We start from the raw sequence: 72,089 nt of genomic DNA, 5'->3' as shown, positions 1-72,089 counted from the left end.
AATATGGCAATAATATAATGACTGAGTAATGAAGAAAAATCTGTGGTTTTATATTTTTCACCAAGTAAAGAAGGATACATTGTGGCAAATTAATAGCACTAATTCACTTAAAAGACACTACTGGCTCTTTATGTAAGAAACTCTCTCATTTGAATCCGTATCACCATGATGACATTAGCTCAAAACAGTGACATTTTTCTGTCTCTCTGATCTTGACTACTCTAAGTACCTCATGTAAGTGGAGCCATACAGTGTCTTCTTGTGATTAGCTTATTTCACTTAGCATAATGTCCTGAAGATTCATCATATTGTACATATGTCAGAATTCCCTTCCTTTTTAGCGCTAAATAAATTTTATGTTTTATCTGTTTTACCAGGATAAAATATTGGGGGGAAAATGACTTAATGTTGTTCACATGTTACACACACAAATTTGATGTTTCAATACACACTAAATCCTTTTTGAAATCCATCTTTAGAGAAGAATGCTATACACAAGAGTTCCTAAAACAGCCCATCTAAAGTTGTGGCAACTGCATTTAAAAATTGAAACAAGTATACTATCAAGGGTGAAACAGATCACCAGCCCAGGTTGGATGCATGAGAAAAGTGCTCAGGGCTGGTGCACTGGGAAGACCCAGAGGGATGGGATGGGGAGGGAGGCGGGAGGGGGGATCGGGATGGGGAACACATGTAAATCCATGGCTGATTCATGTCAATGTATGGCAAAAACCACTACAATATTGTAAAGTAATTAGCCTCCAACTAATAAAAATAAATGAAAAAAAATAATAAAGAGACTTTTCCATTAAAAAAAATAAAAAATAAAAACAACCACCAAAAAAAAAAAAAAAACCCATCATATGTCTAATGTATGGTAATAGAACATTTTTTGAATAACTAAACACAATTGAAGGTAAGACCACTCCAATCAAAAGAAATCAAGAACTGCAGGTACTAATGCACCAACTCCTTGGGCGGAATAACCCAGAGGGGAAGTATCATCATCATTGCAACACTGTGTTCTTCATACATTTTTTATGAACTAAGTTTTTCACACACTTTAGAGGTTAGCAGTGCATTACATTTTTGTCTGCTGCTTGATTTAACAGAATGAAATGCCCTAAAGGCATTTATTAAAACCAGAGGGGAAAATTGCTATTACTGTTAACCTCTGCCAGTAACTGATAAAAGCTTTCAGGAAACAAGTATCAAAGTGCACTCCAATCACCAAGTGAAATATGAGCTGTTCTGTCACTTAACATTCACTGTTATTTAGTATTTAAACACTAATAGTCTTGTATCAGCTTCAATCGGGTTTCCCAGGAGGCGCTAAAGAATCCACCTGCCTATGCAGAGGACATAAGAAATGCAGGTTCAGTCTCTGGGTCAGAAGATCTCGTGGAGGAGGCCATGGCAAGCCACTCCAGTATTCTTGCCTCAAGAATGCCATTGACAGAGTAGCCTGGTGGGTTAGGTGGGCTGCAGTCCACAGGGTCACAAAGAGTCAGATATGACTGAAGCTTCAACCACAGTGTCTATGCTCCAACTTCCAGCTTCCAGAAATGAAATACACTACTATTTTGTAATTACAACCTGTAAAGGTTTCTCCTTTAGCAAATACTGAGTTATTGGCTTGCTTGTTCTTATAATTAAACTTTTGGAGCATCAGCTACATTTAAAATGCATTGGAATACTGACTCCACAAATACATCACCAACACAAGCTCTGTTGATAAGACAATTCTGAGTTTTCGATTTCATAGTATCTCAGAGGTAAAAAGGCAAGATCAGAATTTATTGAGAATTTAAAGTTTGGTTCAGTTGGGTCTTTCAATGAAGTAGAATTGATTGTGTAAAGACTGGAATATCACAGTTTAAGACTGTTGCAAATAGCGGGATGAGGATTTTGAGGTGAAATTTTGGGGGACTTTTAAGGGCTTAAATTACTAATACTTCTCACTGAAGAATTGACAGGTTTTTCTGAAAGTTTCCCTTATCAAATGTCTCCTAAAATAGAAAGGTTCTGCTAATGAAAGCTATGGGATAGTAAAATCATTAAATAGACTGTACACTGCATTGAGGAGAGGCAACTTGAGTTTCATTGTCCTACTAGTTACTGAAAGTGTTAGTCACTTCAATTGTGTCTGACTCTTTGCAACCCTATGGACTGTAACCTGCCAGGCTCCTCCTGTCCATGGAATTCTACAGGCAAAAATGCTAGAGTGGGTAGCCATTTCCATCTCCGGGGGATATTCCCAACCCACGGATCAAACCCGGGTCTCCTGTATTGCAGGGAGTTTCTTTACCATCTGAGCCATCAGGGAAGTCTTCATATACAGAGGTATACCTTAATTTCGATGTGTGTGTATGGGGGGGAGGGGGGGTGCGAAGAGGTGGCATCCTGAATCCCCATGTTGTTCCAGGATGAATTGTACAGTTAAAAATTATTGTTTGATATAATCAACAAACAGATGTGTAATATGAAAACTGTGGCCAGCCCAATCAGTAAATTAAGCAGGGAAGTTCTAATTTTCATAATAAATACACATTTGCAAAAAAATTCAGAGTGGAATTATATTTAGTAGTAAATGTCATTGTGCTTTAAAAATAGAATCTGATTAAATCAGTTTCCCACATATTACTGAAATTATATAAAGTGCATAAAATAATTTTTGAAATGCCCTGCTATACAGAATCAGTATGTGAAAGAAAAAGGAGACTCAGATAAAATTCACTGGCAATGGTTAATAAAGGAAATGAATGTCAAGGAGAGTTTTGAAAGTAGAGTGGGGAAAATGATGTATTTAAAAGTATAGAGTATCTCATACATAACATGAAGGAAAGGGCAGGAGCCAGAGTAGAGGTAAAAAGTACATTTGATGTGAGAAGAAAGCAAGAGATATTTTGAAGTGGACATTTAGAAGCTTTAACCTAGATAATCATATGACTGGTGGCCATTAAAGGAGCCAAATAATGTGAATACTGTGATAGAAAGAAGTCTCAGACTCTCTCCCTACCTGCTGAAGATGATTCTTTCTAAGGACCACATAGCTCTTTTCAAGTGCAGATAAGGGGTGAATGAGTGAAGAGGAAGATTGGGAAAATGGCCAAGTTTTTATTTATTTACATAAAGAAGGGGATGAAAATACACACACAGTTGGTGTGGGGCAGATTTGAAGCCATGAGAAGCATTATTGACCAAAAAAAAAAAAAAAAGAGTAAAAGAAAGGAAAAGGAAAAAGAAGAAAAAGGCAGAGGCCCAGAGAGATCTGAAGGAGGTGAGAAAGAATGTGAGAGAACATGAGAGCAAAGGAGAGTGGCCGTAGGTTAAAGATTCCAAAGATCTGTCAGTCACTGCCATGACAAGTTTGACCTGGAAAGAGATGTTTAATAAGCATTTTAGATAGCTCTGCTACATGATGAGTGGTACTTGTTTATCCTCATTCCAACCCCAGGTACATATAATGTATGCCTCGCAATGCCAAGACAGATCTCTCTTAAAGAAAGAAAATTTCTCTAAAATAGATTTCACAGGACAAGGAAAACTCTCAATCAATTCTATCACTGAGCTGTTAAGAAAAATGAGGTCCCCCCAAAAAACCAAAATACACTCTCCAAAGTTGGGGGGAAAGAAGAGCTTCTGAAAGGGCATTTCTAATTAAAAGTTGGGAGAAAAGGGGAAGAGGGCTCACCTATTGAGTGTATACCTCCTGCCAAACTTCTTATTTTTTATTCTATTTGACTAGTATCACAGTTCCAGGAAGTCAGTTTCAGTAGTCCCATAATAGAGAGGAAGAAACAGACACTTCCATCACTACATCATGTGATTCCAACTTTTCTCAGGCTGGTTAACTTCTCATGAAAACTAAAGCATGAAATAAGCAAAGCCAGGGGAGCAGCAAGTCACTTTCCTCTGAATCTTTAGTTCACTCGCCTCCACCTATAAGAATGTGTCAACAGCCTGAGTGTATCTGTCTTACTTTCAAGCAATTTCTCTCACTAAAAGCCTCAAGTAGCAGATGAAGAGATGGCAATCAATAGACTGAAGGAAATATTGTATTTTGGAGATGGGAAGTCATTTCCAGTTTTTGTCTCCAAACTTTATTTTTTGAATCCCTATCCTGGCTCCAAGTATTCTTCCAATCATGGGTGTTTGAATCACTGTTAACCTAGAAGAGGAATTTTAACCAGTAATTTCATCCCTTCCTAATTCCTTTTGTAAATTTATTTTTAATTGAAGGATAATTGCTTTACAGACTTGTGTTGGTTTCTCCCAAATATCTACATGGATCAACCATAGGTATATGTATGTCCCCTCCCTACTGAACCTCCCTCCCACCACCCTCCCCATCCTACCTCAAATAATTTACCAAAGTATCTATTGGAAGATGAGTCCACCTTTCTCTCTCTTTCATTGCCCACTAATTGGGCATCCTATACATAGGTAATAAAAGTAGTCAAAAGAAGGCAACAGTAAGAGGAAAAAAAAGTTTGGATAATTTTCAAACTAGAACTTCAAACCATCGCTTAAGCAAAGAGGACAAGTTGCATAACATTAGAAGTGTATCTTTTAAGTTTTTATAAATTTTATACAGTTTTTAAAGGTTAGTTTCTATTTACAGTTATTACACAAAGTTCCTCTGTATGCTTCTCCCCAGCTTAAACCTCCACACTCTGAGCTAGCAGAATACACTGCCAAGTAATGCTCATCCACAGTGTGGACAGTGCATTGAAACAAAGAAGAAAAGCTCAAGGAAAAAGGAAACATAGAAGTCACACTGAACCACCGTGTGAGGGATGCTTGTGCTGATGAGGAGTCCCAGAAAATGAAAACCTCACTGGTGATCACAAATCAAAGGTTAGCAGGATAAGGATAAGGTCGAAAGTGAAAGTGGCTCAGTCACGTTCAACTCTTTGCAACCCCATGGACTATACAGTCAATGAGATTCTCCAGCCCAGAATTCTGGAGTGAGTAGCCGTTCCCTTCTCCAGAGGCTCCTCCCAGCCAGGGACTGAACCCAGATCTCCTGTATTGCAGGCATATTCTTTACCAGCTGAGCCACCGGGGAAGCCCAGCAATACTGGAGTGGGTAGCCTACTCCTTCTCCAGTGAATCTTTCTGACCCAGGAATCAAAATGGAGTCTCCTGCATTGTGGGCGGATTCTTTACCAGCTGAGCTACCAGGGAAACCCAAGGATAAGGTAGAAGGAACATTCAATTTTCATAATGTAATGCCACCTGGGGTAAATGTGACAGAATTATATACATTAGTGGGACTTACAAATATACTCATTAAGGGGGAAAAGTAAAGGTCACACTTTATTAAATTTACTTGTAACCCAATTTGTCATCCCTGTAAACAACACAGGCAAATATACAAATTAGATTCATGGTATTTGCTTTATATATATATATATATATACATATATATATATATATACACACACACACACACACACACACATATATGTATACATATATGTGTGTGTGTGTGTGTATCTACACTAGAATGATCAGTAATTTCTTAAATCACTTATACAGCTTTTCTCCCTGAAGTAGGAAGAGCATTATGCATTTTTAAACAATAAGAAGAAAAGGGCACCATGGCTGAATCACAAGTAATAAAAGGAAAAGGACATTATTGCTGAGGGTTCATGTTATGCAGGGTCCTGAGGGTGACTGAAAGGATTTTGTAGCTTTATTGTAAAAACATAAAAACACACCACAAAGTTTTAAGCCAAAGTGTAACAATATTAGGTTTGCATTTTTTAAAAGATCATCTGACATTTTTTAGGAATAATATATTGAAAAGAGGTAAGAGTGTGGTTTTGTGGGAAGCATTTAGGGGACAATCAAGGAGTGCTCGAGAGAGGTGACATTAGCTTTTGAACTAGATTAGAAAGTGCAGTGGAGATGGAGAGAAATTAAGAACCAAAAAAAAAAAAAATTAGAAGTTGGAATTCACTAAATTTAGTGGTTTCATGGATGTCTGGAGAGTTGCCTAAGAATGGATTTCAGGCTTCCTGTATTAGTAACTGGGTAGGTGGTCCTACAGGACTTTGAGGAAGAAAATACTGAGAGAAGATCATTAGTTGAGTTTTGAGGATGTTGGATTTGCAGTACTTAAGATACCCAAGTACAGATAAATGTGGATAAACAACATCTTGAATTCCGAGGGAAGTAAACTAGAGACAGGAACCTGGAAATGATCCTCATATATACAGAAATTGAACTCATGTAAACAGATGAGAGAATCCAGGGAAACAAAAGAGAAGGAAAGAAAAAGCTGCAAATAAACGTGGGAAATCCAACACTCAGATTTTGGGTAGAGGAGAATTCAGCAAAAAGGGTTATAAAGAAGATTCAGAACCATAATAGAAACTCAGGAATCGATGATACTGCTGTGTGACTTACACTGGCTATTTTTCAAATGATGTTTCTAATCTTTACATCAGCTATTTAAGACTGAGTGAAAATATGGATGAATGAATACTTATAAGAATATTCACCGAGATAAATTAAGCCTAAGGGCCTTCTTATAAGGTAGTTCATATCACTTTGTTTCCTCAAAGCCTATGTGATAGTATAACCCAGGGAAGTTGAACTAGGCAGACAGTACCAATCATTAGCATCATTATAGAAATACAGAACCAGTTTCTTTATTATTAAAAAAATATTTTACTAGATCAAATGTAATATAGACTTTTAATCAAATATACTAGAAGAATACTTCTGAAAAAAAAAATTTTTTTTTTTTTTCCTTTCAGTTTTGGTACCTGATCTATCAAAGCTAAAAATAATGTTTAAAAAATTAAAATTGTGTTATGCAAGCATTTCAACTATTTTCCGTGGGTAGTTAATCATTTTCAAAATCATCCTTTGAGGATGCATTGAGCATAGTGAAATCTATGAAAATATAACAATGCAAGGAAAACAGAAAAATGCTACTAGAGTTAGGTGCTGTAAATCAGGGAGTAGAATTCTGCCTTTATATAATTGAAGGGGAGAGATACTGAGGGTTTAGGACTAAGTGGCAGATAATGACAAGTCTATTTCAGCTTCTTATCTGTAAATCAGAAGTAATACCACCTACAAGACAAAGCTAGAAGGGTCAAAACATGATATTGGTAAAACTGAACAGTTAGGACAGGGCTAACAGAAACTATTCAATAAACGTTCATGCCTTGAAACGTCAAATTCAAATGAGCAAATATTACTCCATTGGTAAGCAGGAAAAATAATGAAGAATACCTTTGGCCTTTTATATTTCTATCAGACTTTGCTAGAGATCATTGTGGAGATAATCTAACACGATGGCTGAGAACCATGATGACACTGGCAACAGGCAGCCAAGGTTCAAATCCCAACTCTGCCATTTACCAGCCTGGGACCTGGCTATATAAGTCAACCTCTCTATGCCTCATTTTTTAATTCATAAAATGTTAAAACCAGTATCTACTTCACTGAATTCTTGCAAAGATTAAATGAATTGACATGTGTAACAAATACATGTAACATTAAGTAAGTGATACAAATATTTCTGTACAGAGTAAGTGCTAAAAAGTATGAGTTTTTAAAATTTACACGTGAGTCAGAAGGTCTGTGGCAGGATATGAGATATTAATTTCTACCTTGGTCTTGCTGGTACTTATCCCTTTGAGGAAAGTTTTTAGCTGCCTTCAGAGTCACGGGTACCAGGAAAGAAAAACTCCACTGAGTCACTTGATCTGAAGGTCAAGCATATGAAAAAAGTAAACCAGATGTCTCCACAAAGAGACCTGGAAGTATTTAGTACCTGGATTGCCAGGAGGGAGTGATATGACCCAGATAGAGATCAAGATTCCTGAAGACCTAGGAAAAAGAGACCTGGAAGTATTTAGTACCTGGATTGCCAGGAGGGAGTGATATGACCCAGATAGAGATCAAGATTCCTGAAGACCTAGGAAAAAGAGACCAGTTCTACAAAAGCCATGAATTCACATTTTAAATGCATGCAGCAGCTAAGATGGGGTTGGAGGAGAGGAGTTGCTGCATGCCTTGGAGCTTGAACATAATGCGTCAGGCCAAATATAAATTGTTCCTATCTAACCATGCTTGTTGTTCATCCCCACTACCCATATCTGCTGTATGTCTATGGCCAGATCTGAACATATCAATGTCCCACAAGTTTCAAAAGGCTAATATTCAATTGTGGCAAAGGTGACAAAGCAGTAATATCGCAGTTAGTGGTTAGTGCTATAAGGGAAAAAATAAGTCCTGAGATGCTCTTACAAGATAATGGAGATACAGAAGGAGCCAATACTAAGTAATACAGGCTGTCTTACCAACACTTATGTGGGGACTTAGACCCAGTCTTAAATTTATTCAGAAAAAAATAATTTAATGACCTTCATAACATCTGAAGTTCATAGGCTCAATTCAAATAAATAAGGGCTGTGTTAGAAATGTGGAGTACCCTATTACACTGACCTAGTTGAGGTTGTTCTAACCTTGTTCAAATTAACTGGACATTGAAAGTGTTAACATCCTTTTGGAAGTTGTACCTAAGAATATATTAATTTTAACGAAAATGGTACAATGTCACAAACTATCTGATAGGGCATTGTGTAAGCTTTTTCTCTAAGTATGTAACTTACAAAGTAGGAGATACTTATTTTAGTAGTTATGCACTACAATTTGAATTTGGTTATGAAAATCACTTTGCTAAGGAACAAAGTTGCAAGATATAATATGATGTCTATATTGAGTTTTAAGGGATATATGGACTTTTAAATATAAAATAAATAAACACAGAGTGCATCTTTAGGGAAGAAGTCGTCATGAATCAGGAACATGAGTATCTGGTCCTTATGTCAAGTTTGTCCTCTAGTAGGCAGAGATGTGTATGTCAGACCAACTCAGACGACTGTACCAGTTATTAAACAGACTTGAATCATTGCCTTTGTTTGATCCTATGCTTGCCAGTCAACTTTTATTTTTAATTATTTTGCTTTCTAGAAAGATTGGTTAATAGAAAGAAAACTTGCCAGGTCATGAATGTAGTTATATTTCTGACAGTAAATTAGTAAATAAGACAACATTGGAAGGACTGATGCTAAAGCTGAAACTCCAATACTTTGGTCACCAGTCAGATGCTAAGAGCTGACTCATTTGAAAAGACCCTGATGCTGGGAAAGATTGAAGGCAGGAGGAGAAGGGGACGACAGAGGATGAGATGGTTGGAGGGTATCACTGACTCAATGGACATGAGTTTGAGTAAACTCCGGAAGTTGGTGATGGACAGGAGGCCTGGCATGCCGTGGTTCATGGGGTCTCAAACAGTTGGACACGACTGAGCGACTGAACTGAACTGAACTGGACTGAAGACTCAACATGTGAGAGTGCACCACGTGTGTATTATAATTACAGTCTCTCCAAAAAATCACCATTGCAAGCATCTTAGAAAATACTTTTTCTGTCACATGCAAATCTTTAGTCATCTTAATTGATTCATTTGGCAGTAGAAATGAAACATTCTAAAGCCAGGAATAATATCACAGCAGCATGTTTTGACCGACCACACTCTTTTGCAAAAGAAACCAAGTTGAAATTTCAGGTAGAAATTGTTTATTGCATGAACTCTTAACTGCTGCAACAGAAGTTAAATCTCTGCTTACATGAGCTTCCATAGACAATCCTGAAATATGCTCAGCAAAATAAGATATCTAACCAAGGAAAAGAGTTTGAAGTCTCTAGACTGATACATGTTAAAGCTGTAGGACTCCTGAAATAGCAAAACATTGAAAATCTTGACTGTTCTGCCTCCCACTCCCTGGAGTCTTCTAAGGATGGGTGCACTTCGCAATGTACTTGGGAGAGTTAAACTTCACACCTACCTGTGAATGATGTTTCAAAGTCAAAGTGACAGGTAAAGCCAAGCATTTATCTAAATATTCGTGGTTAATATTTTTAAATTAAACTTAGTGCTATACAACAGCTAGAAAACTTTGTTTAGACAGAAAAATGTTTTCTCAACATCTTTACAGTTATTTCAAAAGGACTGCATGAATTTTTTGAGACTGAATTCTAACTTCATGTGCAGTTTCAAAAATATTTGCTATTTTTGTCCTGTTTCATCCTTAGTATTTCAATAATGCTAATATTCTATGCTAATTCTTACTGAATTTCAATAATCCACATCATATGTCAAAGTTTAGAATAAAACTTTCTGAATCTTTTCCAATAATTACACTTACTAAGAACATTTATTCTATTTCCACACATCATATGCTCACATGTCCATTTCAAGAGGATTTTTTTCTTTGAAAAAATCTCTCCACTAATCCCCTCATTCCTCGCATACCACACATAACACATTTTTTTTTCCCCTGCTTGGAATCAAGCATTACGTGGTCTGCCCCAAAATCCTACCTAAGATATTCATTCATCCTTTTGAAGAGTGTTGCAGGAGTGAAATCCAGCAGCTCGTCTCTGGCTGAGGAGAAAATAGAAAATGATTTGACTTGTTTTACTCATACTACTCTCTTTGTACACTTCATCACTTAAATAAGAAACTGCCCATGTGTATTTCTCAGGCTAAAATATAAAAGTGGGTTTTCAGATGTATCCCAAACTCTGTAAGATTTCAACAGTAATCTGTAGGTGAAGAACTTTCCACAGAATAAGACTTTCCAAATATCTGCATCTTATTTCTTTGTCATCTGTATTACTGCAGTTAGTTTTCATGTAAAAGTTAAGTGGGTTGGTTTCTGGGTCAAGATGGTACCATTTGGAAAGCTCCCTTCCCCTGTATAAACTCAGACACAATAAATAACAAAAACATCTTTTAGATATTGTTAAATACCTAGCTGTGCTCAAAAAGAAAAAAAAATAAATATCTGTAGTTAAAAGAGCTATATTCATCTCCTCTTTAAAAAAGAGACAGGGAAGAAAGAAGAGAAAGGGAGAAAGGAATTAATGGAGGGAGTAAAAAGCTGAGAGGGGAAAAAAGAGAATCAAATCATATGACTATTTCACACAGAAATTGTCCCAACCCAAGGAACTCAAGAGAGAAATCTTTTCTGGAAATTGAACTCATAAAATATAATAATAAAGTTTATGAGAAACACCTGCACCATGAAAGTTAATACTCAAGATCTATAAATAAGAGATTTCCTATCTAAGAAAATAGAGATAAAGGAAATCTTTGAAGAGCTTTAAAAGCATGTATCTTTGAAAATCTTCAGAAACAAAGATACAAGTGACACCACAAAATAAAATGGCAAGTTGTAGGATATGAATAGACAACTATTAAATAAGTAGAGCTAAATGTTTAAAAGGGCAAATTAGAAACCTTAGAAAGAAAAAATGCTTATTAACATTTTAAAAGAAATAACAGATGAACTAAATATGAGAACTGATAAAACCAGAGTGAACTAATGAATAGGAAACTAAAACAAATGGAATCTCAAAGAAGAGAATTCAGAGTGAAAATAATAAAGTTTTTTTTTTTTAATTGAGGAATAGACTGAAAAAGTACAACTTACACAGAATACAATTTCAAGAGGAGTGGATAAAGAGAATGGTGAGTAGACAGAGATGATGCAAGGAATTTTTCAGAATTGAACAAAAAGCATGAATTCTTGAATTAAAAAAGCCCCCCTGCCAAAGTACTGAATAAGATCATAAAGATGATATAAAAGACACATAGACATTTTTAAAAAGAGAGAGAAACTGAACCACATTGAGGATAAAGAGAAAATCCTGAGTTACAAAGACAGATTACCTACAAAGGAATGAAAATCTGACTGATGGCATATTTCAAATTATCAGCAACATACACAGAAAACAATAGCATAATAATAGCAAAAGGTTTGTGAGAAAATAAGAAATTAGAATTTTATACTCAGCCAAAATATAAAAAATATCAAATTAAAAAAATAAAAAATGATTATATTTTTCAAACATATGAGGTCTAAGAATGTTACTAATCTAGACCCTATTTGGAAGAATTACTAAATAATAGACTTCATAATAAAAGGACATGAACCTAGAAGGAAGTTGTGGAATTCAAGAATCTAGAAGCCCATACAGAATTTCTATACATATTAACTCTTAATATAAATTTATTAATATAAAATCTTTTATTGCCAATGGGAGCTAATTCAGATGGTCTGATTGACCATGGCTCACCACTTATTGTTGTAAAATCAAGAATCATTTTACTCCAGAATGTGGAGGTCTAACTATTAATATTTTAAAACTCATGATGAAGGATCATAATTCCAGAGATTGGTGGTCTTCCACCTCATGTGAAGCTAATACAAACATGGTGCAAAAAACTGATAAGGATGGCATGAAAAGAAAAATCATAAGACAATTTCACTCATGAGCACAGAGCCAAATCCAGTAAAATATATATGTATATATAAGTGAAAGGTACTCAGTTGTGTCTGACTCTTTGCGACCCATGGGCTATACATACAGTCCATGGATTTCTCCAGGCCAGAATACTGGAGTAGGTGGCCATTCCCTTCTTCAGAGGATCTTTCCAACCCAAGGATTGAACCCAGGTCTCCCACATTGCAGGTGGATTCTTCAGCAGTTGAGCCATCAGGGAAGCCCAAGAATATTGGAGTGGACAGCCCATCCCTTCTCCAGCCAATCTTCCCAACTCAGGAATTGAACCAGGGTCTCCTGTATGGCAGGTGGATTCTTTACTAGTTGATCTACTAGGGAAGCCCTTATATGTATATATGTGTCTCCATAAACACTAGATATTATTTTTGAGTGTTTAATGTATTATTATACACTCATAATATATACAAAGTCATATTCATAATTTGGGCTTTCCAGGTGACACTAGTGGTAAAGAAGCCACCTGCCAATGCAGGAGACATAAGAGATGTGGGTTCGATCCCTGGGTCAGGAAGATCCCTTGGAGAAGAACATGGCTACCCACTCCAGTATTCTTGCCTGAAAATCCCATAGACAGAGGAGCCTGGTGAGCTACAATCCATGGGGTCAAAAAGAGTCGGACACAACTGAAGTGAGTGAGCATGCAAGCTCACTCATGGCTAATTTGGATTAATTCCAGTAATACAATAACATAGTTTAGAAATACTTATAAACATGCAAGACAATGATTATGTACACTTATGGGGATATATAGTAAAAATAGACAAACTTCCATGGGAATGATATAAGACAATTTCAGGAAAGTAGTACCCTTAGGTTGTAACAGAGGGTTTGAGAATGAAGGGATTGGGATGCTACTTTGTTGTTGTAGTTAAGTCACTAAGTCATATCCATCTCTTTTGTGACCCCATGGACTGTAGCCAGCCAGGCTCCTCTGTCCATGGAATTTTCCAGGCAAGAATACTGGAGTGGGTTGACATTTACTCCTCTAGGGTATCTTCCCAATTCTGGAATCAAACTCACATCCCTAGCATCTCCTCCTTGGCAGAAGGATTCTTTACTAGCAAGCAACCTGGGAAGCCAACAGGGTGCTACTTTAGCAGTATACAATTTCTTGGAATTGTCGAGCGTCACTGTTACACGTTTGTCAGGGATTCCCAAATACCACTGTGTCTTTGAGAGGATTTAATTTCTTCAAATCTCCAAGCCCTTGCCTGGGCTGTTTTTCTGACTGCCAGTATCTTTGAAGCCAAACACCTGTTTTCAGCACCTCAACCTCTCCCTTCTGTCTTTTTGGTGCCCCAGAGTCCAGAGAGCAAATACTTCAAGAAATATTAGTAGCCCGTTTTCTTGAGGGTAAGGCAAGGCTAAATAACTTCATGATGTAGAATAGGAAAAGGTACCCAGAAACTCTAGCTGATCCTCTAAACTCTTCCAAATAGATCCCCAGTTTTCATCACCACCTTCACCTCAATTTTTCTAGGGATCTGGTTCTATGAGTTTTTCCATAGTTCTGACACGTGCATTAATAGTCATTTGTCAGCAGTCTTCTGTATGCCCAGTCCCTTCCCACCCAACTCTCTCCTTATCTTCAAAAACTACATTGAGATTCCTCCAACCCTCACCCACTGTTACCTGCCCCTACCCCATTCCATTTACTCTTACTAACATACACTTTAAAATATGTTATTAGTTATTTTTTAGGTACTTGCAAGGGAACAGATATATGTCTCCAGCATTTCTGACAAAAAGTCACTTACTTTATGAATTAAAGAATAGCATAAAAGAAATGTCTTTCTTTTTTAATGTAAAAATTTTCCATAATAGGACTATTAGATGCAAAGTTAAGGCTGTATTCTCAAGTAAATCTATTAATAATAATAATATGTTCTAACTCCAAAAAGTCTGAAGCCCTTGGCTAGGACCAAGGGATGTTTCAAAGTCAGGCACATATCTGTTTTAAAGTAGAGGAGTAATTTGCCTCAGTAAATACTGAAATCTCTGATAAGAATTTCTTTGCTGGACTTACCCCATGGTACAGTGAATAAGAATCTGCATGCCAATGCAGGGAATACTGGTTGGATCCTCAGTCCAGGAAGATCCTACATGCCTCAGAGCAGCTAAGCCCAAGGGTCACAACTACTGAGCCAGGGCACTTAGAGCTCCTGCTCCGCAACAAGAGGAGCCACCACAATAAGAAGCCCACACAGGGCAATAAAAAGTAGCCCCTGCTGGTCTTAACTACAGAAGACACAGCACAAATAAAACTATGCAAATAAATAAATAAATCTTGGGGAAAAACGGGGGGGGGGGGGGTTATTCCCTTGTCTAAATCCATTTCTTTTTGTACCATGGGGATATCAGTGTGTCTTTTCAACCACGAATTTAAAATTGGTAATTTATATACCTAAGCAGTATTTTGTTGGGCTTGTGTACTTAAAGTGAAATTGAACATGCATTTAGATGAGGCAGGCGCTGTCCTGTTCACAACAGATCCCAATGTCCCCACTGCCTCAACTCTCTTCTGAATTTGCATATTCATGTCATGTTCCTGGACGTCAAAGGTAATCTGGGCTTAAAATTCCTGTATGGCACTATCAAAAAACTGAATCCAGAGCCTTTTAAATGAACCCAATCCTCAACAATGATAGAAAAATTGCTAGGCATCTGCATTACAAAAATCTGAACTGATACCTTCCTTTCACAGACTAACAAAATATAAAAGGAAAATGGGTTCAGGTAGTCACAAGAGAACTGCTTTTTATGAGTACTTTGATTGTTTTCCGAGAAATACTGAACAATCTGTGATTTTCTTTGTTCTTAATCCAGATTAGTTGATGAAATGGCTTCAAATATTGAGATCGGAAGCAAATATCCTATTTGGTCTAGAGAGAAGCCTGAGAGTTTCAGTTAAAAACTAATGCTTTCACCTTGAAATGTCTGCCATCTCAACTCACAGCAGCTAGGGGACCAGAGCTCCGAGGAAAAGAATAGCCGCCAGAGCAAAGCCCAGGAACACCCATTTCAAGCTTTATGACTTCTTAATGGTGTGAATCACTTGTAGGTGTTTTTAAAACCTGCTGTCAGCTTGGAAATGTTTCTTGGTTGGCAACTGGATAAGGACAATAAACTTGTCAAGCAGGCAACTAACTATTCAATCTATTATTAAAAACATAAAATCCAGAGAAATAGAAAAGCTGTTTAGGTCTCTAGCTTCTTCTCACTAACACTTTTCAGGCATAATGTCTTTTAAAAGTACTTCCTGAAGTTTATTCCCTTATCAAGAGAATTATCTAAGAATAAATTTTGTGGTAATAATCTGGTGCTCTCTCAAAATAGCAAAGAGGAACAACAAATATATTTATATTATATGTTTTTATTAATTGTTGATAGTCATAAAACTATTAATAATTAATAAAAAGTTTAGCAGAAATCAGTAATGAAATGTAACTTTGGTTAACCACTTTTTTTTTTAATTGCAATGGTACATTTCAATTTGTATTTCAAAAGAGAATAAGTTCACTGAACACATAATTATAATTCTAAGACTCAGGTTTTATTTTGTTGCTCCTGAAATAAACTTGTAACTCTTCTTTCACATATTAAAAATATGTCTTTTCAAAATAATCAATACCCATTGAAAAATGTTATGAATAATATGAAATAATATGAATAATATGAAACCTGTTAATATTTTAAGTGTTATAATTAATAAGCCCTCTTCATTACTATTCAGGCATACAGCTAAGATATTTGAAAGACACCATCTCAGCAAAGTATATATGTGGATATTAAACAAGACCTAATCCTTCAATAACTAGTAAAAACAAACAAACAAAAAAATCTGGTAATCTCTGGATTTCGAAAGAGTCTCAACATGACAAATTTTATTAAGACCACGTTTACTGACATGTGAATTATTTCAATATGAACAAATGCCTTTCCCATTTTGACCAACAACCCATCAACCATATCTCTTATTTTAAACAAGTTTATTCAGGGGTCACAATTCAATGGATTATATACATGAAATGATCTAATTTTTTCCATATCTGCTCTGCTGCTGCTGCTGCTGCTAAGTCATTTCAGTCGTGTCTGCCTCTGTGCGGCCCCATAGACAGCAGCCCACCAGGCTCCTCCATCCCTGGGATTCTCCAGGCAAGAATACTGGAGTGGGTTGCTAGTTCCTTCTCCAATATCTGCTCTAGGAGTTACCAACTAGAAGTCTACATTAACTTAAGAAATATTTTGTTTTGCAGGTATTGTTCAAAATAAAACTGAATTTGAATTGAAGTGAAGCATGGATCAAGACCATCCCCAAGGAAAAGAAATGCAAAAAAGCAAAATGGTTGTCTGAGGAGGTCTTACAAATACCCATGATTAAAAGAGAAGCAAAAGGCAAAGGTAAAAAGGAAAGATATACCCATTTGAATGCAGTTCCAAAGAATAGCAAGGAGAGATAAGAAAGCTTCTTCAGCAATCAATGCAAAGAAAGAGAGGAAAACAATAGAATGGGAAAGTCTAGAGATCTCTTCAAGAAAATTAGACATACCAAGGGAACATTTCATGCAAAGATGGGCACAATAAAGAACAGAAATGGTATGGACCTAACAGAAGGAGAAGATATTAAGAACAGGTGGCAAGAATACAGAAGAACTATACAAAAAAGATCTTTACAATCCAGATAATCATGATGGTGTGATCACCAACCTAGAGCCAGACATCCTGGAGTGTGAAGTCAAGTGGTCCTTAGGAAGCATCACTATGAACAAAGCTAGTGGAGGTGATGGAATTCCAGTTGAGCTATTTCACATCCTAAAAGATGATGCTGTGAAAGTGCTGCTTTCAATATGCCAGCAAATTTGGAAAACACAACAGTGGCCACAGGACGAGAAAAGGTCAGTTTTCATTCCAATCCCAAAGAAAGACAATGCCAAAAAATGTTCAGACTACTGCAAAATTGCACTCATCTCACATGCTAGTAAAGTAATGCTCAAAATTCTCCAAGCCAGGCTTCAACAATATGTAAACCGTGAATTTCCAGATGTTCAAGCTGGATTTAGAAAAAGCAGAGGAACCAGCAATCAAATTGCCAACATCCATTGGATCATCTAAAAAGCAAGAGAATTCCAGGAAAATATCTACTTCTGCTTTATTGACGAAGCCAAAGCCTTTGACTGTGTGGACCACAATAAACCCTGGAAAAACCTTAAAGAGATGGGAATACCAGACACCTGATCTGCCTCTGGAGAAATCTGTATGCAGGTTAGGAAGCAACAGTTACAACTGGCCATGGAAAAAGACTGGTTCCAGACAAGGAGTTTATCAAGGCTGTATATTGTCACCCTGCTTATTTAACTTATATGCAGAGGACATCATGAGAAATACTGGGCTGGATGAAGCACAAGCTGGAATCAAGATTACTGGGAGAAATATCAATAATCTCAGATATGCAGACGATACCACCCTTATGGCAGAAAGTGAAGAGAAACTAAAAAGCCTCTTGATGAAAGTGAAAGAGGAGAGGAAAAAGGCTGACTTTTGCCTTAGAGGTTTAATTTTCCTTAAAGGCTTTCCTTAAGGCTTTCCTTAAAGGCTTAGTTTTCCTTAGAAAACTAACATCATGGCATCTGGTCCTATCACTTCATGGCAAATAGAGGGAGAAACAATGGAAACAGTGACAGAGTTTATGTTTTTGAGCTCCAAAATCATTGCAGATGGCGACTGCAGCCATGAAATTAAAAGACGCTTGCTCCTTGGAAGAAAAGCTATGACCAACCTAGACAGCATATTAAAAAAGCAGAGACACTAAAGGATCTTCTCGAGACAGGAAACACAGAAAGGGTGTATAAACTCGAACCCAAAACAATAAAGTAAATGGCAACAGGATCATATTTATCAATAATTACCTTAAATGTAAATGGGTTGAATGCTCCAACCAAAAGACAAATACTGACTGACTGGATAAAAAAGCAAGACCCATATATATGTTGTCTACAAGAGACCCACCTTGAAACAAGGGACACATACAGACTGAAAGTGAAGGGCTGGAAAAAGATATTCCACATAAATAGAGGCCAAAGAAAGCAGGAGTAGCAATACTCAGATAAAATAGATTTTAAAACAAGGGCTGTGAAGAGAGACAAAGAAGGACACTACATAATGATCAAAGGATCAATCCAAGAAGATATAACAATTATAAATATATATGCACCCAATATAGGAGCACTGCAATATGTAAGACAAATGCTAACAATATGAAAGGGGAAATTAACAATAACACAATAAAAGTGGGAGACTTTAATACCCCAGTCACACCTATGGATAGATCAACTAAACAGAAAATTAACAAGGAAACACAAACTTTAAAGGATACAATAGACCAGTTAGACCTAATTGATATCTATAGGACATTTCACCCCCAAAACAATCAATTTCACCTTTTCTCAAGTGCACATGGAACCTTCTCTAGGATAGATCACATCCTGGGCCATAAATCTAGCCTTGGTAAATTCAAAAAAATTGAAATCATTCCAAGCATCTTTTCTGACCACAATGCAGTAAGATTCGATGTCAATTACAGGAGAAAAACTATTAAAAATTTAAACATATGAAGGCTGAACAACATGCTGCTGAATAACCAGCAAATCACAGATGAAATAAAAAAGAAATAAAAATATGCATAGAAACAAATGAAAGTGAAAACACAACAACCCAAAACCTATGGGACACTGTAAAAGCAGTGCTAAGGGGAAGGTTCATAGCAATACAGGCTTACCTCAAAAAAACAAGAAAAAAAGTCAAATAAATAACCTAACTCTACACCTAGAGCAACTTGAAAAGGAAGAAATGAAGAACCCCAGGGTTAGTGGAAAGAAAGAAATCTTAAAAACTAGGGCAGAAATAAATGCAAAAGAAACTAAAGAGACCATAGCAAAAATCAACAAAGCTAAAAGCTGATTCTTTAAGATAAATAAAATGGACAAACCATTAGCCAGACTCATCAAGAAAAAAAAGAAGAATCAAATCAACAAAATTAGAAATGAAAATGGAGAGATCACAACAGACAACACTGAAATACAAAGGATCATAAGAGACTACTATCAGAAATTATATGCCAATAAAATGGACAACTTGGAAGAAATGGAAAAATTCTTAGAAAATTACAACTTTCCAAAACTGAACCAGGAAGAAATGGAAAATCTTAACAGACCCATCAAAAGCATGGAAATTGAAACTGTAATCAGAAAATTCCAGCAAACAAAAGCCTAGGGCCAGATGGCTTCACAGCTGAATTCTACCAAAAATTCAGAGAATAGCTAACACCTATCCTACTCAAACTCTTCTGGAAAATTGCAGAGGAAGGTAAACTTCCAAACTCACTCTATGAGGCCACCACCGACCTAATACCAAAACCAAACAAAGATGCCACAAAAAAAGAGAATTACAGGCCAATATCACTGATGAACATAGATGCAAAAATCCTTAACAAAATTCTAGCAAATAGAATCCAACAACATATTAAAAACATCATACATCATGACCAAGTGGGCTTTATCCCAGGGATGCAAGGATTCTTCAACATTCACAAATCAATCAATGTAATACACCACATTAACAACTTGAAAAATTAAAACCATATGATTATCTCATAGATGCAGGGAAAGCCTTTGACAAAATTCAACATCCGTTTATGATTAAAAAAAAAAAAAAAAAAAACCCTCCAGAAAGCAGGAATAGAAGGAACATACCTCAGCATAATAAAAGCTATATATGACAAACCCACAGCAAACATTATCCTCAATGGTGAAAAATTGAAAGCATTTCCTCTAAAATCAGGACAAGACAAGGGTGCCCACTCTCACCACTATTATTCAACATAGTTTTCAGAGTTTTGGCCAAAGAAATCAGAGCAGAAAAGGACATAAAAGGAATCCAGATTGGAAAAGAAGAAGTAAAACTCTCACTGTTTGCAGATGACATCATCCTATACATAGAAAACCCTAAAGAATCCACCAGAATATTACTAGAGCTAATCAATGAATATAGTAAAGTTGCAGGATATAAAATTAACATACAGAAATCCCTTGCATTCCTATACACTAACAATGAGAAGACAGAAAGAGAAATTAAGGAAACAATTCCACTCACCATTGCAATGAAAAGAATAAAATACTTAGGAATAAATCTACCTAAAGAGACAAAAGACATATATATATAAAACTATAAAACAATGGTGAAAGAAATCAAAGAGCACACACATAGATGGAGAAATATACAGTGTTCATGGATGAGAAGAATCAATATAGTGAAAATGAGTATACTACCCAAAGTAATATAGCGATTCAATGCAATCCCTATCTAGCTACCAATGGTATTTTTCACAGAACTAGAACAAATAATTTCACAATTGGATGGAAATACAAAAAACCTCAAATAGCCAAAGCAATCTTGAGAAAGAATAATGGAACAGGAGGAATCAACCTGCCTGAATTCAGGCTCTACTACAAAGCCACAGACATCAAGACAGTATGGTACTGGCACAAATACAGAAATATAGGTCAATGGAAGAAAATAGAAAGCCCAGAGATAAATCCACACACTATGGACACCTTATCTTCTATACAATGGAGAAAAGACAACCTCTTTAACAAGTGGTACTGGGAAAACTGGTCAACCACTTGTAAAAGAATGAAACTAGAACACTTTCTAACACCATACACAAAAATAAACTCAAAATGGATTAAAGATCTAAATGTAAGACCAGAAACTGTAAAACTCCTAGAGGAAAACTTAGGCAGAACACTCTCTGACATAAATCACGGCAGGATCCTCTATGACCCACCTTCCAGAATATTGGAAATAAAAGCAAAACTAAACAAATGGGACCTAATGAAACTTAAAAGCTTTTGCACAAACAAAGGAAACTATAAGCAAGGTGAAGAGACAGCCTTCAGAATGGGAGAAAATAATAACAAATGAAGCAACTGACAAAGAATTCATCTCAAAAATATACAAGCAACTCCTGTAGCTCAATTCCAGAAAAATAAATGACCCAATCAAAAAATGGGCCAAAGAACTAAACAGACATTTCTCCAAAGAAGACATACAGATGGCTAACAAACACATTAAAAAATGCTCAACATCACTCATTATCAGAGAAATGCAAATCAAAACCTCAATGAGGTACCATTTCCCACCAGTCAGAATGGCTGCTATCCAAAAGTCTACAAGCAATAAATGCTGGAGAGGGTGTGGAGAAAAGGGAACCCTCTTACACTGTTGGTGGGAATGCAAACTAGTACAGCCACTATGGAGAACAGTTTGGATATTCCTTATAAAACTGGAAATAGAACTGCCATATGACCCAGCAATCCCACTTCTGGGCATACATGCCGAGGAAACCAGAATTGAAAGAGATACATGTATCCCAATGTTCATTGCAGCACTGTTTACAATAGCTGGGACATGAAAGCAACCTAGATGTCTATCAGCAGACGAATGAATAAGAAAGTTGTGGTACATATACACAATGGAATATTACTCAACCATTAAAAAAATACATTTGAATCAGTTCTAATGAGGTGGATGAAACTAGAGCCTATCATACAGAGTAAAGTAAGCCAGAAAGAAAAACACCAATACCATATAACCATATACTAATGCATATATGGAATATATGGAATTTAGAAAGATGGTAACTATAACCCTGTATGTGAGACAGCAAAAGAGACACAGATGTGTAGAGCAGTCTTTTGAACTCTGTGGGAGAGGGCGAGGGTGGGATGGTTTGGGAGAATGGCATTGAAACATGTATATGTTTCATATGTGAAATGAATGTATCACATATGTGATACATATGTATCATATGTGAAATGAATCACCAGTCCAGGTTTGATGCATGATACAGGGTTCTCGGAGCTGGTGCACTGGGATAACCCAGAGGGATGGGATGGGGAGGGAGGTGGGAGGGGGGGTTCAGGATGGGGAACACATGTACACCTGTGGCAGACTCAAGTCAACGTATGGCAAAACCAATACAATACTGTAAAGTAATTAGGCTCCTATTTAAATAAATTTATATTTAAAAAAATCAGAGACATTAGTTTGCTAACAAAGGTCCGTCCAATCAAAGCTATGGTTTTTCCAGTAGTCATGTATGGATGTGACAGTTTGACTATAAAAAAAGCTGAGTACAGAAGAATTGATGCTTTTGAACTGTGGTGTTGGAGAATCTCCTTGACTACAAGGAGATCCAACAAGTCCATCCTAAAAGGAATCAGTGCTGAATATTCATTGGAAGGACAGATGCTGAAGCTGAAACTCCAATAGTTTGGCCACCTGATATGAAGAACTGACTGATTTGAAAAGAACCTAATGTAGGGAAAGATTGAAGGCAGGAGGAGAAGGGAACAACAGAGGATGAGATGGTTGGATGGCATCACTGACTCAATGGACATGAGTTTCAGTAAACTCCAGGAGGTGGTGATGGTCAGCGAGGCCTGGCGTGCTGCAGTCTGTGGGGTCCAAAAGAGTTGGACTCAACTGAGCGATTGAGCTGAACTGATGCACCATCTTACTCTCCAGACTTCCTTTGGAAGAATCCTAAGATGCCCCCAAATTCTCACCCATTGGGATACATCCTTATATAACACTTTCTCTTACATGTGGCAAGTGCCTGATGCTATGAGTGATGGCATTCCCATGACTGAGTTACAATATTTTGCAAAAGAGATGGTACTCTTCAGATTAAATTCAAATTCCTTTTTAGTTGATTTTAAGTTTTTCTAAAGGACATTATCCTGGGTGGGCCAACCTAAACAGATGTGCTCTTTCAAAGAGTACCTTGGCAGTTCCTGAAGCCGCACACCTGCTTTCCAGCTGGCCTTGAAGAAGCAAACAGTGATGCTGTGAACTGCCAATGGAGACAGGCAGCTGAGGGCCCCAAGTTCCACAACTGTATGGAACCACACTCTGACAACAAGCTGACTGAACCTGAGCTCCAGACGAGACCACAGCCTGTCTGACACTTTGACTGCACTCTTATGAGACTCCAAGCAAATAACCCAGCTAAGTCATTACCAGAGCCTGATCCCCTGGAAACTGTGAGGTACTAAACATGTCATTTTCAGTCACTAAATGTGTGAAGATTTGTAACTCAGCAAGAGAAAAATAATATACTCAACACATTCCCTATTGCCTCAAGACCTACTTTGATTCACACATTTCCCCTTTTCATCCTTATACATCTTTGAGTTTCTATAATATTGCCATCAGTTTCTGTTACTAAAACTTAGTCCTATTCAGCTTATAGTTTTATTCGCATATCCATTTAAAGACCCTCCTCTCAACCAATACAATTTACAGCTGTGGCCCTTGTCTGCTGAGAGTAGCATGGGTAAAGTCCCATCTTTTCCAGTTCTTTTCAGGGTCTAGATTTCTATTCTGGGTATTGTAAGGAGGAAAAGGACAGACATTTATGTATGTGGTAGGGGGTTGATTTATTTGATCTGGTTTCTTCAGTGTCCATAAATGGTGTGCAGGCCTTTCTCAAGTATGTTCAATTTCACTACAGAATCTGCCCCCCCCCACCCCATTGCTGAGAATTCCCCAGACAGGAGCAACAGGACCTCCCTGGGTCTTCTCCCAGTGGACCTTCCCACAATCCCTTCTCCAGAATGAGATCAACTCTTTGTCACCTTGTCTGTCTGGAAAGTGCAAGATATTCTCTTCCTCCTGCAATCTTTAATCTCCCCCAGTGGGGAGCCCTGGGTATTTAGAGGTTCTCTCCTATGGATTCTGAAGGTTGTGGAGAACTGGGAAGGGATGGGGCTGTCCTAACTTCAGTCATGTTTTGCTCTAGTATCTTCAAGCTCTGCTGGAAAGTGCCTTTAATTCTCCTATCTTAAGAAATACACACACACACACATATACATACATACATAAATACACAGAGAGAGAGAGAGAGAGAACAGACTAGTTCCATCATTTATATATATGAGGGAACTAGTCTAAGTTCCCACCAACCTTACGGCAGAAGCAAAGAGGAACTAAAGTGTTTCTTGATGATGGTGAAAGAGGAGAGTGAAAAAGCTGGCTTAAAGCTCAACATTTAAAACTAAGATCATGGCATCTGGTCCCATCACTTCACAGCAAATAGATCAGGAAACAATGGAAACAGTGACAGACTTTATTTTCTTGGACTCCAAAATAACTGTGGAGGGTAATTGCAGCCATGAATTAAAAGACGCTTCCTCCATAGAAGAAAAGCTATGACAAACCTAGAAGGCATATTAGAAAGCAAAGACATTACTTTGCTAACAAAGGTCCTTCTAGTCAAAGCTATGGTTTTTCCAGTAGTCATGTATGGATGTGAGAGCTGGACAATAAAGAAGACTGAGCACCAAAGAATTGATGCTTTTGAGTTGTGGTGTTGGAGAAGACTCTTGAGAGCCCCTTGGACTGCGGGGAGATCAAACCAGTCCGTCCTAAAAGAAATCAGTCCTGAATATTCATTGGAAGGACTGATGCTGAAGTTGAAGCTTCAGTACTTTGGCCGCCTGATACGAAGAGCCAATTAGAAAAGACCCTAATGCTGGGAAAGATTGAAGGCAGGAGGAGTAGGAGATGACAGAGGATGAGATGGCTAGATGGCATCATTGACTCAATGGACATGAGTTTGAGCAAGCTCCAGAAGATAGTTAAGGACAGGGAGGCCCGGCGTGCTGCAGTCCAAGGTGGGCAAAAGTCAGACACGACTGAACAACTGAATAAGCCTAAGTTCACAAATGCCCTCCAAATATAGGAGCCTTATATCAGGCTCTCACAAAATTAGGAAGCAGTACTGTTTTATACACACATACACACACACGTATACACACAATACACATGCACATATACATACGTGTGCTAAATCACTTTAGCTGTGTCCAACTGTTTACAACCCTATGGTCTGTAGCTCACCAGGCTCCTCTGTCCATGGGATTCTGCAGGCAAGAATACTGGAGTAGGTTGCCATGCCCTCCTCCAGGGGATCTTCCCAACCCAGGGATCAAATCTGCATCTTTTAAGTTACGTGCATTGTCAGATGGGTTATTTATCACTAGCACCACCTGAGAAACCCATATATATAGTGTGTGTGTATACATACATGTGTGTGTGTGTGTATTTGTGTGTGTGTGTGTGTATAAGCTCAATATTCATCCATCCAGAAAATAAACTGATTTCTTTCTTGGGCCAAAATACAGTATATCATTGGTACCTGCCTTTAGAATTCAGAATACAGGAGACGTTTTTCTTGAATTTGAGCTTCGACTAAATTTCTGACTTAGTAGAAGTCTCACAAAACATCTCACTGCATAGTTTATTTAAAACAGTGCATGTGCTGTGTGCTTAGTTGGTCAGTCATGTCTGACTCTTTGCAATCCCATGGACTGCAGCCCACTAGGCTCCTCTGTCCATGGGATTTTCCAGGCAAGAATACTAGAGTGGGTTTCTACACCTCCTCCAGGGGATCTTCCTGATGCAGGAATTGAACCAGCGTCTCCTGCATTGCAGCAGATTGTTTACCAGCTGAGCTACCAGGAAAGCTATTTGAGAAGAGAAAACTTTTGTAAAGCTTTGAAGGCCAGCACCATCTCTACTTTTTTGTTTCTCTGCAAATAAAATGTTTATTCACCATTCACAGAACAAACTGTCAAAAAATTTCCAGCAGCTTTTCCCTCCTCCCAAATCTATCAAAAATAAAAGACAAGCAAGAAACCCAGGCTCTAAGTTTGATTCTCTACACAGTGAACTCAACCAACAGTATCACTGAGACTCAGACCTCTTAAAAGAAAACAAAACTTACTTCAAATAACTGTGGATACGCTGCCTAACTGATCTCAGGCTCAGCCCACTTTCTGTCTGTGATCACTCTTAGAGAAGTCTCAGGAATGTAAGACATCTGTCCCAGTTATCTCAGAAAGAAGTAAACATCAAACCTGCAAAACTACATAGCCACTCAAGAAACCCACATTTCCAGTACTTTTTTAAAAAGTTTTATTTTTTAGAGAAATTTTACATTCATGGCAAAATTGGGTGGAAAGTACATAGAGTTTCCACATGCCCCCTATCCCTACACACACACAATGTCCCGCCCCAACAATACCTCCTACTACAGGGGTACATTTGCTACAACTGATTACGGTACACTGACACATCACTGTGCTCAGCAATAGAGTATCCGCCTGCAATTCAGGAGACATATGTTCAGTCCCTGGGTCATGAAGATCCCCTGGAGGAGGGCATGGCAACCCACTCCAGTGTTCTTGCCTGGACAAGAATTCTCCCATGGACAGAGGAGCCTGGCAGTCTATACAGTCCATGGGGTCGCAAAGAGTCCGGCATGATGGAAGCAACTGAGCACACAGGCACTGAAGACACATTGCTATCAACCGAAGTCCACAGTTTCATTACCATTTACTCTTGCTGCCAAGTGGCACTAGTGGTAAAGACTCTGCCTGCCAAGGCAGAAGATGCAAGAGACATGGATTAGATCCCTGCATAGGGAAGATCCCCTAAAGAAGGAAATGGCGACCCACTTCAGTATTCTTGCCTTTTCATAATGTTCATGGGGTTTAATTCAGATGATCATTATATCTACTACTGTGGGCAAGAATCCCTTAAAAGAAATGGAGTAGCCCTCATAGTGAACAGAATAATCTGAAATGCAGTACTTAGGTGTAATCTCAAAAATCACAGAATGAAAAGCAGGAGTCGCAATACTCATATCAGATAAAATAGACTTTCAAATAAAGGATGTGAAAAGAGACAAAGAAGGACACTACATAATGATCAAAGGATTAATTCAAGAAGAAGATATAACAATTATAAATATATATGCACCCAACATAAGAGCACCACAATATGTACGGCAAACGCTAACGAGTATGAAAGAGGAAATTAATAGTAACACAGTAATAGTGGGAGACTTTAATACCCCACTCACAACTATGGATAGATCAAATAAACAGAAAATTAACAAGGAAACACAAACCTTAAATGACACAATGTACCAGCTAGACCTAATTGATATCTATAGGACATTTCACCCCAAAACAATCAACTTCACCTTTTTCTCAAGTGCACACGGAACCTTCTCCAGAATAGATCACATCCTGGGCCATAAATCTGGTCTTGGAAAATTCAAAAAAATTTAAATCATTCCAGTCATCTTTTCTGACCACAGTGCAGTAAGATTAGATCTCAATTACAGGAAAAAAAATTGTTAAAAATTCAAACATATGGAGGCTAAATAACACACTTCTGAATAACCAACAAGTCATAGAATAAATCAAAAAAGAAATCAAAATATGTATAGAAATGAATGAAAATGAAAACACAACAACCCAAAACCTATGGGACACTGTAAAAGCAGTGCTAAGGGGAAGGTTCATAGCATTACAGGCTTACATCAAGAAAAAAGAAAAAAGCCAAATAAATAACCTAACCCTACACCTAAAGCAATTAGAGAAGGAAGAAATGAAGAACCCCAGAGTTAGCAGAAGGAAAGAAATCTTAAAAATTAGGGCAGAAATAAATGCAAAAGAAACTAAAGAGGCCATAGCAAAAATCAACAAAGCTAAAAGCTGGTTTTTTTGAAAAAATAAACAAAATTGACAAACCATTAGCAAGACTCATTAAGAAACAAAGAGAGAAGAACCAAATTAACAAAATTAGAAATGAAAATGGAGAGATCACAACAGACAACACTGAAATACAAAGGATCATAAGAGACTACTACCAGCAGCTCTATGCCAATAAAATGGACAACTTGGATGAAATGGACAAATTCTTAGAAAAGTATAACCTTCCAAAACTGAACCAGGAAGAAATAGAAGATCTTAACAGACCCATCACAAGCAAGGAAATCGAAACTGTAATCAGAAATCTTCCAGCAAACAAAAGCCCAGGACCAGATGGCTTCACAGCTGAATTCTACCAAAAATTTAGAGAAGAGCTAACACCTATCTTACTCAAACTCTTCCAGAAAATTGCAGAAGAAGGTAAGCTTCCAAACTCATTCTATGAGGCCACCATCACCCTAATTCCAAAACCAGACAAAGATGCCACAAAAAAAGAAAACTACAGGCCAATATCACTGATGAACATAGATGCAAAAATCCTTAACAAAATTCTAGCAAACAGAATCCAACAACATATTAAAAAAATCATACACCACGACCAAGTGGGCTTTATCCCAGGAATGCAAGGATTCTTTAATATCCACAAATCAATCAATGTAATACACCACATTAACAAATTGAAAGATAAAAACCATATGATTATCTCAATAGATGCAGAGAAAGCCTTTGACAAAATTCAACACCCATTTATGATTAAAACTCTCCAGAAAGCAGGAATAGAAGGAACATACCTCAACATAATAAAAGCTATATATGACAAACCCACAGCAAGCATCACCCTCAATGGTGAAAAATTGAAAGCATTTCCCCTAAAGTCAGGAACAAGACAAGGGTGCCCACTCTCACCACTACTATTCAACATAGTGTTGGAAGTTTTGGCCACAGCAATCAGAGCAGAAAAAGAAGTAAAAGGAATCCAGATAGGAAAAGAAGAAGTGAAACTCTCACTGTTTGCAGATGACATGATCCTCTACATAGAAAACCCTAAAGACTCTTCCAGAAAATCACTAGAGCTAATCAATGAATATAGTAAAGTTGCAGGATATAAAATTAACACACAAAAATCCCTTGCATTCCTATATACTAACAATGAAAAAACAGAAAGAGAAATTAAGGAAACAATACCATTCACCATTGCAACAAAAAGAATAAGATACTTAGGAGTATATCTACCTAAAGAAACAAAAGACCTATACATAGAAAACTGTAAAACACTGATGAAAGAAATCAAAGAGGACACAAACAGATGGAGAAACACACCATGCTCATGGATTGGAAGAATCAATATTGTCAAAATGGCTATTCTACCCAAAGCAATCTATAGATTCAATGCAATCCCTATCTAGCTACCAATGGTATTTTTCACAGAACTAGAACAAATAATTTCACAATTTGTATGGAAATACAAAAAACCTCGAATAGCCAAAGTAATCTTGAGAAAGAAGAATGGAACTGGAGGAATCAACCTGCCTGACTTCAGACTATACTACAAAGCCACAGTCATCAAGACAGTATGGGACTGGCACAAAGACAGAAATATAGATCAATGGAACAGAATAGAAAGCCCAGAGATAAATCCACGAACTTATGGACACCTTATCTTTGACAAAGGAGGCAAGGATATACAATGGAAAAAAGACAACCTCTTTAACAAGAGGTGCTGGGAAAACTGATCAACCACTTGGAAAAGAATGAAACTAGAACACTTTCTAACACCATACACAAAAATAAACTCAAAATGGATTAAAGATCTAAATGTAAGACCAGAAACTATAAAACTCCTAGAGGAGAACATAGGCAAAACACTCTCCGACATTAACCACAGCAAGATCCTCTATGACCCACCTCCCAGAATATTGGAAATAAAAGCAAAACTAAACAAATGGGACCTAATGAAACTTAAAAGCTTTTGCACTACAAAGGAAACTATAAGTAAGGTGAAAAGACAGCCCTCAGACTGGGAGAAAATAATAGCAAATGAAGAAACAGACAAAGGATTAATCTCAAAAATATGCAAGCAACTCTTGAAGCTCAATTCCAGAAAAATAAATGACCCAATCAAAAAATGGGCCAAAGAACTAAACAGACATTTCTCCAAAGAAGACAAACACATGGCTAACAAACACATGAAAAGATGCTCAACATCACTCATTATCAGAGAAAAGCAAATCAAAACCACAATGAGGTACCATTACATGCCAGTCAGGATGGCTGCTATCCAAAAGTCTACAAGCAATAAATGCTGGAGAGGGTGTGGAGAAAAGGGAACCCTCTTACACTGTTGGTGGGAATGCAAACTAGTACAGCCGCTATGGAAAACAGTGTGGAGATTTCTTAAAAAACTGGAAATAGAACTGCCATATGACCCAGCAATCCCACTTCTGGGCATACACACTGAGGAAACCAGATCTGAAAGAGACACGTGCACCCCAATGTTCATTGCAGCATTGTTCATAATAGCCAGGACATGGAAGCAACCTAGATGCCCATCAGCAGATGAATGGATAAGGAAGCTGTGGTACATATACACCATGGAATATTACTCAGCCATTAAAAAGAATTCATTTGAACCAGTCCTAATGAGATGGATGAAGCTGGAGCCCCTTATACAGAGTGAAGTAAGCCAGAAAGACAAAGAACATTACAGCATACTAACACATATATATGGAATTTAGAAAGATGGTAATGATAACCCTATATGCAAAACAGAAAAAGAGACACAGAAATACTGAACAGACTTTTGAACTCTGTGGGAGAAGGCGAGGGTGGGATGTTTCGAGAGGAATCGGGTGGAGAGGGAGGTGGGAGCGGGGATTGGGATGGGGAAGATGTGTAAATCCATGGCTGATTCATATCAATGTATGACAAAACCCACTGAAATGTTGTGAAGTAATTAGCCTCCAACTAATAAAAAAATTAAAAAAAAAAAAAAAAGAAGATAACATATGACACATCAAGGGATTTTTCACTCATGATGTCTGCCATGTAATAAAACTTTCTAGATGTGAAAAAAAAAAAAAAAAAACTGGAAATAGAACTGCCATATGACCCAGCAATCCCACTTCTGGGCATACACACTGAGGAAACCAGATCTGAAAGAGACACGTGCACCCCAATATTCATCGCAGCACTGTTTATAATAGCCAGGACATGGAACCAACCTAGATGCCCATCAGCAGATGAATGGATAAGGAAGCTGTGGTACATATACACCATGGAATATTACTCAGCCATTAAAAAGAATTCATTTGAACCAGTTCTAATGAGATGGATGAAACTGGAGCCCATTATACAGAATGAAGTAAGCCAGAAAGATAAAGAACATTACAGCATACTAACACATATATATGGAATTTAGAAAGATGGTAACGAAAACCCTATATGCAAAACAGAAAAAGAGACACAGAAGTACAGAACACACTTTTGAACTCTGTGGGAGAAGGTGAGGGTAGGATATTTCAAAAGAACAGCATGTATGTTATCTATGGTGAAACAGATCACCAGCCCAGGTGGGATGCATGAGACAAGTGCTCGGGCCTGGTGCACTGGGAAGACCCAGAGGAATCGGGTGGAGAGGGAGGTGGGAGGGGGGATCGGGATGGGAAATACGTGTAAATCTATGGCTGATACATATGAATGTATGACAAAACCCACTGAAAAAATAAATAAAGAGGGAAAAAAATAAACAATTATAAATAAAAATGCACCCAATATAGGAGCACCACAATATGTACGGCAAATGCTAATGAGTATGAAAGAGGAAATTAATAGTAACACAATAATAGTGGGAGACTTTATACCCCACTCACAACTATGGATAGATCAACTAAACAGAAAATTAACAAGGAAACCAAGGAAAACCATTTAACATTACTGCAATCCAACTCTGTGCTCCAACCACTAATGTAGAATAAGCTGATGCTGAACAGTTCTGTGAAGACCTACAAGATCTTCTGAAACTAAGACCAAAAAAAAGATGTCCTTTTCATCATAGGGGACTAGAATGCAAAGGTAGGAAGTCAAGAGATACCTGGAGTAACAGGAAAGTTTGGCCTTGGAGCCCAAAATGAAAAAGGGCAAAAGCTAACAGTTTTGCCAAGAGAATGCACTAGTCATAGCAAACACCCTCTTTTTAACAACACAAGAGGAGACTCTACACATGGACATCATCAGATGGTCAATACCAAAATCAGATTAATTATATTCTTTGCATCCAAAGATGGAGAAGTTCTATACAGTCAGCAAAAACAAGACCAGGAGCTGACTGTGGCTCAGATCAAGATCTTATTGCAAAATTCAGACTTAAATTGAAGAAAGTAGGGGAAACCACTATACCATTCAGGCATGACCTAAATCAAATCCCTTACAATTATATAGTGGAAGTAACAAATAGATTCAAGGGATTAGATCTGATAGATAGAGTGCCTGAAGAACTATGGACAGAGGTTCGTGACACTGCACAAGAGGCAGTGATCAAGATGATCCCCAAGAGAAAGAAATGCAAAAAGGCAGAATGGTTATCTGAGGAAGTCTTACAAATAACTGAGAAAAGAAGAGAAGTAAAAGGTAAAGGAGAAAAGGAAAGATGTATCCATCTGAATGCAGAGTTCCAAAGAATAGCAAGGAGAGATAAGAAAGCCTTCCTAGGTGATCAATGCAAAGAAACAGAGGAAAACAATAGAATGGGAAGGACTAGAGATCTCTTCAAGAAAATTAGAGATACCAAGCGAACATTTCATGCAAAAATGGGCACAATAAAGGACAGAAATAGTATGGACCTAACAGAAGCAATAGATATTAAAAAGAGGTAGCAAGAATACACAGAGGAACTATACAAAAAAGGTTTTAATGACCCAGATAATCATGATGGTGCGATCAGTCATCTAGAACCAGACATCCTGGAGTGTGAAGTCAAATGGGCCTTAGAAAGCCTCACTATGAACAAAGTTAGTGGAGGTGATGGAATTCTAGTTGAGCTATTTCAGAACCTAAAAGACAACGTTGTGAAAGTGCTGCACTCATTATACCAGTAAATTTGGAAAACTCAGCAGTGGCCACAGGACTGGAAAAGGTCAGTTTTCATTCCAATCCCAAAGAAAGGCAATGCCAAAGAACATTCAGACTATCGCACAATTGAACTCATCTCACACGCTAATAAAGTAATGTTCAAAATTCTCCAAGTGAAGCTTCAACAGTACCTGAACCGTGAACTTCCAGGTGTTCAAGCTGGATTTAGAAAAGCCAGAGGAACCAGACATCAAATTGCCAACATTTGTTGCATCATAGAAAGAGCAAGAGAATTAAAAATATATATATCTACTTTTGCTTTATTGACTACACCAAAGCCTTTGACTGTGTGGATCACAACAAACTGGAAAATTCTTAAAGAGATGGGAATTCCAGACCACCTTACCTATCTCCTAAGAAATCTGTATGCAGGTCAAGAAGCAATAGTTAGAACCAGATATGGAACAAGGGACTGGTTCCCAATTGAGAAAGGAGTATGTCAAGACTGTATATTGTCACTCTGCTTATTTAATTTATATGCAGAGTACATCATGTGAAATGCTGGACTGGATGTAGCACAAGCTGGAATCAAGATTGCAGGGAGAAATATCAATAACCTCGGATATGCAGATGACACCACCTTTTTTTTTTCCCCCATTTATTTTTATTAGTTGGAGGCTAATTACTTAACAATATTGTAGTGGTTTTTGCCATACATTGACATGAATCAGCCATGGATTTACATGTGTTCCCCATCCCGATCCCCCCTCCAGCCACCCTCTCCATCCCATCCCTCTGGGTCTTCCCAGTGCACCAGCCCTGAGCACTTGTCTCATGCATCCAACCTGGGCAGGTGATCTGTTTCACCCTTGATAGTATACTTGTTTCAATGCTGTTCTCTCTGAACATCCCACCCTCACCTTCTCCCATAGAGTCTAAAAGTTTGTTCTATACATCTGTGTCTCTTTTTCTGTTTTGCATATAGGGTTATTGTTACCATTTTTTAAAATTCCATATATATGCATTAGTATACTGTATTGGTCTTTATCTTTCTGGCTTACTTCACTCTGTATAATGGGCTCCAGTTTCATCCATCTCATTAGAACTGATTCAAATGACTTCTGTTTAATGGCTGAGTAATATTCCATGGTGTATATGTACCACAGCTTCCTTATCCATTTGTCTGCTGATGGGCATCTAGGTTGGTTCCATGTCCTGGCTATTATAAATAGTGCTGTGATGAACATTGGGGTACACATGTCTCTTTCAGATCTGGTTTCCTCAGTGTGTATGCCCAGGAGTGGGATTGCTGGGTCATATGACAGTTCTATTTCCAGTTTTTTAAGGAATCTCCACATTGTTCTCCATAGTGGCTGTATTAGTTTGCATTCCCACCAACAGTGTAAGAGGGTTCCCTTTTCTCCACACCCTCTCCAGCATTTATTGCTTGTAGACTTTTGGATAGCAGCCTTTCTGACTGGTGATGATACCACCTTTATGGAAGAAAGCAAAGAGGAACTAAAGACCGACTTGATGAAAGCGAAAGAAGAGAGTGAAAAAGCTGGCTTAAAACGCAACATTAATAACTAAGATCATGGCATCTGGTCCCATCATTTCATGGCAAACTGAAGGGAGGAAAGTAGAAGGAATGACACATTTTCTTTACTTAGGTTCCAAAATCACAGTGGACAGTGACTGCAGCCATAAAATTAAGAGACACTTGCTCCTTGGGAGAAATGCTGTGACAAACCCAGGACAGGGTATTAAAAAAACAGAGACATCACTTTTCCAGCAAAGTTCCAGTTCATATATCAAAGCTATGTTTTTTTTGTTAGTCATGTACAGATGTGAGAGCTGGATGGTAAAGAAAGCTGCGTGCCGAAGAATTGATGCTTTTAAATTGTGGTGGTGGAAAAGACTCTTGAGAGTCTCTTGGACTGCAAAGAGATCAAACCAGTCAATCCTAAAGGAAATCAACCCTGAATATTCATTGGAAGAACTGATGCTGAAGCCCCAATACCTTGGCCACCTGATGCAAAGAGCTGACTCACTGGAAAAGATCCTGATGCTGAAAAAGATTGAAAATAAAAGGTGAAGGGGATGGCAGAGGATGAGATGGATAGATAGCAATACCAACTCAATGGACATTAATTTGAGCAAACTCTGGAAGACAGTGGAGGACTGAGGAGCCTGGTGTACTGCAGTCTATGCAGTCACAAAGAGTCAAACACAACTTGATGACTGAACAACAACAGCAACAATCCAGCCTTGAAACCTATTGTGATAACCACCATATTTGTCCAGAAGTACATTCATTCTAAATCCTTTTCCTAGCTCTCTCTTTGCCACCAGTCTCTCCTTGTTCCAGTGTGGCCTGTTATCAGGTTTCTCTCCTCAAAGCACAACCCAAATGCTATCAGAAATTCAGTTTTCCAAAATGTCTGATAACTCTCTGCTAGATATTCAGGGTCCTACACATCTGGCCCAAACAATCCTATCAGTCATAACCTCTATGGTATCCCCAGTGTCTTAAATTGTCACCTTATTAACCTCATCATAGCTTCTCCAAATATATTTATTGTTTTTCAATTCCACCTATTCACTTTTAATGCTTTCTTGACTGATAAAGCTCATCAAAACATAGTCCATTTATCAAGGCCTATGTCAAGCCTTTCCCAATATTCCTGGACAGATGTTCTCTCTCCTCTCTCCAGAACCCATAGGAGTATAGTTTGGGAATGATACTGACACCACAGTATAGTTAAGCATGTCTTTATTTTCCAAATTTAATGGAGGCTTCTCCAATGTACCCAGATGCACCGTGATCATTTTCTCTCTGATGCATTACCTAGTACACTATGCCACAGAGCAGGCACAAAACCAAGTTCCACCTAAACACAAAGAATATGGAAGTAAACAAAAAAAATTCTTCACACAAAACTCTCTTACTCCTGAGGTTTGATAAATCAAATACGTGTTTGAATACACTCACACACATGCATATGCTCATGCACACACGCACACACACACTCCTCTTTAAGGAAAATGAAGTAAATATTAGCACTCAATCTTCAAACTGATGATCGCCAGCATCAACTGAAGGAAGTTCAAGACTTCTACAGTAAAACACACTTCTGCTAAGTACATAATTATATATGAGCTATTTAAGAATTTGAGTTGTCCAAAAATTCAGTCATTACTATAATTCTTCTAATTAATCTATTGTCCCACAGAAGAAGTAACTATTTTTCAAATACATTTACCAAAAAGTAGATTTGATAGTTGTAAAGACCTCTAATGTCACATTGAAAACCTAACTCTGACTATAAAGCAATTTAAAACACTAGAACATTCATTTTTAATGGCTCAATATTTTTTTGGAACATTGACTTTAGGGGATTCTAAACTCTTCACAAGAGAAGGCCAACATCAAATTATTTTGGAAACCAATTCTGAGTCAACCTAGAAGCCAAATAACAGAATCAATCACATTTAGTTACTTGACCAAAATAGTATTTATTAGATCACCCTCCACCCCTTTGGAAAGTGCTTTTGACTCTGATTATTTTCTTTGATGATTTTCAAAACTCAAATTTATTCTCTAAGAATGAAGACATGCCCCTCTGATGTGCCTTTAAAGAATGTGCACGTGTGAGAGTCTTAAAAGTCCACTTGAAAGCCAAGGTGCATAAACTTTCTGATTCTACTTGTTGGCAATAGCAAGCTCCAAAAGTTTCTGCTCCAAACACATACCTAGTGCATAAACTTTTTTCATCATGTTGAAATGTTAGTAATAAAAGTGATTATGAGCCACAGCAAAGTCATGTGTATGTTGTAGGAGGATGTTGTACTGATACACTTATTTGAAACACTGAAAAACAGTAAATTGCACAAAAATTGGGGATAGAATAAATGGGTGGATTTCAATTTTATGCAAAGAGTAAAAACGAGAGGGAAAAATTCCCTATCTAGTGATTTCCACCAATAATTCAACTCTATACATTTTAAGTTCACATATGACATACAGGGCTAAATAAAACCTGAAAATACTTATTTACATATATGAGGAATATCAGTTTACTTCCACCAAATAGAAAAAAGTCAAAGAAATAGCCAATAAGATTAGAGGGTGGTTATTCCTTAGTAAACAACAATGACATATTTTAATACAATGAAAACATGTTAAACATTTCTATCTAACCTTGGTTTTCTTTCTCTCTAGAAAGGATATTTAGAAAGTGATTCACAAATCTGACCAGGCTTGTGGCCATTATATGATATTTTATCGACTTTCTTCTCCAAGCTTTTCAACCTTGACAATTCAACATATAAAACTTTATTCAAGAGTCACTAATATGGCAAAGCAAGTATAACACAAAGCCTGCACAACTTCTAAAGCCAAATGCTTCCAAGGTAAACTTTGAAGTTTGCTATTCCTCTGTTGTCACAGATTTTTAGTCCAGGTGGTTTTATGTACTGAAATAAGTCTTTCTTCTTTCCGCTGTTAATGTTGGCATCTTCATAGTATTTTGTATCATACAGATTTTATTCTAAGCCTTTACTGTACATAACCCTTATACAAGCTCAGGCAACATTTTAAAAAGCTACTGGGGTATCTAAGAACTTGCTCTTACTCCAGCATTTATATGTTTCCTGTCTCAGAGTCTTCACACAGTCCATTCCCTCTGCTTGGAACAGTCTTCTCTCAGGTACCACCATCACTCATTCACCTGCTGCCTTCAGATCACAAAAGGAGGCTTCTCCAAGAGGCTCCTCCTCACCCTGCCACTCCCTTGTTTCCCCCCTTGTTAATTGTTCACGTCTTTTACTATGCTCTAAAATATTTTATTATTTCCTTGTTGCCTGTGCCCTTCCTAGGGCTTCCCTGGTGACTAAAACAGTAAAGAATCTGCCTGCACGTGGGAAACATGGGTTTAATCCCTGAGTGGGGAAGATCCCCTGGAAAAGGAAATGGCAACTCACTCCAGTATTCCTGCCTGGAGAATCCCATGGACAGAGGAGCCTGGCAGGCTACAGTTCATGTGATTGCAAAGAGTCAGACATGACTAAGAGACTAACAATTCATTTCATTTTTGGGCCCTCCCTAACCCTACCCTCCATTAGGCAATAAGTTGTTACAGGTAGACTTTCCTAATAAAGACTATTTTTTAAGAGTTTTAGGTTCACAGCAAAATTGAGAGAAAGATACAAAGATTTCCCTTATAGCCCCTGCCCCCACTTATGTATCGCCTCCCCCATTATTACCATCTCCCATCAGAGGGTACACCTGTCATTACTGATATGCCTACAGGCACACATCATCTTGCAAAATCCATAGTTTAAATCAGGCTTCACTTGTGGTAGTGTACATTTTATGCATTTAGACAAATGTATGACATGTATCATTATAGTATTGCATGGAGTATTTTCACTGCCCTAAAAGTCCTCTGTAATCTGCTTGTTCATCTTCCTTATCCTAACCCCTGTTGATGACTAATATTTTTACTGTCTTCATAGTTTGGCTTTTCCAGAATGGATTCCAGAATCCCTATGGTTAAATTCATATAGCCTTTCAGATTGGCTTCTTTCACTCATCAATATGTGCTTAAGGTTCATCCACACTTTTTCATGACTTGCTAGCTGATTTCTTCTTTAGCATTGAACAATAATCTACTGTCTGGATTATCACAGTTAGTTTACTCGTTCAACTACTGGAGGACATCTTCTGGGTTGCTTCCAGGTTTTAGTAACAAAGAAAAAAGCTGCTATGGACATCTGTGTGTAGATTTTCATGTGGACACAGATTTTTCAGCAAGAAGCAGAATTTCTGGATTAGATGGCAAGACTATGATCAGTTCTGTAAGAAACTGCCAAACTGCCCTCCAAAGTGGATGCATGATTTTGAACTCCCGCCAAAAATTAATGAAAGCTCCTATTGCTCTACATCCTTAACATTTGGTGATGTCCGTGCTTGGGATTTTGACTATTCTAATATGTATGTAGCGGTAGGTATCTTATCATTTTAATTTGCATTTCCCTGATATGATATGAAACATCTTTTCATATGATTACTTGTCATCTGTTTATCTTCTCTGGTGAGTTCTCTCTTAAGGTCTTTGACATACTTCTGAAATAGATTATCTGCTTTCTTACTGTTGAGTTTTATGAGTTCTTTGTATATGTTGGGCACATTTCCGTTAACAGATATGTCTCTTGTAAATAGTTTCTCTCTTTGTGGCTTGTCTTCTCATTCTCTTGACATTGTCTTCCACAGAGCAGTTTTTCATTTTATTAAATTCTAGCTTATCAATTTTTTTTCCTATTATAAAGGGCTCCTTTGATATTTTATCCAAAAAATCACTGCCATATCTAAGGTCACCTAGGTTTTCTCCTATCTTATCATCTAGTAGCTTCAGTTTTACACAGGTAGGTTTGTTTGGCTTCATGTTGATCACTAAAGCAGTACTTCATACATAGTAGGCACTCAAAGAATTTTACTGACCTAAATTTATTTATTTATTGCACCATGTGTAGTTTTAAGAATTTGTCTGTCTTTTGCCTTAGGTTTCTGGCAAAGAATTTCAAGACCTCTTTGAATTTCCTGAGTGATAGGCATATGTCTATTTCTATGTAGTACTGTAAGTAAAGATTTATAAATATAAAAATAGAATTAAGATGCCAGGAACTATAACTTTGAAGTGGTTTGTTTACAGTGAATCAAGACATCATTAATAATAGTTGAAATATACTGTCCATACCTCAATATACAATGGGACATTCATAAATTTTGTGTGTTCTGCCAACAGTCTATTCTAATAGCTTCTAGGTTAGGGCAGGCAAGTAAATTAAGCAAAGTATTAGGCAGGCATTAGTAGAGCAGGTGAGCCCTATTACACTGGATTTTCATAAGCTGAGTTAAGGATCTGCAGTAGAGGCAATCAATTATTTCAAAAGAAATTCAAATTCAAAAATCAATAACCGGCTTTCTTTGCACAAGGGGAATATCTAATAGCAGCAATCAGTAACTAGGGCAACTTCTAACCTGATACATTTAGGCAAAATGATTTCAATTTCTATCTCCAAGGATATTTTAGTGCTTCTTTTCCATCTTATTACTTTGAAAAATGTTCATTAGAGATTCAAGGCTTTTCTGAACTGAAAGTCACCACAGAAATTATCACAAGAGAGAACATCTGTTGGAGACATATTGTGAAGTTAAATTTGAATTCAGGTTTAAATATGTAATAAGGGTAATTGTTACAATAAACTAATTCTTTTGCTTAATGAAAGCAAAATGAATAAGTGTGTTGTGTTTCATTTGTAAAGACTGATATTTTAGAAGTGCTGGGCAGATTTTACCTTTATACCATCATAATATAAAATATGTTTGTTAGCAAATCAACAGTGCAAAGGAAGAAAATGTCTCTGTTCAATCGCAACCTTTACAGCAGTGTTTGCATTCAAACAATGAATTGCTAATTACAAGTCACTGTTATCTGTATATGTAAAGCAAGTTCTCCAAGATATATATATAGATATGACACATAAGTGATATATATAATCCATCTCTTCCTTCCTGAATCCCTTGAACCTAACAAAATCAAAGTTTTTTTTTTTTTTTTATTCTATAAATTTGGTTTGTTATAAAATCAAATTACCTTCTCAGTGAGTAGAAGTTAAAGTTTTTTCATTGTGTGAAAATAAGAACTAGCTAGCTTGAAATCTCATCTTCATGACTATTCTTTCACTGGAAGAATTCGTTTTAATTTGAGCACTTAAAAAAAAATCCAAAAATCAGTCCAAAGTAACTAATTCCAGTCCCAAAATTATATTTCAAGTTCTACATCTTCCTGCCTTCCAATAAAAACAAATTTTAAGAGTTTTGAAAATAAATACATGAATGACAAGTGGTGAATAAATAAAGGTGAGCAAATGCCAAAGATAAGTGATAACTGCTAAAAAAAAAAAAAAAGATTTTAATTGTTCTGTGTATGACAAGATTTCTCACCCGCAGCATTTTTGACACTTGGGGCTGGAAAATTCTCTTGGAGCCCAGTCCACTGCTGCCCACAAAATGTCCAGTAGCACCTACCCTTTGACTCAGTTGTGGGAACCAAAAAAACATCTGCAAATGTTGTCAAATGTCCCCCTAGGTGTGGAGACAAAATTACCTCCAGTTGAGAATCATTGGCTAATTTGTTGAAAAATCATGACAGCAGGGTCCCACCCCCAGAAATTCTCACTCAGCAAGTCCAAAGGGATTTTATGACCACCCAAGATTTTTCTGTTAGTAATCCTGAGCTCTAAAAACACTATTTATTTATTTGAGGGTAACATTGACATGGAGGGGAGAGACGTTCCTAAAAGGCCAACAGTGGATTCAACAATTTGACCTCAGCAACATTTCTGATTGCCCAGAGCTAAGAGTCTGAGGGAGAGCCACTGATGGCCTCTTATCAGAAACCCATGAACCTTTTCAGGCATCACAGTATATAAAATGTTTTCATGAGCTCTGCATCCTCCCAAAAATCCTCTGAGGGAAACAGCACAAGCATTTTCCAAATAAGCTTCCATAATCATTTCTATATCATTAGGATTTATATTCCTAGTTTCTGTGATCATGAATAACAACACAACAAAAGCTAAACAACTCTTTCAACTACAGGGCTTCCCTAGAGGAAACAGACTCAGGTTGCCTTACTTGCACCCCAAAATCTGTCAGAACTCAAAGCTTAGGTCTTGTCACACATGCAAAATATTCTTCTTCATGAGCCACACACTTCTCTTTTTCATCAGCTGTGACTGAATCAACAGACCAGTTCACTATAAATTGGGCACTAAGGAGGTCTACACTCTTATCTACACGCATCACTAATTATATGTGAATAAGTGTAAACAGTTTTTAATTTTGATGTTGTTTTCCATCTAATAACTTACAAATATAGTACTCATTTCACGTAATATCCCATATTCTCTGCACGTTGAATTATGTTTTTTGCTGCTGTTGTTTTCTTAGCAGTCACATTTTTCCTTATCTAGCTTATGGTCAAATAAATTCTCCTTTTCCATAGTCTACTGTCAAACTTACCCTGCACTATGCAACTGACATTTATGAACTAGAGTGCACATGTATTCCTGTCAAATTTATCTTTCTCATCCAACCCAAACGTCCATTTTGTATAAACTAAATCATCAAATCGGTGACAAGGCTAGATGTAAATTCCTGTACAAGCTTGATATAACCTCTATCTTTCTTTCTAATCTCATTCCCAATCATTATTAAGAGATATTTATACTTCTGAAATCCTCTGAGCAAGATGGAATCATAAAGACCTGTCAAGTAAATGGAGCAGCACCATAAATAACCGGGTGGATTAGCCCAGAGTATACTGGCTTTCAACAGGCCACTAAACAATGTCCAAGGATGTGGTAATGCAAGTACTTCTCTGCTAGCTTCCAGCCTCTTTCCAGACTTACCTAACCTTGGTCTTCATCCTCTATGCTATACGCTATACTACGAGCCAATAGGACATTATCCATTAATTAAATTTAACAAGATTTCCTTCCTCAAGTCTTAGATTCACTTTTTTCACCTATCCACTCATGAAATTCTACTTTGCCTGGTGAGATTCTATTAATCCTTCAAAGTCCCATATGATCATCTCCTTCATAAAGGCTGCCATCATTATCTCCTTTATTGTCGATCTTTTTTGGAAGCAAATCTCTCCTTCTACTGCATTCTCATAGTAATATATGAATATACCACTCTAAAGGTGAACTTCCAGATGTTCAAACTGGTTTTGGAAAAGGCATAGGAACCAGAGATCAAATTGCCAACATTTGCTGAATCATCAAAAAAGCAAGAGAGTTCCAGAAAAACATCTATTTCTGCTTTATTGACTATGCCAAAACCTTTGACCGTGTGGATCACAATAAACTGTAGGAAATTCTGAAAGAGATGGGAATACCAGAGCATCTGACCTGCCTCTTGAGAAACATGTATGCAGGTCAGGAAGCAACAGTTAGAACTGGACATGGAACAACAGAATGGTTCCAAATAGGAAAAGGAGTACGTCAAGGCTGTATATTGTCACCCTGCTTATTTAACTTATATGCAGAGGACATCATGAGAAATGCTGGACTGGATGAAGCACAAGCTGGAATCAAGATTGATGGGAAAAATATCAATAACCTCAGATATGCAGATGACACCTCCCTTATGGCAGAAAGTGAAGAAGAACTGAAGAGCCTCTTGATGAAAGTGAAAGCAGAGAGGGAAAAAGTTGGCTTAAAGTTCAACATTCAGAAAACTAAGATCATGGCATCCAATCCCATCACTTCATGGCAGATAGATGGGGAAACTGGGGAAACAGTGGAAACAGTGGCTTACTTTATGTTTTTGAGCTCCAAAATCACAGCAGATGGTGATTGCAGCCATGAAATTAAAAGATGCTTACTCCTTGGAAGAAAAGTTGTGACCAACATAGACAACATATTAAAAAGCAGAGACATTACTTTGTCAACAAATGTCTGTCTAGTCAAGGCTACAGTTTTTCCAGTAGTCATGTATGGATGTGAGAGTTGGAATATAGAGAAAGCTGAGCGCAGAAGAATTGATGCTTTTGAACTGTGGTGTTGGAGAAGACTCTTGAGAGTCCCTTGGACTGCAAGGAGATCCAACCAGGCTATCCTAAAGGAAATCAGTCCTGAATATTCATTGGAAGGACTGATGTTGAAGGTGAAACTCCAACACTTTGGCCACCTAAAGCAAAGAGCTGACTCATTTGAAAAGACCCTAATGCTGGGAAAGATTGAGGGTGGGAGGAGAAGGGGACGACAGAGAATGAGATGGATGGATGGCATCACCAACTCAATGGGCATGAGTTTGGGTGAACTCCAGGAGTTGGTGATGGACAGGGAGGCCCGGCATGCTGCGGTTCATAGGGTTGCAAAGAGTTGGACACAACTGAGTGACTGAACTGAAAGGTGCTCACCATTTGCTGATGCCTTATTCCTATGTCACATCTACTTAATTCCTAAAACAGTGTTTTTCACTCAAGAATTTTCTGTTGATTTAACTAATGAATTAATATTATACCTTGCACTTGAAACTTACATGTGAAAACTGGTAGAATGTGGCAACTAGAATCAGCACAAATTAAAGAGTTGGCTTGACAGAATAGAGTAAATGAGAAAGAATTTCATAAAAAATCCTACATTAAGAAAGAAATAAAAATGGATATGTTTTAATAATGAGATTAGTCAGTCTAATGGGTTTCAAAAACTATGCCTAGGTCCTTTACATTTCTAGTTTCTCTGATCTTGAATAACAACATAACAAAAGCTAATCAACACTTTCAAAAGAGGAAAGAGTTTTAGTAAAGAGCACTTCAGAAATGATTCAAAACCTACTGTGGTTACAGGTGGAAAAGTAGGTTTGGGCCAAAACAGTAAATTGCTTAACCAGTCATTGGGTCACTAACTCATTTCAAAGCCATTGAACCTGGAATAAGCCTGGTGAGCCTAATTTTATCTCTACTGAGATAAAAACTATTTAGAGGAATGAGGCAATTGATTCTCAAAAGAACTCCAATATAAAACAATGACTTAAGTTAGATAAAAGAGAAAAAGAAGCCCAGAACCTGAGCCGCAAATGATTTACACTCTTTTATCACATCTGCTAAGGTAGAATTTAGACTGGGAAAAGCTTCCAGTGAAAACTTAGATTGTTTTTAGAGCAAATATAGTAAATTTACCTGAATTCTTCAATTTAATCAAATAAAAATATGAATATATTTTAACAAACCAATATTGAAAAATTACCCACCTAAGAAAATTTGTTTAAGCAACCTAAATAAATGTCCTCCTTGTTGTAAGCAACAAACTGAAAAATTCCAGTGTGAGCAAGAATTTGAACAAAATCCTTCTGCATTCACTGCAATGGGATGATATCTATTTTATCAAATCAACTGACATGAATATTACAAAATTATCATCAAGCATAATAGTTCCATATTAACAAACTTTATTATTACACATATCTGCATACACACACACACATGCACACAAATATCAGTGTGATACAAACAAATAGCACATGCTTGGGAGTCCAGAGATCTCAATTTTAAATTCACCTTCTCTCACTTTAACTCACTCTATGCCTTGTGGTCAACTGTACCTCTTCAGAGTTTCAGAAGTAGAAAAGAGGCGCTTGGACTACATGAATTTTTGACTATATGGGCTTCTAGTATTACTAGTCTATGTGTTCATGACCTTCTAAGGTGAGGGTTTGTAGAACTGAGATAATATACACTTTAACCATAAGAGTGTTAAATGTATTCTCCTCAAAACCAGTACTTGAGTTAAAAAAAAAAAAAAAAAAAAGATGATGTTCAAATAATAACTGAAGGTAAGGTAGCTCCCCTCCCTCACCTCTACCAGTTGTTTCTGATGCTCTAGTATTCATTCTATTTCTTACTCTTCAAAAGCACAGACAATTAAACATTTACTCATTCACCAAATGCATCACTTTAGATCAATTCTGTGCCAAGGACTGTTTCTAGGCAGCAGACATATACTGATAAACAATACAGACAGGCAATCATAAATATCATAGGTCTTATAACCAGTAGGGGAGACAGCTAATAAATAACAAGGCAAGATAGTTATGGAGTATGACAAGAGGTACAGAGAGAGCGGAGATAAAGCAGGTTGATCAAGAAAGGCTTTTTTGAAGTCTTGAGGCTTTGAGTCGAGACCTAAGAACAGGCCATTTGCCAACAATGCACATTACTAGCAGATGGAGAACAAGCAAAGATGAAGGTCCTGGGAGGAGAGAGGAATCACTGTGTTGGTCATCAGGATACATTTACTAATCAAGAACATGGAAGACTGGCTTCAAACTTCTGTAAAGGATTGTTGTGAAACCATGCTCTGGATATTATAACCAGAAAAACTATGTAACCTTTGGAGTAGTTCTTGACTTCTTTCTCAATCCCACTGGCCATATCCAATTGGTCACCAAGTCCTATTAATTTAAATCATTTGAATGCAAAAAGGTGCCAGTTAGTCATGAAAAAGTTTTATGTTTATTACCCCAGTTAATCCTTTTAACCTCCCTACCTAGTAGGAACATTACTATTATTATCATCACATTATATTTGATCCAGTGAGGGATATACAGATTGAGTAACCTGCAAGGAAACACAGCTATAAAAGGATAAAGCTATGATTCTAAGCAATGTGTTTGATTCCAGAAGCCACGTTTTCTTTACCACATTTCACTATCTCATCAATTCTGTCTCCTCCTTAATATCCCCACTGCCTTGGCTTTAGTTAGTTCAGGGGCTCGTCTTCTCTTGATTGGACTCTTGCAAGGTACTTTGGCCACCTGATGTGAAGAGCCGACTCATTGGAAAAGACCCTGATGCTGGGGAAAATTGAGGACAGAAAGAGGAGGGGGCAACAGAGGATAAAATAGTTGGACGGCATCACTGACTCAAGGGACATGAGTTTAAGAAAACTTCAGGAGATAATGAAGGACAAGGAAGCCTGGTATGCTGCAGTCCATGGGGTCACAAAGAGTTGGACACAACTTTAGAGACTGAACAACATCTCTAAAGCATTTTCCCTGCCTCCACACTCTCCCCACTCCAGGACATTCTTTTTGTCCACACTGATGCCAGCGTGTGGCATTGAACATGTGAGCTACTGTACACTTAAAATGAGCCAAGTCCAAATTGAGATGTACTCCCAGTGTAACACACATACCAGATTTCAAAGACTTGGTCTGGAAAAAAAGGAAAGTAGAATATCCTTAACAATTTTCCCTGTGCTTCCTCGCCTGAGCCCCGAGCAGAATCTGCAAACTTCTCAAGTCTTTCTAAAGAAGGTGACATTAGCTACTCTGCTATAAGAAAGTCCCTCAACAAAGAAGGTAAGGAAGCTGGGTGCCTAAGATTCAGTATCTCATTAATACAGATATACAGGAACACAAAACATTGGCATAGTGCTCTGAAGAAATAGGGCACAAAGAAAAATAAGAAAGAGGCAGAAGAATATGCTAAACTTTAGCCAAGAGAATGAAGGAGGTCAAAGAGAAACTCCAGGAAGAGATCACAAAGACACAGAGTCTGTCATCTAGGAGAGCTACCACCTCTAAACCCATGTTAAAAATGAGATACACTAAGAGAATTAATATATGGCTGCATTCAAGAGTTTCCTTGACCTGGCTACTCTGGGTCTTCAATGCAGAACTAGCATGCACATCCAGTACATGTTTTGCAGCACTCCACTACTTCCTCTGATCACTCAGGAGCCTTTCTGTGTCCATAGCGAATGCATCCATGGGAGCACTTGCACCAGATACCTTGGCCTCTTCTAAGTCCCCTTTTACATAGGCCTTTACTAATTCAGCTTATCCTCCCTTCCAACAGCAGAGAGTCCCATTCAATTCTGTTTCCCAACAACCAGTTCATGTGTCTGAGGAAGACAGGACAGCTCCCTGGTTCTCCATCCCTTAAAAAAAAAAAACAAAAAAAAAACCACTGCAAATTTGAAAAGCTTAATATTTTAGATATATTGGGTTAAAGATATATTAGGTTACATATACTGGATTAAAGAAAATATATTATTAAAATTAATTCTGCCCGTGTGAGGAGGATGGCCCGGCAAGATGGAAGAGAGGAAGGGTCACATTCTCTGAAGGGCAGCCAAACAGTGACAGAAATTAACAGACCCAGGATGTGTGCGTCCCAGGGATGACTGGACTTGAAGTGACCACATAGAAAATGAAAAGCCAAAACTTCACAATAGCTATTTTTGTGTATGTTAAGTTGCTTTAGTTGTGTCCAACTCTGTGCAACCCTATGGATTATGGCCCGCCAGGCTCCTCTGTCCATTGGATTCTCCAGGCAAGAATACTAAAGTGGGTTGCCATACCCTCCTCCAGGGGGTCTTTCTGAACAAGGGATTATATATATGCATTTTTTAAGATTTCATATTAAAAAAAATTGAGTTAAAAACACTGTTCATTTTTATCTTGTGTTTTCAAAGATATATAATTAAACTATCCTGGATTCTTAAAATGAACCAAGACTGTACCAGGGAGCTGGAGCTGACTTTTTGTTAAATTGGTAGCATCACAGAACTTCCCTTCACCTTTAACTTTCATAGCAGAAGCATAAATAAAAGTGTTAAACACAGGTATCCAAGGGCTCCATTAATTTTCCAAGGGCCTCTTTATAATCTTTTCAAAGTCATATCATTCTCTTTTAAAATAATTATCTTGATTTCATCCTTGTCCCCTGGTGGCTCAGATGGTAAAGAATCTGTCTGCTATGAAGGAGACCCCGGTGTAATCCCTGGGTCGGGAAAATCTCCTGGAAAAGGGAATAGCAACCCACACCAGTATTCTTGCCTGGAAAATTTCATGGACAGAGAAGCCTGGCGGTCCCCAGTCCATGGGATCACAGTCAGACATGACTGACTAACACACGATCCTTGTTGGTTATCTATCTTACTGTTATCTGTTAACACATCATTGCTTGTCAATAGCTTTAAGTAACTTGCCAGTCCCACTTTCAGTAGCTTTATCCTGAAACTCTTATTAAAAATTTCTGTTTTACTTTATCATCATATAGTTTACATTCATAGATTTATCATCCTAAATTGTAACAAAAGATTGATGCCCAAAGATGTTGGAACAAAGGGCCAGAGATACTAACATTGAACAAAGAAGGACATCCGAGTGAGGACTAATTTTCACACATCAGTTCATAGAAAATGATTTCTGATTACAGTAACTTGCTTCTCTATAAAATGTGGTAATTTCAGGGATATACAAAACCAAAATGTGGTTATGGAGAACCTTGTTAGGTAAAAGGTGAAATTAAAATTATAGTCAAGACAACACATAGACAATCTTAGGAACCCAAGATATAGCACCTAGTGTGTTCTACAGGAACCCAAGATATAGCAGCTAGTGAGTTCTACAAAATTCTTCATTTAACAATTAGGAAAATAATCTGTCAAACCTTATAGACGAAAATCTTGTGAAGGAAGCCTCCAAAGAGAAGAGAGGCAGAGAGAATACCCTTTACCCCTATAGGAAATGGTAAGTAGCTCTGATAGAAAAGCAGAAGTAGAGCAAGAGTTTTTCTACGCACTGAACTAGATTCTCTAAGCAGTAAAGTCAAAACGGTACCCTTATCTCATAAGATGCACAGAAAAGGCTTAGAAATGCAAATTATGTATAAGGCCTGAAGCTGAGAAAAAACTGTTTGTGTTCGAAGTATAAAACATCCAATCTGAGCAGATTGTGTGGGAGGGGCAACTGGGAACACAGTTCCCTGGTGTCCAAATGAACATCAAGCTCATTAACAATGTTTTTTTCTTCTACAAAGTTTCCCTGCCTCAGGCTAAGCAGGCTCCTTGCCCAAGGTGACATGGAGTGGATGGAGAAGCCAGTTATAATCAAAGAGCTGTCAAGGATTTACTGTTGGAGTTGACATTGCCTCAACAACTAACCATCTTTGTGAAGCGCTATTGATAAATTTAAAAATCAGAGCTAAAAAACCAAATCACAGTGTTCTTCCAGGATAGAAAGCTTAACCATATCTATTCTTCACAAACACACACGAAAAATGATTTTATGAAATATACCTGATACATCCTAGAGGAGAACATAGGCAAAACACTCTCCGACATAAATCACAGCCAGATCCTCTATGACCCACCTCCCAGAATATTGGAAATAAAAGCAAAACTAAACAAATGGGACCTAATGAAACTTAAAAGCTTTTGCACTACAAAGGAAACTATAAGTAAGGTGAAAAGACAGCCCTCAGATTGGGAGAAAATAATAGCAAATGAAGAAACAGACAAAGGATTAATCTCAAAAATATACAAGCAACTCCTGCAGCTCAATTCCAGAAAAATAAATGACCCAATCAAAAAATGGGCCAAAGAACTAAACAGACATTTCTCCAAAGAAGACATACAGATGGCTAACAAACACATGAAAAGATGCTCAACATCACTCATTATTAGAGAAATGCAAATCAAAACCACAATGAGGTACCATTACACGCCAGTCAGGATGGCTGCTATCAAAAAGTCTACAAGCAATAAACGCTGGAGAGGGTGTGGAGAAAAGGGAACCCTCTTACACTGTTGGTGGGAATGCAAACTAGTACAGCCGCTATGGAAAACAGTGTGGAGATTTCTTAAAAAACTGGAAATAGAACTGCCACATGACCCAGCAATCCCACTTCTGGGCATACACACTGAGGAAACCAGATCTGAAAGAGACACGTGCACCCCAATGTTCATCGCAGCACTGTTTATAATAGCCAGGACATGGAACCAACCTAGATGCCCATGAGCAGATGAATGGATAAGGAAGCTGTGGTACATATACACCATGGAATATTACTCAGCCATTAAAAAGAATTCATTTGAACCAGTCCTAATGAGATGGATAAAGCTGGAGCCCCTTATACAGAGTGAAGTAAGCCAGAAAGATAAAGAACATTACAGCATACTAACACATATATATGGAATTTAGAAAGATGGTAACGATAACCCTATATGCAAAACAGAAAAAGAGACACAGAAATACAGAACAGACTTTTGAACTCTATGGGAGAATATGAGGGTGGGATATTTCAAAAGAACAGCATGTATGCTATCTATGGTGAAACAGATCACCAGCCCAGGTGGGATGCATGAGACAAGTGCTCGGGCCTGGTGCACTGGGAAGACCCAGAGGAATCGGGTGGAGAGGGAGGTGGAAGCGGGGATTGGGATGGGGAAGACGTGTAAATCCATGGCTGATTCATATCAATGTATGACAAAACCCAAAAAAAGAAAAAGAAATATACCTGATACAGCCCTGAAGTATTTGAGGGTTTGCTATCCTCATTACACTCTGTAGGTCTACTTGTGTTTGGTTGAGCCCACCTTCATACTCTTGGCCAATGCAGATTCTGAGCCTCCAAAGTGTCTGCCACTGTTCTGATTGCTAGGCAGTGTGGCTGAAAAATGTTCAGCATCTCTTTCATACAACTCAGCTGATGTATAAACCAGTTTGAGCAGATTGTTGAGCTAGTAGACCACACAGTTTGATTGTTGTTCCATTGATGTGGGATTGGTTTAATATTGATTTGGCAGACTAATTCTCTAGCATGGTCCACATGACTCCCAGTCCCATATGCTCTATCTTGGCATGTGCAGTGACTCAACCCCCACCCACAGACTGAGCAGTCCTAGGATAAAATAAGGCCCCACTAAATCAGTTCCCTCAATCAGTCATGCCACTGACTCTGCCTGGTTTTGACATCACAGTCTGGGAAGTCCTGTTCCCTAACCTTCAGCTCCTTCACCTCTTCTTCAACTTCCTATTCTGTGCTTCCTATCACTCAACCACCCACTAGGCTATCAGAGCCACAGAGTCAGTCACCAAACTTGATGCTTGGTAAAGTGTGGTGCATTGACACCTGCATCAGAATTGCTTGCTTGCTGGGCCCTGCCTAGACCAGCTGATTCAGACATACAGACACAGGGACAGAGAGATTAACAGAGAGACACAGAGAGAGAGAGAAACAGAGTCAAAGAGAGAAAGGTATGTCAGAGTCTGAATTTTATCAAGTGCCCTCAGCTGATTTTCACACTTTACAGAAGTCTAGATTCTCCTGATTTTCCTCCTCCCTCCACTGTGTTCCTTCTCAGTCTGGTCGCCTGGTTCTGTTTCAGCTTCTCATTGCAAGTACCAAAGGACTCAGTCCTTGAAATCTCTCTCCTTTCTGTCTATATTCATTTCATTGCCCTCTCTGGGTTTTAAATATCATCTGGTCATTCTGCAATTTACAGATCCAGTTTGGCCATTTCCCTTGAAGTCCAACAACCTACTTCACGTCTCTACTGAGTATGTAACAGGAAGTCCACACGTAACACATCCAAAACTGAGTTCCTGATCTTCATCTTCAAACCTACTTCTCCTTCCATCTTCTCCTACCTCTGCAATGCCAAGTGCCCACCTCAGTTACTCAAATCCACACATGGCATCATCTTTTTATGTCTAACTTCCTCCCCTCCTTTACTCCCCAAATCCTTCTCTATTTTATCATCTCCATAGTCCTGATCACTATATAATATATTGAATATCCTACTTACTTATTTTTCCAACTGTTTGTCACCTAACAGCTCCATCAGAAAGACAAAAATCATTGTCTGATTTTATTTTCTTCATTGCTCTATCCTCAGTTTGTAGAATAAAGCTCAGTGTATAGCAGGCACTCAGTAAATATTTGTTGAATGCATGGAACAGTTTCTAACACACAGCAGGCCCTTAATAGGCTACAGTGCTGAAGTCTGTGAGAATGAATGTGAGTTCATACAACCTCAGAGTCTACCTGCCAGGAGCAAGTAAACTCTACTGTGATCCCTTCCCACACTCATCAAATGATTATCAGTCTCACCAAACATGATCAGCATCACCACCATCATCATCAAGGTATTGGTGAGATAATATTTAGTTGGAAACATTTTGCCACAACAAATCATATGTGTAAGGACTCAAGAGCAGAATATCTTATTAACTGAGAAAAGTCCTATCTGAATCAGGAGGTTCATGTCTGGCAGACCTCAGTCTGCATACCCATTTGTCTAGCCCATACTATCTTAATTTTTTAATGCAATGTCAAAATTTAAATCCTAGATTTCATGTAAAAATCTTGTTTTCCAGTTTACTCTGAGTGGTAAATAGACCTGACAGTACTGCGCCTGCATTTCTGCACAACAGTGGCCAGTAGATCTATCAACAGCCCCCTCCTGACTGGGGAGGCTCTTTCCAAGTTGCCATCATCGCTATCCTGCCAGACTCACTCATTCGTATTACCTTCCTACTCTCTGTGGACACTTGAGTTGGCAACTAAAGCTTGAAAGCACAGATTTTGGCAAAGAGTACTATTCCTTAAGATCCAGACTCTTAGTGCTGTGAAACAAAGAAAGAAGGAAATACATGGGCTAAAAAAATTACTCCTCTGAGAGAAATCCACTGTTTGGGGCTTACAATTTTTTAGACCAAACAGAAATGCTATACACTATTCTAATGATCTCTTATTGGTATCATTCTGTGAGAAAAGAAACAAAAATACTTCTTGTGATTTGGTCCAAAAGAATGAGTGAGGATTCAGAAGGCAGGAGGAGACATCCACATTACTTGCAAAGGAGTCTGCAGTGAAAAATCCTCTCATATTCAGTACACAGCATGCATTTGGTGACAGATGGTCATTCCAAGTATTGTAGTCTGTTTCAACATATAATGAAAAATATACAAACCTTCTGTTGCACAGCCTAGGTGTGAGGTTTAAACACCTGTTTCACATTACTGATACCATAAACATTCTTGGAAACTGGAAAGCCCTGTGCTTTAAGAAAGTGAGAGATGCCACAGCCAACCACACTAAACTGAGTAGGCTTGGGTCCAGTGAGCAATAAAAAAAAAAGGAAAGAAAGAAAGAAAGAAATCTGTGCCTGCAGCTACTGCAAACAGTTGGTGGTAATGATGATATTACTGAGTGGAAATACAGTTAAAATCTATTGTTGCAGTGTGCTTACTCACTCAGTCGTGCCTAACTCTTTGAGACCTCATGGACTGTAACTCACCAGGCTCCTCTGTCCATGGGGATTCATTCTCTAGGCAAAAATACTGGAGTGGGTACACATGCCTTCCCCCAGGGGATCTTCCTCACCCAGGGATTGAACCCATGTCTCACACATTGCAGATGGATTCTTAACCATCTGAGCCACCAGGGAAGGTTTCTCAAAGGTATACTTAAAATAATGAGATATATTTTACTTTTCGTCTCTCTCTTTCCCTTTCGATGTATTACCTCTGGAATGCTTCTGAGAAAAAGTTTTAAGGGGAGGATGTTTTGATGTTCTAATTAATAGAAAGCTCAGTGACATTCTATTATGCTTTTGCATGTCCTTTAAATGATCAACTGCCAATATTACACTCAGGAAACTGAATAGCTAACATTTCAGCTCATCTAGCAATTCCTTCAGAAGAAGAGATCCGAGTTCTTGTCAGTCTTCAATGAAGTTGTCACTGCACTTTCCTGACTCCTTCAGAGAAACATCTGCCTACTTGAGCATCTCCTAATGCAGTGCTGTCAAATCACTGAAGGGCTGCATGTCATTCAATAATTAACCAGAAAGATCGCTTGCCAATGGCATTGTGCCATGACAAACAGATGTTGTCCCTGTTACCTGTATGAAAAAGAGGTCAAATGTTCTGAAACAGACACTCTGCCTTCCACCTTGGGGGTATACATTAGTCACTTAATTAGTTTTTCACTTTGTGCAGTATGAATATTACAAGTAGTTTTCATTCTATTGATTGATTGATTAAATCATCTTAAAGGCAGACTTATTTTTATAATAATTATGCAACTGAGTCTGACTTCAAGATTGGAGGACTGCAAGTAGTTTGTCAGAACACAGGTCATTTGGCATTCATTGCCTTTTACATCCATGACAGTTTGAATTATATGAACACTGGTATCAGTCTTGCCAAAACATACAATAACTTCAACATAAGTAAATGAATAGTTGAAACCCACTGTACTTCCCAGGTACAGATATTCAGGGTTAGAGTATCACCATGGATCAGACTGAACAAATTTCTTTAATCCTGTACCTCTGGGCAAATATTTAAAGAAATGATACAGTACTTGATAGACCAAAAGTAATTTCAATGAACTAAAATAGTTATTAAAATCTGTCAAAACCCTGTACTTGACTGCTTTTGTTGGAGAAGACTCTTGAGAGTCCCTTGGGCTGCAAGCAGATCCAAACAGTCCATCCTAAAGGAGATCAGTCCTGAGTGTTCATTAGAAGGACTGATGCTGAAGCTGAAACTCCAATACTTTGGCCACCTGATGTGAAGAATTGACTCATCTGAAAAGACTCTGATGCTGGGAAAGATTGAAGGCGGGCGGAGAAGGGGATGACAGAGGATGAGATGTTTGGATGGCATCACCGACTCAATGGACATGAGTTTGGGTAAACTCCGGGAGTTGGTGATAGACAGGGAGACCTGGCGTGCTGCAGTCCATGAGGTTGCAAAGAGTCAGACACGACTGAGTGACTGAAATGAACTGATACATATAAATGTTTTATAAAGCTTCTCTCTTTTCTTATCTCTCACTCACTGTGTTTGTCTCTCATATACACTCTTCAAATAAATCTGTGGAGTATTTTTAATCATGATTGTATTGCATATTTTTTGTCCCCAAATCTTGTGTATGTCCCTCTGGTGCTGGGAAAGTTTAAAAGAATACAAAAAAGTAGTCTGACTCACATAGTCTTTGGAGATGAAATGTTCATGACATCATGGAAGTGAGAGCACAGATACTCCCAAGTTAGCCTCAAAATGAACATTTACATAAAAATTAGAAAGTAACTTTCTTCACTTTCACAATATCCTTTCAATTTACAAGCTAGCCTTTAACCAAAATATTTAACCAAAATATTCTGATGGTTATAAGAGAAATATTATAAGGGGATGCTGGGGGAAATTCATGACCTTTTGGGTACACAACTTTGGGATAGAAGAGGAATAAATATAAAATAGATTAAAAGCAGGCTATCACCTATTATAATATCTCAGACCTCTGTTAATCAACTGAGCTACATATTAGTATCATCTGGTGATATTTCTAAAATTCTGGTGTTTAGGACATACCTCAGACAAATTAAATCAGATTTTTCTATTGGTCAGATTTGGGCATCAATAGTTCCAAAGTAGTTACAGTGCATAGCTACGCTTGAGAACCATTGTTTTTAGGTACAGTAAAGCAATGATATGACGTAAAATTCTCAAGCCTTTGGAAAGGAAGGCTGTGCCCATGGTTAATTAGTCTAGACCATTTAGTAAGGAAGGAGGAGTTTCATTAGGATGGGTAGAATGCCTGTGAAGTGAAAGAATCTGAAGATACACTGTTTCCTTGGGTCCTACTTAAGTCCTTGAGGCAGGTATTAGGTCTCCATTTTGTAGATGGAAAAGCTGAGGCTCTATAACTTGCCCGAAGCTGATAGACTGGGATTCTACCCCAGACCTACAGCATATCAGGATCCAGCTCTCTGTGCTGCCTGATGTGATTCTTCAACTGCTCTGCTAGGTGGAGATGAACACCCATCGCTACCACAAATTCCATCTCATTTCAGGCCTCCTAAGAGATCCCTGTGATCAGGTTTCTTAACGGGCCCCTGGATATTTCTAGGAAGGGAAATGAAGAATCGAAGGAGTTCTATACATGCCCAGAATTCTATTTTACTCAGAACAGCCATGCAATCCACAGGCTCTGTGTCTCTGACACTCTGATAACAGAAAACAATTTCTTTCTTTTGCAGACCCCTTGGTACATCAGTCTCAAACTTCTCATGTCACATCCACTTCAATTTCAATTTTACCCTAGGACACCTACACCTCAGCATGGTCAGCCAGCAGCTATCAATGATGGCAAAATTAACCAGCCTTTAGAATAGAGCTGGAGGAAAAGGATTCCTAAACGCTTTTCAGTGCATCCATGAATCATCTGCTTTCAATGGAGTGATATTTTAGAATCGCCCACTCAAAGTTGACACCAATTCTGAATGATGAGGTCTCACCCTTCTTAGGAAGATAAGTTCCAATGTCCTTAGTCTCTTTAATACAGGCTCAGTACCAGTGAAACTATTTCTGCTGCTGCCTGGCATGGACAGATAGAAGAGTAATTTCCTTAGAAAATACTAGAAGTCATTTTAAACCTTTACCCCCCTCCCCCATTTAAAAAGCCCAGTAAGCTACATACCTTGACTATCTCACTCTGCCTTCTCACGGAGCTGTCTTTGCAGATCTAAGACTTAAAATTATATTTCCAATATTCTGTAAAGCTCAGTTAAAACCTACCAGGAATATTTTATCCTTTCCTCTATACATCAGGGAGAGTACCAGTATATACTTCAAATTTATTTAAAGATTAAAACAAGGAATGAGAAACATTAAGAGTGACTCAGTAAATTATGTTGTACTTATTGAACTTCAATACATATTAGCATTAATTCCTTCAATTTTTTATAACTTACCAAAACGCTCTTATTTAAAGAACTTAAGAACACATTTCATTCAGGGAAAATATTTCAGTAAAAACTTCCTCTTTTTGTGACCCTGATATTCACTTCTATTGAACAATGGAAGCTGCACAATCCATAGTACTCCCTCTTTATCTTGGCTACCAGGACTCTGTTATTTATGCTAAATTACTTTTCCTTGAATCAGATAAAGATTGTTTCATTTTCTATTTATTTAAGTATACCAAGCCCTCTTTTCAAAGTAATAGGAAACAGCACATGATATAAGTATTTTTAATAGAATAAAGGAATCTATACAAAATAAACACAATTCATTAGGGGAAAATACATTTCTTATCCTTGAGCTCTGAGCGGGGGGAAGCCATTATGGTGTTAACATAAGAGAAATTGAACCCTAACCAGTCCACCATATAGCTGAATGGATGGAAAGAGTTCCGTCTTCCTACATCTCCTTTTGCTATGTGAGTTTTGTCAAGGACTTGAATTACAGTATCAATAATTTTATCGTAAATTGTCTCAATCCTTTTGAAAAAAGGAATACAGATACATAAATATGTAAACAAAAGTTTTCTAATTTTAATTTTCATTTCAACATCACAAAATGAGAATCCATTCTGATTTCCTCTGTTCAACAAATACTATGTGCCAACCTTTACCATGGGCAGCTGGTTTACAATAGTAAAGAGGGCAGAAAAGATCTCCTGAGAATGATACCCTACATCAGATCCTTCCTTTCTAGTTGGGATACACCAATAATATAGGGTTATACCAAAGATTGATCCTCTTAATCTTGTGGGTGGTCAGAGTGTGGTATGGGGATGCTGGAGCATCTAACTCCCAAGTCACACAACCAGTAGTGTAGATATTTCTACTTGGAGTTCAATAGCCATGAAAACCTCTAGTCCAGTTACCCCATATACCATTCAAATATAGTCCGTCCTCACTGTTCACTAATTCTATAATTGTAAATTCTATACATGTACCTACTCACTAAAATTTCTAACACCAGAATCAATATTCCCAGCTTTTCACAGACATACAGAGAGTGGTGAAAACACAACACAAACATTTCAGATTAAGGTTGAACAGAGTAATAGTCTGTTTTCTTATTTCAGCTCATAGTGCAACCAGGTGTTCTTTCTGTGGTCTATTTAAGTGTCACATCTTTCACATTTCTGTGCCTTTGTTAGTAATTTCTCAATGTGGCACCCCCAAAATTCTAATATTCCTAACTGAAATATGCTTTACAGAAGGAAAAACGTGTATTAGAAAAGCTTCCCTTGAGCATGAGTTTTATAGTGCTCTGGTGGTGAGCTCAACATTGTGAATCAACATGTATTAAATAAAGGATCTTTAAACAGAAATGCACATGAAACAAGATAATGTGTTAATGAGTTGGTGAGAGTGTTGTGACCAGAGACTCATAGGAACCTAACACTGTATTTTCTGTAGGAACGATGAGTCTGCATTCACTAATTTAGTGTCTACAGTGACTTTATATGACATAACTGCCATGATTAATAAGAATCAACTTATTACTTAAATGTGTGATCACACAAAAAAAGCTTGTGATGTATTCTTCAAGATGAAAGAATACAACAAGGGGGAAAAAAGCATTATTAAACAGTGATTTTGAATATTAAATCTCATGAAGAAAATAAAACAAAGTAAACAGAAAGAAGGTGGCTGGGAGGAAGAGGATCACTTAAGATTAGGTGGTCAGGGACTGCCCTGGTGGCCAGTGGTTAAAAATCACCTTGCAATGCAGGAGATGTGGACTTGATCATTGGTCAGAGATCCAAGGTCCTTTGTCCCACAGAGCAACTGACGTGTGTCCGTGCTTCACAGTGAAAGATCTCACACGAAGCAATGAAGATCACGCATGCTGCAACTAAGACCCAATGCAGCCAAATAAACAAATATTTGAAAAAAATTAGATGGTCAGAAAAGTCTCTTGGACGAGGTAATATTTGTACTGATCCCTGAACATCTAGAAGAAGCTAGCAATAAAAAGATGGTGAAAATAGGCAGAGGAGGTCAGGCAGAGATAGTAAACATTAAAACCTTGAAGAAAGCCTAGTCTTGGCATATTCCAATAAGCATGGCTGGAGCATAGCTTAGGGATGTGGGTGGGAGAGCGGGGAGAAGTTAACGGCAGAAGGCAGGGGTTAGATCATAGAAGAACTATGGGGCCATGGTAAGAAGTTTGTATTTTAAGAGCAAAAAGAAGCCATTTCAGAACTCTAGGCAGGCAATGATATGACCTGATAAACTTGTATATATTTATATACATTATATAATTATATATATATTTATAATATATAGTCATTATATATAATATCAGTTTATAAGGTCATATATATAATTGTATATATAATAATTTTTATTATATGTATATATATATGTGTTTGTGTATATATATGTATTTGGCCATGGTGCATGGTTTGCAAGATCTTAGTTCCCTAACGGGAACTGAACCTGCACCCTTGGCAGTGAAAGCACAGAGTCTTAACCACTGGACTGCCAGGGAATTCTTCTGATTAACTTTTTTAAAAACTCCATTTGGCAGCTATGTGAAGAATTATAGCCAGGCCAGGAAGAAAACCAGAGAGCTGGTAATCAGCTCTAGCAAGATCTAGATGAGATATGGTGGTGGCATGACTAGGACTTTAACACTGGTAATGAAGTGATCTGAATGGATTTAGGATGATAACAGAACTTGTGAAGGGAAAGCAAAATAACAGGAATCAGGATGCCTTCCAGGTGTCTTGAGTCATTTGAGAGTGGTACTTGGCGGGGAGGGGAGAATAGTTCTGAATGAACAAAACCCTGAATTCTGCTGGATATGGCTAGAATGCAGTTTGAGATATGACTACAGAGTTCAGTAATCAAGTCAGAGTGGGTGTCCCTGGTGGCTCAGTGGTAAAGAATCTGCCTGCCAATGCAGGAGATATAGGTTCGATCCCTGGGTCAGGAAGATCCCCTGGAGGAGAAAATGGCAACCTGCTCCAGTATTCTTGCATGGAAAATTCCAGGGACGGAGGAGGCTGGAGGGCCACAGACCATGGGGTCCCAAAAGAGTTAGACATGACTTAGTAACCAAACAATAACAATCAAGTCAGAACTGCAAATACAAATGTGGACATCGCTGACAAATAGGAGATATTTAATTAAAGCCTTGGTACTAAATGCAATTACCAAGCAAGAAGAGCAGAGAACTGAACAAAATTCTGGATAGAACATCATCAAGGGCTACTCTACAAGAAAATCAGCCAAGGACACCGAGAACAAATCTCCACGTGAAAAACGGAAATCACAGTTTAAAAATGTCTTAATTCTCTCATAGATACCACAAGAATCTTCAGTTCAGTTCAGTCGCTCAGTCATGTCCGACTCTTTGCAACCCCATGAACAGCAGCACGAAGAGTCCTAGAATGATGTAAATCTGTTTGTCTATATTATGAAAGTTCTATCATAAAACAGAATGAGCACTAAGTTGGAGTATTGTTATTCTCATTATCATTATTTGCTTAATCACTACGATATTAAGGATTACATTCTACTAATAATAAATATGCTCTTAGAATTTTCCACTGGGACAATTTTCATTATTTTCTTAAGCCAAATAAATGAAATAAATGTTCTTTTATTTCAGATAAATTACTTACTGCACTAAGTTGCTAGAGACCTTTCACTCTCAGGCAGTGAAAAGGAGCCCAGCAACTAAGGTCATTCTCAAGGACGCATCACCACAGCCCACACTTTATGTTGGTTCCTCTGTACTTGTCATTCTTAATTGTTTTTGGCAGCTGAGGTTACCTATTTCTAAATTAAGCAATAAAAATGCTGAAACATGGCCATAGTTGCAGATGGACAAATACCTTGAGCCTAATGATAATTTTGTTTGTGCATTATTCTTCTTCTAATTATCATCTTACAACAGAACTTAGGGGATTTTTATTCATTTAAAATCATTTGTTGTTCTAAACAATGGAAAACTAGGCTCACTGCCATCAACAGCGGGCAGAGCTCAGGGCTTGACAAAGATGCACATAACACCTTCACATAGCATCATTTTACTCCATGTTGAAAACAACTCAAACTTGGACTGGATACCTTTTGGGGAAAAAAATTCCTCCCCTATGCCAACACCCTGTGTGACCTTGCTTTGCATCCGCCTCTACCCCACACTTAGCTGGACATTCACAAGCCCTACATTCTGTCATTTTTTTTTTTCTCTCTCTCACTTAAAATCAAAGACAATGTCTAATTTCTCCCTCTAACCACCGTACACAGCAAAGTGGTCAGTAAATTGTAGGTTCTTATTATATGTTCAAATAAAATGGTACTTTCCATCAACAATTGCCCTGCTTTCTAAAATCTCTTATGTTTTGTTGCAGAACCTTGTATGTTTTCAACTTATTAATTTGTATTTGGGGGGACTTTTTCACCTTTTGGACATGACTGAGAGACTTTCACTTCACTTCACTTTCACCTTTAAATGGTCAGTAGATATTTTGTAGATCTGCTATAGACAAGACCCTACATTTGGAGCTGCAGTTTTTACAAAACTCTTACCCTTGAGGAACTGACAGGTTAATTGTCTGTTGAATAATTAAGATAATTAAAAAACATCCAAAATAAGTGCCAAACATATAGATTATATTAAAGGCATCAAAGTGGTTCACAGGAAAGAGATCAGCATTGTGGGAGTCATTAGGGAATGTTTTTTAACAAGGGCAGAATTTAAACTAAATAAGGATAAGACAGAAAAGAAGCACAGGGAGTATCTTCCTGGAATAACAAATGTAAGCAAGGGTAGGGAACTGAGAATGTATCATAAGCTAAAAGGACTAATATGTAGAATAATTTGTGGAGGTAAAAGATCAATGTCCAAGAAGGAAAATGAAAAAGGCAAAATGAACAAGACAAGTTGGGTCTATGTCCTAAGAGATTGTTATTTTTTAAAATTTTTATTGAAGTACAGTTGATGTACAATATTGCTAGTTTCAGATGTCCAGCAAAGTGAATCAGTTTTACATAAAGATTGCCATTTTTTTATGCTGAAGTCCAGAATCTCTTTTAAAAGCAGCAGGGAGTGACTGCAAGTTTTCTATTTATTAAAGAGGGGAAAGAACAATTTGTAAGGTTTTAAGATGGCTTGCAAGAGAGGAGTTATTGCTGAGGGCAGTGAATCCAGTAAGGATATGATTAACATAATATAGGAATTAGGAATGGCTGTGAACACTTGTAGAATCTATTGATTGATTAAATATGACTGAAGGAGAAACATGAAAGCCAGTGCTGAGGTTTCCAGCTGGGCAACCAGAACAGTGGAGACATTACTGACAGATATAATAAGGAAGTCAGTTCAGATCAAAGGGAGGTTGTTTGGGGAAGAAAAGAGAATTCTAATTTAGACTTACTGACTCTGGGGTGCTATTAAAGCACCTCAATAAAGCCATTTTTAAAAAACGTCTTTTGTAAAAAAAAAAAAATCTTCCAAGAAGCTAGCGATATCAAGCTGGAGATTATAACAGAAATCTTTCCAGGTTTCATGGAAGATACAGGCAATCATTTTTGGCCTTGTATTCTGTGTATGTATGAAATAAATGCATGCTTTTCAGCATTTAATACATTTTAATGATATTTGGAACTAATCTCTAAGATGAATCCCTATGGGTCCCTTTGAGCCAAAGAACAGTAGACAAATTTCAGAGCTCCAAAATACCTTTAAGGACCATTACCTCAAGGGATATTTACCCAGAAGATTTATAATAGCTAACCATTGAGAGGATATGTGGTTCTGGAAAGAACACGAGTAGTGGAAGACCTGGGTGTTTGCTGCACGGCCCATCAGCCCTCTCTCCTTAAGGAACTCACAAGTTGACTGGCCTTAACAGCAACATTAGGCCAGTTGCTCATTCCCTCAAGTTCTAATCCTTGTTTCTATCAAATTCCTTTGTACTAAAGCAACAGTATCATAAGTTAAAAGGAAAATTCTATATAAAAGAAAAAGAACACAGAGAAAAGAGAGATGAGGGTCTCTTTAAGAGCTACCTGTCCATCAAGGCAAGCTGCTTACCTTGCACTGCTTCCGTTTTGCTCAAGGAGCATTTTCTGTGTCTCTGTTGACTAGCTAAGGCAATTAAAGGGCTGCTTAGACATGCAACAATATGGATAGAGTGAGAATTCTAATAGAAATAGGTAACCACATTACATTTTAATAGGAGAACATTTAATGAATAAAGTTCATACATTTTTTCATTCATGTGACTGATTCTTCCAGGGAGAAGTCAACGCATTCTGTATTTTTCACTGCACTCAGAGAATAACCAGAGACGGGAACCAAACTCCACTCTCACCATTTAATGTTCCTGGTGCTTTACATATATAACAAACATAACCTCACTGAAGCCTCAAAACAGTCAAAGGTAAGTCTCATTTTGATATTAGACATTTTACAAATGAAAAAGCTGAAACTAAAATGTTAGATTAACTTACACTGCCACTTGGCTAGTCCATGCTAGAGACAAGATTCAAATGCAGACTGTATTCCAAAAGCCCTTCCCTTCCCATACCTCTGCCATTATCCACATTTAAGGAATCAAAATTACTTCATTATAAAGATACTTCACAAGAGGCGCTAGTTTAGAAAGCTAATTGTAATACCAGGCTACTTGGGAGCAAATCTCAGCTATATGACCTAACTAAGTCACCCAAACTCACTCTGCCTCAATTAAAATGTGGATGATGATGACAATGCCTCCAATGTATGGCTATTTTGAGAGTTAAATATGTTATTGTAAGAATTTACCTCCCTGTGCCTGATACATATAAATGCCAGCTATTATTATGCCATCCACTGAGCTAGATATTTTATATACATTATTACACCTAATATTTACAGCAACTGTATGAAATGAACAGTATTATCATCCCCATATTACTGATGAGAAAACCAAAGCTCAAAGAAAACAAAGAACTAGCCCAAGATTGGTTCAGTTCAGTTCAGTCACTAAGTCGTATCTGACTCTTTGTGACCCCATGGACTGCAGCACACCAGGCCTCCCTATCCGTCACCAACTCCCAGAGTTTATCACATCACAGTAAATGGTAGAGCTTGGATTTTAATCTAAATTTTCTGCAGTCCAAAGTTTCCACTCCTTCTAGTAAACCATATTAAAACAAACCTACTTGTCAAGGCAATGAATGGTAGATGCCACTATAGAAAACCACCACAATTTTAGGGACTTGAGTAGAAGTTTGTTGCCTTTGTACAACCTAATACAGATCTGACACAGAACAAATGGCCCTCCCCACCCCCACCCCCAACCCCCAAGTCTGAAGCTTCACCATATGGAACACCATGGACTTGGGATCTCCATGGCAGGGTATAAAGGAGCTGGAGAACATGCATAGTTACCAATGACTTGGCCCAGTCACAACAAGCATCCATGTCAAATCCACTAGTCCAAACTAATCACATGGCCCGAGCTTGACTGCAAGGGAGTCTGGAGAAGGCAGGGGAGCAAATGGGTATTTGATGAACTTTGTCTCCACCGAAATAAACTATGGCTTAAAGTAAGTTTGCGGATTCTTAAATGTCTTCTTTTGACAGTTTTCTATTTTGGAGAAACACGCTATCAAAGTTTTCATGGCAAACCTACTAAAATGGACACCTATTATTTCATCTGATCCCTTCCCTCCCTGGAAATTTTCACACAACCTGTAAGAAAATCTGTTTCTGCCCAATCACAGTTTATATGTGTGAACTTCTCCAGCTGTCAGAAGCCATGAGGACTGAGCCACTCTAGCAGGAGGGAAATAAGGGGACAAAGATAAAACAAACAAAAATCACCATACAGGAACAGTTCTATCAGTATCTAAGGCCCTATTTCCAGCCTTTCCTGAAGCCACGGCAAATTAACAGTCAGCATAGCCTTAACCAAGAGCTGCCAGCTAAAATCAATATTCACACTGATTGGTCTGTATCTGTGCAACTCAGCTTATTAACTATTTTTACCATTAACCCTACTTGGGGCCAACTTACAGTCTCCCTCTGCACACTTAGGAAGATTCCTTGACCAAACTTCTTTTGCCTTTTAGCTTGGATTTCTCTTATCTCCAACCAAAATATCTAATTGATTCATTGAATAAATGCATATTGAACACTCACAATGGAATAGACAATGCTTTCGGTGCTGAGGAGAGAGTGGTACACAAAATAGACTGACTGCTGCTATTGAATGGAACTTACAGAAAAGCTGATTTTTGTGACAACAGTCACAAATCCAATTTATACCACGGAAAGTGATTTCAGCCCCTTCCTCAGTATTTGAGATACAATAATAGAATTTAGTGTTGAAAAACTGAATGAATCAAGTGTTCATTCTTGAACTCTTACTATATAAATGAAGCTTAAGAGACAGGGAGGAAGCGGATTCTTAAGTGAGTTTGGTTAAACCAAATAAGAGCCATTCAGTGACTGAAAGAGCAACTGTGTCACATTAAAAAAAAAAAAAGAAAAATACGACCCCTCAATGAAAAGCAAAATATAATATTCCATAGTTCTCTAGAACTTTGGCCGTAAAAAGTTTATATTCCTTCTTAATAAGTAGCAAGTCTTCAGTTATTATTGCCAGCACTGGTCTAAAATCCCAAGCAAAGTGAAACATCCTCTGTCAAGTCTGACTCTTTGCGACCCCATGGACTATACAGTCCATGGAATTCTCCAGGCCGGAATACTGAAGTGGGTAGCCATTTCCTTCTCCTAGGTATCTTCCCAACCCAGGGATTGAACCCAGCTCTCCCGCACTGCAGGCGGATTCTTTACCACATGAGTCACCAGGGAAGTCCAAAATCCCAAAGGGGGACTCGAGAAACATTACTAGTCATAGACTCCTCCATCCTAAAGCATTTTTTTTTTAAAATAACAAAGCAATAAAATGTTCCAAAATAGTCTGGTTAAGATGCTCAGGAGTTAAAAAGCTTATGAAAAAAATAAATATTTTCCCAAGTAGAGCCTTTTCTTACATCTTTAAATATGCATTTAATAACTACCTGATAAAACTGTATGTGTAAATATAAAGAAGCCCCTTGAGACGTGAAGATGCAAAAACTTAAGTCAGCAGCTGAAGGATATGTCAGTTCAACTATAGATAAAATAATATTTTGCCACATTTAAAATTCAGTTAAATTATCATGTTCCAAAATATTTTTAATGCATTTTCCCCCTGGGGAAAAAAAATCTCAATATCTTTTTTCAAGCTATAAAGCTTTAGAGGGTCCAAAAAAATAAAAATTTTTCTTGGGCAAATGTTTTATGCATATTTAAATTACACAGGCCTTAATGAATAAGACAGACATGAATCCAATCTTTGCTAAATTATATGTTCCTTCAAAAATGATGGTGACGACACTAGACAAACATTTCTAAAATTAAAGTATCCAGTACTTAATGAGTCCTAAGTTTATGGTTCATCTCTAGGATTAATGACAGGCCAGGATTTTTACCTTCTTTACACTCAGCCACAAAGGTTGAGTTTATAAGTTCTTATTTTTGTGCCAAGGGATTCACATTTAGAGAATTTCTTTTCACTGTGCTGGAGCATCTTGTCTTAAACTGTCATTATACACCACTCATCACCATCAACAGCAGCTGTTACAGCACCAGCTGCTCCTGCCTCAGAGAAAAATTCTCTAGCTTCCAGGCTTAGATGCTGACCATCCTATCATTTCTGTACTACTTATTAGGCTGTCAGTGTGGTTGGTAATGAGAATTTACAGTGGGATTTTAAATAATAATATCCTTTTATTTCATAAGTAAGAGCCGGGATGATAGCTCCATGAGTTCCTCAGCGGCTCTCTCCCATCCCCTGCTGGGTCTCTCTCTCCCCCATCCCTTAGCCAAAGCTCCCATTGTTAGTCCAAGATGACTGCCCAAATTCCACATACCATATCCTAACCCAGGTGACAGATGGCCTGCCTCTTTAAGATTTTCTAAATGTCACCCACAGTACTTTCATCTAAAACTCACTGGCAGGACTTCCCCAGTGGGCCAGTGGTGAAGACTTTGCTTTCTAATGCAGGGGGTGCTGGTTCGATCCCTGATGGGAGAGCTAAGACCCCACAATCTTCATGGCCCCAAAGCCAAAACATTAATAAAATAGAAGGAATACAGGAACAAATTCAATAAAGATGATAAAATGTTCCACATTGGGGAAAAAAAAAACTTTTAAAAAATAACAAAATAAAAATAAAACTCATTGGCTAAAACTCTGTCACATGACAGAACCCTGATTGCAGGGCAGAATGGGATGGGTAGACTTTTACCTCATGAACAATATGCTCAACTGAGAATAAAGGTTATTTCTAAGGAGGAAAAGAAAAATGGATAATAGGAAGTAGCTAGAACAGCCAACAGACATTTGTATAAAACTATACTTGATCACATATGAAGAAAGAAGAGCATACATTACTTTCATTTTATTCATAGAATCTGAACCAAGCTAAAGGAAAAGTTGTACAGTGGGGACCTGGTTGGAAACCTGGCTGGAAATCCATGTGCAGAGAAATCTGGTCCACAACGAAACAGTGGGAAATAAAAGAGGCAGAGATAAAACAGGGGTAGCCTCACTTTTCCTTGAGCTAATTTAGTGTGCTTCTCTCCTTACCCCCAAAAGGACACTGAGAAGAATAGGCTTCCAGAAACACAAAAATAGGGAGAAAGAGAGCTAATGTTTTGAACAATTGTTTTGTATCTGATACTATGTCACTATATTATGCCTTAAACCTTACAGAAAGGTTTAAGTAGGTTGCACCTGCTGAGTCATTCATCAGCAAAGCAACAGATGTAGGCAGGCGACCTATTTTCAATGGCAAGGAAACTGATTTATGTTTGGTTTCCATGCAAGCATAATAAGGAGAAACCCACCTGACCCACACCAACCCCTAACAAACATTTTGTTCCATCCAGTTCAATAATGTCTGGGCTGTGTAGCAAAAGTGCTTTTTTCACTCAACACCTGTTCCCAACCAACCCCTCTTGCTCTTGTCCTCTCTCAGTGAAGCTGGAAACCTAAATGATTAATTTTGCTTTCACCCAAAGGAAGTCACATGACAGTCCTGGATAGTCCTATAAATGAACATCTTTGGGACAGGCTTCTCTTCTTGGCTGAAAAATAAATAAGTCCATTGGAAAATAATGTTTGGTTCTTCTGCATTCTACCTTTCCAGATCCTTAATGCAAGACACACAGGTACTGAAGCCATGAAATTAAAAGATACTTGTTCCTTGGAAGAAAAGCTACGACAAACCTAGACATTGTATTAAAAAGCAGAGACATCACTTTGCCAACAAAGGTCCATATAGTCAAAGTTGTGGGTTTTCCAGTAGTCATGTGCAGATTTGAGTTGGAACATAAAGAAGGCTGAGAGCTGAAGAAATGATGCTTTCAAATTTTGGTGTTGGAGAAGACTCTTGAGAGTCCCTTGGACAGCAAGGAGATCAAATCAGTTAATTTTACAGGAAATCAGCCCTGAATATTCATTGGAAAAAATTAAGCTGAAGCTGAAGTTCCAATACTTTGGCTACCTGGTGTGAAGAGCCCACTCATTGGAAAAGACCTTGATAATGGGAAAGATCTGAGGCCAGGAGAAGAAAGGGTAACAGAGAACAAGATGGCTGGATGGCATCACCAACTCAGTGGACGTAAGTCTGAGCAAACTCCAGGAGATAGTGAAGAACAGGGAAGCCTGGCGGGCTGCAGTCCATGGGGTTGCGAGGAGTCAGAAATGACTTAGCTACTGAGCAAAAACAATAGGTTTAGCAGCCATTTTGAAACCATGTGGAAAAAGTCATCCACTTAGAATATCTAGAAGGAAGGATAGACAATAACTAGGTTCTCTAAAGGAATTTTGAGTAACTGAGCCTAACTTTGACTATTTTGGAATTCATATTACTTGAAAAAAAATATTCAAGCCATCTTTTTTGTCAGTCATCTTTTTTGCTGCTCACAGTTTAATACTTTATTAAATGAAGATGTGGATTCTAAAGTTCTTCTGGCTATGATGCTAACCCCAGGATCTAGTAAGGTCACTGTACTCTGTTCCAGAGACTGATTCTCCATGTTACCACCCATTTCCCAAGCTATCTTCAAGCTGCTTCTGCCTCCCCATTGCTGCCCCCACTGCACTGACCACCATCAGAGTTGCCATGGACCGACAGCTTGTTCTGGCTTCAAAAAGCAGACTTTTCACCAAGAAGGTTATTACTCACACACTGTCTGTTGTTGTTTTGGTCGCTAAGTTGTGTCCAACTCTTATGATTCCAAAAACAATAGCTTACCAGGCTCCTCTGTTCATGGGATTTCCAAGGCAAGAATACTGGAGTGTGTTGCCATTTTCTCCTCCAGGGAACCTTCCCAACCCAGGAATCGAACCTGTGTCTCCTGTATTGACAGGCAGATTCTTTACCACTGAGCCAGCCAGGAAGCCTTTCACACATGGACTAGACATGTTCAAAAGCATATCTTCAACTCTCCTGAAACTGGACCACTTATCACTTCTTTTCTTTTCTGTATGGACCAGAAAACTAGACACACATCTACTATTTTTTTTTATGATTCCATCCATATGAAGGTTGTCTTTTCCTCCATCACTCAAAGTAGCTGCCACTCCTATGGAAATTCACTCACACACAAGAGCTAGATATTTAGAGATGCTACTTCCACCTTTGTTTTGAGGTCATCTGTAAATATAAAATTGACAGCTTAATTCCACAACAATCTCATAGGATTTTAATGACTAGTTCCACTTTGAAAAGAATAACATGCCTAAATTCAAGTAGCCATTAATTGGAAAAGACAGGATTAAATGCCATCTATGACCCCCAAAGCTTTATTTTTCCACTTTCTTTCCCTTCCTTCACTGGCTGGCATACTGGTTCTGCTTCTAACTAAATTACAGCTGGAAGGAATAAAAAAGGAAAAGCTAAATGACTTTTAATACAACAAATAAGTGCCAAATGAGTGATACAGACAATAAGTTACCCTAGGAACTCAAGAAAAATAAATGTCAAAAGGAAGATTGTTTCAATACTTAACAATCACTAATAAGATGAGTCATAATTACTTTCCTAAATAAGATTCCAACTGTTTGTCATAGCTCATGTGGTCCTCAGGGTGGTTCTCGAGCAAGTAATATAGTCAAAGAACTATATTTCAGGCCATTTGAGACTGATTTGCAGGAGAGATAATCCAAGCTGCATAAACCCAAAAGAGAGGAAGCAGAGTTGATGAACAAATTGGAATGCTTCTCAGTGATTTTTCACCTGTTGCTATTCATTTACCATCCATCCCAATGTGACCTGTGTTGTATTTTATAATAAAGAGGTCTGGAATTTGTTGCAGCATGTTTCACAGAATGAGCAACAGTTAATGAATAAATGTAGATAGTTAGGAATTACATTTGCTCAGGAGAAGTTATCTTGCAGTGTGAAGAGCTGCGGACAGGGTACTAGATTTCCTTGTTCTCTCATTTAATAAACATTGTCTTTTAGGTGAGACACTGTGGTAAGATCTGGACATTCAAAAATAATTGAGGCAATCTTTTTTAAAACAGTTTTTAAAAATGAAGGGCGTGGGGACAGAGAAATGAAGGAGGGAAAAGAGAAGAGATGTAGGGAGGAAAGGAGAAAAGAGGGAGATGGGCAGAGAGGGAAAGAAAGAAGAAAACATTCAATGTGAAACAAATATGAATGAACAGTATATTAATCCATGTCCTTTTTTAATGGTGGAGAAAGGATCAATTTATTCATTTATTTATTCAACAATAATTATTAAAAATCAGGGCTGGAGGTATTGTCTCAATGTTATGGGGCAGCCTGGGTGGGGGGGAAGAGTTTGGGGAAGAATGGATACCTGTAATGTATGGCGGAGTCCCTCACTCTTCACCCAAAACTATCATGACATTGTTAATAGGCTACACCCTAATACAAAATAAAAGTTAAAACAAAATGTTAGATAAGATTTCTGTCCTAGAGGAGTTTGTAGTCCAGCAGAAGCAGGAAGAAGTCAAGAATGCCTTCATGGGTAGTTGTTCCTTTCCTGTTTTTTTTCCCCTCCCCCCACCCCCCACATGCTATATTTTATCTTAAGCACATCACAATTATCTGGGCTTCAGTTATTTGATATGTAAAAGAAGCAGCTCTCCCTGTCTTTTCAAGCTTGCCAGGTTTTATAAAATATCAAAAGAAAGTGTTTTGAAATAAATTTTTAATTGTAAAACATTTTAAAAATAGAAATGAATCTTTTTTTTTCCCACTTGGCCATTCTTCACCCAGTGGAATTTAGTATAGAAGAAGAAAATTATACACTAGCAAAGGTGAGTTCAGCACTGCAAACTCACTGCCCACACTCAGAAAACCAGAGAATAAATGTGCAAAGCAAGCTTTTCCAGCTTTTGTCTGATGGCAGTTCATCTTCAAAACCATTGCTGTAACATATCAAAGCAAAAAATACCCATCATGACATCCATATAATAAGCCATCTGCTCACTTTGCTATATATATATATATCTGTGACTACATGAAGGTTTATCCTCAAACCTCCTAAAAATATACTCCATTTGGCTTCAAATGTGGTAGCTGTGCCAAAGCACATAGAAAAGACTATTAAAATGGCACACTTCTATGATTAGACACATCAACTTCCTGGAAGATTTACCATCTAAAGACTAAAGAACCATGATCTCCAGGATAAGCTCCACCTCCTGCAAAAAAAAAAAAAAAAAGTTGGCAGTATTGAAATTTTGTTTTAATTTCCCACTGTACACATCATGCAATTTATTTCTTATTAGA

The sequence above is a fragment of the Dama dama genome, chromosome 19, assembly GCF_033118175.1.
Source record: "Dama dama isolate Ldn47 chromosome 19, ASM3311817v1, whole genome shotgun sequence".
Classification (NCBI taxonomy): domain Eukaryota; kingdom Metazoa; phylum Chordata; class Mammalia; order Artiodactyla; family Cervidae; genus Dama; species Dama dama.
This window is presented reverse-complemented; position numbering follows the sequence as displayed.